This window comes from Citrus clementina, unplaced genomic scaffold (assembly GCF_000493195.1).
Source record: "Citrus clementina cultivar Clemenules unplaced genomic scaffold, Citrus_clementina_v1.0 scaffold_4, whole genome shotgun sequence".
In the NCBI taxonomy this organism is placed as follows: domain Eukaryota; kingdom Viridiplantae; phylum Streptophyta; class Magnoliopsida; order Sapindales; family Rutaceae; genus Citrus; species Citrus x clementina.
In genome coordinates, this window is record NW_006262274.1 from 17,189,477 (window position 1) to 17,261,565 (window position 72,089).

At 32.6% G+C, this 72,089-nt stretch overlaps 6 protein-coding genes across 9 annotated transcripts in view; 3 read left to right on the forward strand and 3 right to left on the reverse strand.

The window, feature by feature from the left end:
- Positions 1-5,537, reverse strand: part of LOC18043286 — a 9,196-nt gene extending 3,659 nt beyond the window's left edge. Inside the window, exons 1-10 of one of the 3 annotated variants that reach the window (XM_024185401.1) lie at positions 5,186-5,537; positions 4,728-4,808; positions 4,396-4,533; positions 2,565-2,675; positions 2,416-2,466; positions 2,177-2,277; positions 1,527-1,620; positions 645-776; positions 287-547; positions 95-173 (exon numbers count right to left, since the gene is read on the reverse strand). In XM_024185401.1, the coding sequence (XP_024041169.1) occupies positions 95-173; positions 287-547; positions 645-776; positions 1,527-1,620; positions 2,177-2,277; positions 2,416-2,466; positions 2,565-2,675; positions 4,396-4,533; positions 4,728-4,808; positions 5,186-5,350 (1,213 nt within the window). In that variant the 5' untranslated portion in view covers positions 5,351-5,537. Of the gene's footprint in view, positions 1-94; positions 174-286; positions 548-644; positions 777-1,526; positions 1,621-2,176; positions 2,278-2,415; positions 2,474-2,564; positions 2,676-4,395; positions 4,534-4,727; positions 4,809-5,185 lie in introns of those variants that run through there. The other 2 variants (XM_024185402.1, XM_024185403.1) reach the window with 2 other exon arrangements.
- A 16,452-nt stretch (positions 5,538-21,989) lies between these two features.
- On the forward strand, positions 21,990-25,677 carry LOC18043287 (protein NUCLEAR FUSION DEFECTIVE 4). Its single transcript, XM_006437284.2, has 3 exons — positions 21,990-22,298; positions 23,858-24,750; positions 25,143-25,677. The coding sequence occupies exons 1-3, from the start codon at positions 21,990-21,992 to the stop codon at positions 25,615-25,617; spliced, it is 1,677 nt and encodes a 558-aa protein (XP_006437347.1). The 3' UTR covers positions 25,618-25,677.
- A 585-nt stretch (positions 25,678-26,262) lies between these two features.
- Positions 26,263-28,384, reverse strand: LOC18043289 (B3 domain-containing protein Os04g0386900). Its single transcript, XM_006437286.2, has 3 exons — positions 28,344-28,384; positions 27,089-27,274; positions 26,263-26,770 (listed from the first exon to the last, which is right to left on the reverse strand). The coding sequence occupies exons 1-3, from the start codon at positions 28,344-28,346 to the stop codon at positions 26,456-26,458; spliced, it is 504 nt and encodes a 167-aa protein (XP_006437349.2). The 5' UTR covers positions 28,347-28,384; the 3' UTR covers positions 26,263-26,455.
- Positions 28,385-30,089: 1,705 nt separating this feature from the next.
- Positions 30,090-31,721, reverse strand: LOC18045231 (xylulose 5-phosphate/phosphate translocator, chloroplastic). Its single transcript, XM_006437287.2, has one exon. It carries the CDS (start codon positions 31,507-31,509, stop codon positions 30,250-30,252), a length of 1,260 nt encoding a protein of 419 aa, XP_006437350.1. The 5' UTR covers positions 31,510-31,721; the 3' UTR covers positions 30,090-30,249.
- Positions 31,722-41,196: 9,475 nt separating this feature from the next.
- LOC18045232 (AUGMIN subunit 7) lies at positions 41,197-47,563 on the forward strand. 2 transcript variants are annotated; one of them, XM_024186642.1, is made up of 9 exons: positions 41,197-41,449; positions 41,534-41,619; positions 41,699-41,760; positions 42,773-42,888; positions 43,073-43,198; positions 44,285-44,375; positions 45,092-45,199; positions 46,267-46,365; positions 47,141-47,563. In XM_024186642.1, the coding sequence occupies exons 1-9, from the start codon at positions 41,316-41,318 to the stop codon at positions 47,336-47,338; spliced, it is 1,020 nt and encodes a 339-aa protein (XP_024042410.1). In that variant the 5' UTR covers positions 41,197-41,315; the 3' UTR covers positions 47,339-47,563. The 2 variants fall into 2 exon arrangements, with proteins under 2 accessions (XP_024042410.1, XP_006437351.1); XM_006437288.2 differs by having other exon boundaries at positions 42,797-42,888.
- Positions 47,564-69,536: 21,973 nt separating this feature from the next.
- Positions 69,537-72,089, forward strand: part of LOC18045233 (mechanosensitive ion channel protein 10) — a 5,129-nt gene continuing 2,576 nt past the window's right edge. The window contains exons 1-4 of the mRNA XM_006437289.2: positions 69,537-70,863; positions 71,004-71,124; positions 71,311-71,604; positions 71,698-71,903. Coding sequence (XP_006437352.1) covers positions 69,548-70,863; positions 71,004-71,124; positions 71,311-71,604; positions 71,698-71,903 — 1,937 coding nt within the window. The 5' untranslated portion in view covers positions 69,537-69,547. The remainder of the gene's footprint in view (positions 70,864-71,003; positions 71,125-71,310; positions 71,605-71,697; positions 71,904-72,089) is intronic.

Sequence of the window (72,089 nt, forward strand, 5' to 3'; positions counted from 1 at the left end):
ATTTATCTCTTGATCAGCATCGAGGAGCTATGTTAGTAAAAGATATGTGATTCATCACCATTCTGAAAAGGACGGCTAGCACTAGACACTCAACCTGGAAGCAATGCTTGTACTAGTGGTAGTGCAGACCAGAAGTCAACAGAACTCCCTGCTAATTTGCTGCAAAGAAGGGGCTGTAAGAAACACAAAGTTCCTATGTAAATGGATCAAGAAATGCACAGGAATAGACATCACAAAAAGCACAATGTTTAAGGAATATTATATTTCCAATACTGATGAAATCAACCTGTGATGCACAAGCGTAAAGAACATGTAAAATCCCTTCTTCCACAGCCCCTACATCCAAGATGCTAAGAATGCTAGAGTCCCAGATATCATCAGGTAGTTGAAATTCTTCTCCAAACAAGTTTGAATAATCGACTAAAGGAACTGGGTTGGAAACTTCATATTTTGCTGTCTCATCAAGGTCAGATGGAGCAACACTGGAAGGCATTGATGCTTCTTGCACTAGCACAGGATCTATAAGCTTCTGCAAAACTCTAGAAGCCTGAAGTAATGGGACATTACATAACCACGTTCAGAATTTAAAGGCTAAAAGCTGAAAATTATCCTGCAAAGCACAGTAGAGAAGATAGATGCATTACCTTTCTGCAAATAGTTCCTAGGTCAGCATCTTTATATGCCTTTCTAAGCAGCACAAAAATTGCATCAGGACGAAATGCCATTGAACTGGACGTGGATGATATAAAAGGCAACATCCCGCGTGATCTCCTTGGCTGCCATGACAAAGCAAAATTAAAGCAAACAGGTTGAGTTGCTAACATCTCCAAACTTATACAGTTTATGTATGTAAATCCAAAAGCCACTCAGATATTGAATTCTTTGAAACTGTAGAATCAGTAGTGAAATAAGACAAAATAATATTGAAATCAATCAGATGTTCCATCCAGCCCCAACAATCAATGTGTCATAAGATTATCACTCACTTTGTCACCAAGTCACCTTTTCCCTTAAGTTGAAATTGCAACTTTAAATTTCTTAAATTACCATATGGCTAATAAAGAAGACTACTAGAAAAGATCAACAATTTTTGGGAAACAAATAAATGAAAAAAATGATATTTATATTATTGAGCATAGACATGAAAAGCAATCTGTTATAGCAAGTTTTAGAAAGTTAAAGATGATTCATTTAAAAAAGAAAGAGAATAATAACATTCTTTTAAGAAACTATTAAAGTTTATTAACAAAAGCAAAGTTTAAGAATTACTAACGTTAACAACTTTTACACAAGTATGGAGGCACCAAAATCGAAAACCAACGACAAAAATTCAAGTAATCCGGAATGAAAAGAAACACAGGAATTCTATTCATTTTCAAAGAAAAAACAAAAATTTAACCATCCAAGTCACCAGGCATCTGCACATGCAGAACATGGTGGAGGAGGTAGTCATGAAGGAAATGCAAAAGAAGAGATCCATTCCAAATCGAAAGCAAAAATAGTCTGGATGACAAGTACGACAATACCTCAAAGTTAGAGGAAACAGTTAAGGCTGATGATGCCTGACTGCTCTTAGAAACTTCAGAATCAGATACATTGCTGGAAGATCTAGCTGTTTCTCTGTAGTATCAATACAATGTTAAGCATCAAGATTACATTAATATGGTGTATATATGCAGAAAAAAAATTAACAAAATTACCTCTAGATAAACAAGACAGACAAATCTACTCAAGGACAAAAAAACAACAATATCACTGATGACAGGAAATTAAAGTATGCAAGTATGAAGCTGTCACTATTGTCCTTGAGGGATGGGATAGTAACTAGTTAAATCTAGAGATTGACATGCCATGCAACTGCAAAGAGATGATGGCCTACTGTGCAATAGTAACTTCTTGGGGAAAAAATGGAAATAAAGAAAATAGCTGATCCAATGGCTTGGTAAAAAGTGGAGAATGTCATAGTGAAGTTCAATAAAAGACAGAAAGGTATGGAAAGCTTTTGAAAAAAAAAAAAAATAGTCCTTCATCCAGAACATTTCTTGATGCGATTTCAAAACATTAAGCAAGTATGGCAATCTTTACAACTGGCAGTCAAAAAATAAAAAAATCCACGGACACTAATACTGGGAAAGAGCCTGCACGAAAAAAATATATAGAAATGGAGTAAACTAACCTTTCCTTCACAACATGAAGTATCGGGTAAAATGGACCAGAAAGCATAGCTAGAAAACGCAAATTAGATTCAGCAGCATCTAAGAAGCTGGAAAGATCCACCTACACCGTGACAAAACATGAAGCTCACAATGATGATACTAAAGCAGAGAGAGAAAAGAAGGGGAAAAAAGGGAAACTAAAAGGAAAATTACCAAAAAAGAAAGAAAAGGTTTCACCAAAATGAGAAAACAAGTATACCTCAAGTTGAGGAAGAAACACATGCAACCGATTTGTCATGTCTTGAAGCAACTACAAACTAAAAAGCATCAGACAGCAAAGAAATATAAAAAATCAAAGTAGCAAAAACAGCAATGGATTAAAATGTCAGTATTAGTGATAAGCTCAACCTGAAGATGCATATCCTGGGCATCTTGTTTGTGCGACATAATGTGTGGTAATAAGTGATTAACAACTGGCTGGAACTCTGGTTCAAGACCAGTCACAGTTACCCCGATCAACTGTAAAGAAGATTGTGTTTAGTTTACAATTAAAACAAAGAAGAAGAAAAAAAGGGTACAAACAGAAGCATCCTAAAGTTTGAAAGCACATGCAAAGGGTTTGTACATTATAAATCATACACACAAAGGTGACAAATTTCAATTCTGAAAAATAAAGGTGCAGTCATCTTATTTGATAAGGAAAATAAAATAAGAGCGGTGTTCTAGCCTCTACAAAAGTAAAACAAACGTAGGAAAAATCCTTTTGCCCAGACCCACCAACAATTGAATTTGTCAAACCAAGCACTTAAACTGCTTAATGTTTACAATTCAACTTGGATGAACAAGTACAATCCAAAATATTCACATTCCATGTAACTGCAAGGAAGAAAGTAGTATGACCTCTGAAATCAATTTCACAAGAAAAAACTTGCTAACCTAATGGAAGGCGACGGTCACAAATGAATTGTTTCTCTACAGGTGATGACAAGAACTTTACTTAAAATGCCAACAACAATATGGAGGAGGACTCCTGCCAGAATGAATACCTAGATTGTCAAACTTGGGGTGTTTTAGATACAAAATCAAGGAATCAACACAAAGTAATCAATTTGACCTTCCTACATCTTCAATGACAGCAGAACAGCAAAATAGCTAGAATAGAAGTTGAGAAACTATTAGTTCGCCTAGAGGATAAAACATTGTTGTCCAATAAAATGGGAAGTACATAGAATGCAGCCAATGGAAATAATAAGCAACTAAGCAAGTGGTGAGTTTAAGTTACAAATCTTCGTCATACATAAACAACAAGAAATTTATCAGTTTATATTGGCAGATGGAGATCTAAAGTCCAGACACAGAAGCCTGCTGCAGAGGTGTCAGCTCATAAAATTCTTAGATTGAACATTCATTAAAGTAGTGCTTTAATAATATAATTATGCATGGGTCCTCAACACGAATCTTGATTACGCCGAACTACATTGCAATCAATACATTACCATACCTTTGAAGAACTTGGGGTGCTATCCATCTTCCCAAAAGAGACAATGAAAGCAATCATCATTGCTGCAATTATAAAAGCACCTAGGTTCCTAAATGACTAAAGGCCTATGAGTTTGCTAGAAATAAGTATACTATCACTGCCAACATCCACTTCCTGGATGCTGACCATCATCAGAAGAGAAACAGGACCTCGGTCATCGAAGTGTAATAGGAGATTATAAATTCTGTATAAAATTAGATCATTACGACTTGCAAAGTGCATCAAACATAAACGGAAAAGTGACAAATAAACCGGAAGAAGGGAAGAAGGATATGCATACACAAGTATACAGGATCTGCATGTATCTAGTTTCTTTAATGGAAGCTGTAATTTAGGCAGACACAATTTGTCTTACAATAATGGTACTCAAGCATATAAGAATTGTAAAGGATTTCCATGTAGATGTTACTTGCTTTCTGACCTTATAAAGCATTTGATTTGGTATAACTTAGTCATGAAAAACATAACTTAGAAAGAGTTGGAACGCCAATCCTGCACCACGGATTTTTCTACAAATGTCTACAAATAATCAACAAAACTTTACAATAGAAACTTTATCCTAGTGTACAATTCACTACATCAGTTGAAGTTTGCCACATCAGTAGACCACATATATTTGTTAGACCTATGCACAATAAAGCTATAGCGCAGAACACCCAAGTCTGGATCAGAAAAGACATAAAAGTCATCATATATTACCTGAATGAAAAAAACAGCTATAGGATTTCCACGTAAACAAGATATCCGCACGTAACGACATGGAGTGTAGTTCATAGGGTATATCATATCGCGACGAGGTGCTTCACAGCGTGGGCGAACCTTTACAAATGCCTCTGGCTGGTAAAAAAAGGGCCAGTAAAACATAAGATATACTTTGCGAACAAAAAATACATACATTTTAAGTAATATCAAGTCCGTAAATTTACTGCTAATCATGGTTACGCACATCTAATATTAGAAGCTATTGTCTCAACTAACAATAAAAGGTTCAAGGATTGTAAAAAGAGAAAAGTCTTTAGTTCAATCAGAACCTTGTAACGTAAGCCAACAGAAATTTCCCATTCAAGAACAGACTTGTTATAGATGCGTATATGTGATAATAAACATGGTTCCTGCAAACAAGAAAAAAGCAATGAGGTACAAAATCACAATCTAATATAATGAACCTGAAACACCAATGCCATTTATTTGGTCCCACTTTTGTAGCTGTTGTATTACTGCTTAATTTAGAGAGCATTGCCGCTTACGGAAAATTTACAGATTTTTAGGTTTCTCCAATTTCCAAGCACATCGAAAGTCTAAGACAACCTGTAAGTTGCTTAACACATAGTTCCTCAAAATTTCCCCAACTTGTTAAAAATTATTAGATGAAAAAGAATCAAAATTCTAAAATTGGTAATTTTTTTTTCTTAGGCCGTCATCACAGGCACAAATCACTATAGCAATTATGCACATATATATAAGTGTATAGAGAGAGAGAGAGAGTTACGTCGAGTTCCAGTAAGATCCACTCTTTGGTGTTGGTAGCGGTCGACCAGTGTGTGCGGAGGTCGGTGTCGAGAACGAAAGCGGCCTTTTGCGACGGCGATTCTCTCGACATTCCTTTAACTTTGTAAGGCAAAGGTTTCACTCGAGGCTCCAATTCTATCTCCATCTCTCTCTTATCTTATCTTCTACTTCTTCTTATTTAATTCAATTTCTAGGGTTGATTTCGAATGAGGAATTGCAAGGGCTCTGATTGAATCTCTGAAGTTCCTTGAGCTCTTAAGCTCCAAGAACTGAGAAATCTGTCTCTGAAATTGAAGAAGAACAATATAGAAACGAAATGGAGTTGGTCTGGATATTGGGCTCCATTTTGGGCTCATTTTAGGCCCAATTCTGAGATTCGGTTAATAAGTAGCATTTTTGTTTGGTTGCTAAGGGTAATTTTCAGCTCCCTCCCTTGAAGTTTGGGGTCGTTTCATTTTGATAAAAAATATTCGTGTATTTCCAATGTCCTCCGTTGCCATTTGGATGCTATTTTATATAGTGAGTATTCGAAGGCAATCCAGTAATTTTATGTTAAATACATTTAAAATTTAAACAAACTTAACCATTTTCCATCCACAGTGCGAGATATGTATGTCTAATATTCAATGTCTAATGAAGAAAGCAATCTATTATTCATTAGTTATTCAATGGCTTTTCTTCTCACTAAACAAAGCCAAAGACAACAAAGAAAATTGAAGACCTCATCTTAAATCCCTAGCAATGCGATGAACAAGTTTCACATCGACCGTGAGAAGACAACGATGAGCTAGACGAAATCTACTTTTAGGAATGAATGATGCAAGATTGTGAGCTAAGAGAATTCTTCTCTAGCAACAGACGAACCACCTCTTTAGAAAGGAGCTCCAGGTGAGGTAATCACCAACATCTCATTGCATGTTGTTATATATGTTGTTTTTTTAAAATTTGAAATAAAAATCGTAACTGGGTTTTTTATGAGCTTTGTGAGGATCACTGTTGATACTATTGGGGGGGTTTGTCTTTCTTCTTCGACTTTACTATTTTTCTAGAAGCCAACAATGATGCTAAATAATTTGTTACAATTATATTTAATTAGTCGGGCTGAATTTCCAGTACATTGCAAATATTTTTTCTTTTTAATTTTAATGAGGTTGAATTTAAAGAAAGATTATGGTGTTGAAATATTTGTGTTCTTCGGGATAACAAAAGAGTTAGAATACTTTTTAATGTGTTTGGTATTTAGGAAAATATAATGCGGGTTAAAAATCTTAGCAAAATGCAAAAAAAGAGAAAATTTTGTTGAGAGAAATAAGAGAGGTTTCTAGTTTATTATGTAGTTGGAAAATCGCAATTGCCAAATACAAAAATACTATTGATTTGACATTACAGAAGAAGCATGTATGAGCTATAATGGTAAAGATGAATCAAATGAAGATGTTAACTGCTGTGACAAATTAACGTTTTAATTTGACTGAAAGGCCAGCTTAATGCCAACTCATTTACAACATAACATTCATTTAGTTGTTCATGCTTTATGTGTTGTTTAGGGGTGGACAAACCCAATTCAACTCAATTGACCAAACCCAACCCAATTTAACTCAATTAAATTTTGACGGATTTGAGTGGATTATTATGGGTCAATTAGGTCAATTTTTTTGAATCCAATCAACAATTGGGTTGGGTTGGGTTAATTATGATGAACTCATGTAACCCAACCCAACCCACATAAATAATAATAATAAAAATATGATAAGTTTCAATTGTAAAATCCTAAAAATCGAAACGGCTAATCTATTTTTTATCTTCTTTTTATTCTTTTATAAAAGAGATTATTTTGTTCTTGTATCTATTACTCTAAACTCTAACTCCAAAACTGAAATTACTCTCTTAAATCTCAATTCTCAATCAACTAAGGTACTTTTCTGATGTATTCATTCTATTTTCTTTTAGTTTTCTTTATCAAATGCTAGAAAATGAATAAAATTTTCATAATATAAAATTTTTATATTTTATTTCAATAAGTTTTATTACAACATTCGTATCTTTTTCTTTATTTAATTTTTAATTTGAATTTGACTTCAAATCTTCAATCCAATCAACCCAACCTAACACAACCCGATAATTTAAGGGTTGAGTTGGATTGGGTTGAACATATTTATTTAATTGGATTGAGTTGAGTTTATCTCAACCCATTCAATAATGGGTTGGGTTGGGTTTTCACAAACTCTATCTAACCCAACACATGCCCACCCCTAGTGTTGTTGTGTATTTGTTAGCTAAATACAAAATTAGCTAGAGCTTAAGACTTCATGTTGTACCTTTATCCTTTATTTATTATCTAGTTATTTCAAGATTGAATCAAATGCATATACACTAAGTATTGTTGAATGTAATTTTGAGCAATCTATATGTAGTTCTAATTAGTAATAGTTTTAATTTGTTCAAATTATAAGTAGACTGTTTATTGCATATAATAATTATATGTAATTTGTGTATTTTTTAGCCTCAGATACATGGATATAGAGGTTGTGGTTGATGAAGAAGTGATTAAATAAGGTTAGTCATTCTAGAGCAATATGATTTGAAGAAACTATAACAGGATATAAAAGATATTTGCTTTGACAGACCTATTAAACATGTTGAAAATATAAAAGGGAATCCATGGATATACAAGTATTTTCAGTGTTGAGATATTTATATGAATTATGAAATGATTTGAAAAGAGTAAGTTGAAAATAAAAGGGGTGTGCTTTAATGGTTTTTGAATGTGAATTAATGTTGTTGTAACTTGTGTTGATTTGAAAATGAAGAGTGTTTTTAAATATGAAGATGAATAGGTAAAGTATGCTTGAATGGTTGATTTTATTCTCTTTCTTATTTATTAATTTATTTTTATGATTTAGCACTGTCAAAATGTTTTGCTGTAAGGGTAATCTTGTAATTTCTTATAATTATACAATTTATCCCCAACAAGATAAAGCAATTAACCATCAGTTATTTGAAAACTAGAAATCAAGTATTATTTTAACTAATCAAAGGGTATATTGGTCTTTTATTCGATCAACAAATGGTTCACTAAGATTTGTACTAACGATAAAGGAGGGCAATGGAAACACACAAATGATTACTAAAACGACCCAGACCTCAGAGGAGGAAACTTGAAAATAATTTGTTCATATTAAAAAAATATGAATTGAAAGGTTGGTTGAGCTAAATTTGTATATAAATAATTAAGCATAAAATACACTATTAAACTTTTAAGAAAAAGTATTAAAATATTTTTTTAACCAAATATTTTAGATGTCTTAAGTAATTTGGTTCAGATAATTTTTAAGAACCTTCCCTGAGGTTTGAGATTGTTGCAAGTTGATGGCCAAGATCGTTTTATTTGTAAAAAGCCCCTTACATTTTTGCTCTGTTTAGTCACCATTTGAGTAATTAGGGGCATTATTGACATTTTGCAATGCCAAAGCTTTTGCAAGTTTTGTTGGCTTGGGCATAGTGGCTTGCAATTTCAGCTACTATGTTTTTACACAAATAAAAACCCAAACTTGCAAAAAGAACTTTGATTTCAAAATTATTTGAAATGTAGTTTTAATTTTATAATAATGCTCATCTTCTCTCTCGTTCAAGCTCATTTTAGAGCATAGTTAATTGAATCTGTTTAGTGTCTTTTGTTCTCAAACTTTATTTCTGCCAAGTTACTTTACTTGTTATTTCTATAAATGACCGTCTTTATTATCCATAATGTATTGTAGTGAGTTTCATTGGCGACTCACAAGCACAAACCTTTATGTTGAAGTGAATCAAAGGTTAGCTTTTCACAAACTCACTCTTATCTTTTTTTTTTTTTTTAATTTCTAGGTAGCTCGAAAAATGGTGTGATCTGGATACATGGCTTAGGTAAATTAGAACTGAAATAAGAAAAAAATTTGGCTTGTTATTGAGCGAAAAAAAAATTTTGATTTATTCATTTCAATTCTAATGGTTTAGGCTCTATAATGGCAATAAAACAAAGCATTATTTGGTTGATCCATGCATATCATTTGCTGCATGTAGCCATAGACTTATAACGTTTAAGTTTTTGATTGTATGGAGTTTTATGTGTGAAAGTTGCTAGAAAATTGTCAAAATGCATTTTGAATAGGCAATGATGGGGGTTGGTTGTAAAAATTGATATTTCTTCAATTATTTAGCATGTGACAGCCCACTAGTTCTTATGTTTTAGCTCAATAAAAAAACATCTATTTGTTGCATGTTGCGTTAAGCTATAGTATTTAAGCCTTTGATTGTATGGAGCTTTATGCATGGAAGTTTGATGGAAAATAGTCATGATGCATTTTGAATGGGTAATGATGGAAATTCATAGTAAAAGTTGATATTTCTTCAATTTTTTTCTTTTTGCTTGTGACAGCCCAATAGTTCTTGTGTACATCCATTTAAAATTTGTTTTTGTATAATAATAGAATGTCAAACTTATTATGTTATATTGAAAGGTGCTAAAATGTTGCTTTATTTTTTGACTATCATACGTCGCAGAATAAATTCGTATGTATTTTAATTGTTTTTACTTTGTGAAAATGATAAAGATCATGTAAGCACTGAAATATACAAGTTTTCAGTTTCATTTGTTATGCTTTTGAAAGATATCAAAAGCTATAAACCTACACTGTATTTGGAATGAATTAAAATTTTGTTAAAAACTACTCTGTACTTGAAAAAATAGGAGTTGGAATTAATATATGCTTACAATTATAATAAGTGGATTAACCAAATGATACTCTAGCATAACTTTTAATGCCTATTAATCATGCTTTATTTAATATTATTTATCTTTATTACTCAACTGTTGTCATTATTTCTAATGCATATATTGATGATCAGTGTTTTCCTTGATGTTGAAGCTGCAATTGTTGGCTCAGCAATTGAGATTGATTATGTCCTACCTAATAATTACACCCTGAACTAGTTGTGGGCTGATATCATTGACCTATGTTGGGATACACCCATCGGATTTGCACCTACAAAGGAGTACAAGATGATACTACTTGGATCATCTAATAAGTATTTAAATCTATTTACTGACAATAATATACATGATGTATTCCAGAAGATGAGGGAAAATGGATATCATTGGGCAAGATTTACTATGAATACCTCTATTAGTCCAAAACCACCTTATACATTATTTGAAAATCAAATCAACAACAATGATACATTTATAAGTTTCACTACTCTTATAAATCATCTTCATATGAACTTGAATCTTAAATTTGACATGGATTGGTCTGGTTACACTGAAGGAAGTAATATCACTATAAAGCTGCCAGGGTGACATTATATATCCTTAATGGTAATTATCTAATGAAAGAAGAAGTCTTGGCCAATTTATCTGCTCCTAATTCATGTATGAATCTTGAGGATGTAGTGGCAATGCTGGAGGATGAATATTTCATATTCAAGAAGTGATGGTACAGAAAATATAGCTAAATATCTTGGTAATATAATACCAGAACCTAGTGATAATGAGAGTTATGGCTCAGATAATGGTGCAAGTGACCATGATCTTGATGACTACCAATCTAATGATGAAGCTAGAGAAAAATTTGATGATGAAAATGATGAGGATGCTTGGGCTAGATACAAAACAAGATCTAGTGGATTTAAATTAACTGTTGATGGGGAAAACATGGCTCTTAGGTTTGGATAGCTATTTACAGATGTATATGAGTTTAGGAAAGTGATAAGGATTTTTGAAATTAGAAATGGCTTTAGGCTAAAGAGAATTGAGAATAAGAAGACAAGGGTGGTCGTTAGTGTTAGCATATATGCATCCATAATGTTGATTTTGATGATAACAAATAAAATTAAGAATGATTAAGCTTTTAAAAGCTCAAATTATTTTAAATAAATCATTATTTTCATAATATAAAAGGTTTTATACTTAATGGAAAAAATGATTGTATGAAATTGGTTATTTTCAATTAATGGTCTAAATTGAAAAAGTTTTGAAACTCTGGAAATGGACTTATTTGTAAAGTTTTATGACGATTTGGGCCATAGTATAATTATAGAAAGTTTTAGAATAAAAATAGAATTTTAGAAAATAGTTTCACTGTACCATTTACTGTAGCAAATGGCTAATCATTTACTAAAAATGGCTAATCGATAATTTTCAAAAAGCATGTTTTGCAAAGTATTGTTAAAATGATGATTCTGGAAAATAACAGTGAACCGTTAACTAAAAACGGTGAACCGATAATTTTCAAATTGCTAACTTTGAACCGTTTAGTAAGAACGGTTAAGCCAAATTTATTTTGCAGGATTCTGGAAATTAACGGTGATCTGATAATGCCTAACGGTTAACCAATTATTTGAAATTCAGCCCAACGGTCGCATAGACCAATCAAAACGGTTAATCGATAACAGTTAACGGCAATCCGATTTTGGGCAGAAAGTCAATAACGGTTTTTTTTCACCTCCAACTATAAATAAACTCAATTAAATTCAAACAAGAGTAGTTCACAACGCTATCATTGAGCTTGTAATATGAGAATACAACATTCATTAAGTTTTAAATTCTTTTTTATTTCATTTATTCACATATTGAGCATTGATTTGTAATTATATTTTTTTTGTTAGAGAAAAACATATTTGTAATTTTTGTTTTGAGTGATTGTAAGTATTGAGATACACTTGAGTTAAGAAATTAGAGATTATCTCTTGGTGTAAAGGTTGATTGACACATGTGAAGTCAATTGTAAGTGTTCTTAAAGCCTTGGAGGCTTGGATAGTGAAATCTTCAAGTTTGGTTTGCTTGGAGGCGTAGACGTAAACGAGGATTGCCAAACCACGTAAAAATTATTGTGTTTGCTCTCTTTACTTTATCTCTTTATTTTTCATTGTACATTTATTTACTTATTTCGAATTTGGTTCCTTAGTTTACATTGCATCAAGTTTTATTATTGTATTGTTGTGTGGTTTGTTTTGCTTAATTTTTTAAAATCTCAATTCATCCCCTCTTGGGCTGCCTAGTTATTATTTCATTTGGTATCAGAAGCCAAGATGTACTTAGAGAATTCATGTAAGCCTTAATTGAGACATCAAATTATTTCAGGTGAAGACTCACTATCTTAAGCATACATGTGCAAGAAAAGATGTTAACAACCATGAAGCAAGTGCAATTTGGATTGCAGCACAATATTTGCATGTATTCAAAACAACTTATGATATTAGTGTCAAAGTGATTGTTGTTGATATGTTCTAAAAATATAGTATTGAATTTAGTGGGTATAGGTTATACAAAGTTAGAAACAAGGCAATGAAGTTGTCAGACTGGACCACAAAAAGAGTTACAGCAAACTCTCTCGATATATGCATCTTTTGTTAGAAAAGTTTTGGGTCTACACTCTCTTTGGAGAGGGATTGGCTTGGTGGTGCTATTAATCTTATTTTTAGGAAAATTTTCATCTTTGTCAATGGTAGTAGATTGGTTTTTTTTTTTTTTTTCAATTTTATAGGGATGGACGGTTGTCACCTCAAAGATTTTTACAAATGAGTATTATTAATTGCTGTCAGCATTGATACTAATTGTGGGATATACTATCTTGCAAGGTGCATTGTGGAAAATGAAAAGGTAAGATATATTTCGTGGAAAAATTATACAAGCATATTGGGTGTAATTAAAGAGAGCGGGTGTGTTTTATGAGTGCTAGATAGAAAAAGGGGTCCTTGATGCACTTGACCAAGTGTTCCCACTAGCATTCAAGAGGTATTACTACATGTATATTTATGTCAATTTCAAGAAGTTGTTTCCTAGTTTATTGTTGAAAAAGATATTCTTAAGGTTTGTAGAAGCGTAAACTTTATTGAGTTCAATGATCAAATAGAAACATTAAAGACAATCATTGAGGCTGGCCAATATTGAGCTAATCATACATTCCCACTCTTAACTACATGCACATATGTGGCCAACAATATGACTAAATCTTTTAACAACTAGATTAATAACTACAAAGTAATACTTGTTATGAGAATGTTAGAAGACATAAAAATGAAAGTTATAAGATTGATTTATACAAGGTATGAAGCTACTAAAAGATATAATAAGGAGTTGCCAATATTAATGAGGAGAAAAATTATTAAGGCAAGGATGAAAGTAAGAGGACTGTCTGTTATTGGGCTTGAGAACACATTTAAAGTATTAGAAAATACATCTAAAGTACTTATTGTTGACATTGACAACAAGAAGTGTGATTATAGGGAGCAGCAGTAGCTCTGAATTGCCCTGTAAACATGCCATATGTTATATTGATATCAAAAAGTTAAAAATTAAAGAGTATGTGCATAACTACTTGAAAATGATTGCATTTTTAAGCAACTACCAACATCAATTCAAGTTTATACCCGATAAGGTCAAATGACCATTAGTGTTTGGTGACAATCTACAACCATCACTTGTGATCAAATTTGTTCGGAGGCCACAAACAAAAGAAAAAGAGAAGTTAACGAACTTATTATATTTAAGAGAAGTTTTAATATGAAGTGCTCCAGATGTGCCATTGGGGGCATAATAGAAGGACCTCCTAGAATGAAAAATAATCAGGCAGAAAGGTTAGTCAAATTAGACTATTTATTAATGCTTTTTTTTCGTGTTGTAGCATACAAAACTTAACATTTCATATTTAATGTAAAGATGGAGAAGGAAGCTTAAGGTTCGAATAGACTGCCACTAAAGTAGTTATGTCACAATCCCCTGTCTTTGACAATGGTGAACTTAGTATTCTTTAAGCTTTTGTTTCATCCTTAACTTGATTACTTAACTACTTTTATAACTAATGTCAACCTTTTGTATTTGTTCTTTTAATCATTTAGGACAACTCAATCAAGAATGAAACTATAATAGATAGAGCACATGATTAGGCAAAATCGAGTTCGGATTGGGTTCAGATCAACTCAATTGGATTTCTAACTGATCAGGTTAGATAAAAAATTCATCTAAACTTAAACCAAAATTGCAACCAGATCCATGTTCGGATTGGATTAGATTAGGTCACAAAATCAAGTTAAGCTCAGTCAGATCGAGTTTGGATTAGATATGGTTTGGATTAGGTTCCGGACAATTCGGTCAACTCCGATTGGGTAAAATTAGGCCAAATCAGGGCCAATTTGGGTCAATTCAGGTAATGACAATTTTGAGCTATTTGTTTCTTATTTTGAGGTTTTTTGGATTATAGTCTAATTTTACCAATTTTCAACAAAAAGAAAATTACTATGAAGTTAAATAAATAAAAATTAAAATTAACATAAAGTCCAAACTTAATAGTCTTCATTGAAAGCACAATTGTCCAAAATTAGTCTTTAATGCACAAAGCCATAAAGTTTAAACATAATTAAATAGTTTCCAAAATACAAAGTGTATGTTTGGTTGGGCTTCTCCACTAGCCAAAAGAGCATTTTTAAACTCAAAATCTCTTTTTTTTAAAAAAATATTGAGTTGTTTGTTGCATTTGAAGTAGAACTTTTGGGATTTAAAAAACAAAAAACCATTTTACTTATACTTGGAGAAGCTCAAAATTTGGGCTTCTCCAAATGGAGCTTTTTGAGCATTTTTATAACATATAAAATATCGAGAATACTCTAACAATGTTTTACTAATACCAAAAAGCCTTAGTGTACATACAAAATCCTACACAACAAAGATTTCTCCACTTGCCGTCATTTTTTGCTAAGCAGCAACAAGTATGGTTTTTCTCACGCTTTCTTTATAACTATTTTTGTCTCTCATGCTTTCTTTCATCAAATGAATTGTTTATTCTCTTTACTTTACAACCATTTTTCAACTACTTTTTCACTTAATTAATTTATTTTACTATTGTTTAATATATTCACATGGTCATGTGGTCCACACAAATTAGTATATGTATTATGTGAATTATTCATTTTATTTCCTTTATTTATTTGCTGGATGTTCATTTTATTATATTTGTACTTATTTAATATGTTCATAATCTAGATGTTCATCTTATTTATTGTGATTACTTCAATAAATAAGATGAACATAATTTTATAAACTTTCCTTTTCAGTAAGCAAGTGACAATTGTGATTGCTTCAATGTCACTTTATAATTTTATAAAAAAACATATTTGTTAGGATAAAGAATTCCAATCATTTGATGATGATGAAGAATTGCTGCCTACAATTGAAAGTGAGAGCTTAATGGAAGAGACCGTTGAAGAGCATAGTACAAGTCCATTTAATGTACATAAGGTAGATCAAGAACATGATCAAATTGCCACTCTTCTCATGGATCGTTAATATTTTCATTGTTTGCAAGAATTTTTTTTAAGTTCATTTTAAACTTTTTAGTTGATAGTTTTGGTGCATATTGATAAAGTTTATTTTTGCATATTTGAATTATGAGGTTTATTTAAATTTCAATTGAAGTTTACTTTAAATTTTTGTGTAAAGTGAGGATATAATATATTAGACAAGAAATATCGTGGTTTATCTAAATTTATAATTTAAATGTAAGTTTTCTTAATTATCATTTTTAGTAATTTGACTCCACAAAAGTATTTTTAGTATTGTGGAACTAAACAGTCTAGTGACTCAAAAGAGCTTTTTGAATTAACAACCAAACATTCAAAAGCTTTTTATCAAAAACTACTTATAAAAGCTCTACTCAAGAAGCCGTAGCAAATGGACCTAAAATAACATAAAGTCCAAAACATAACAAAGTTTAAACATAAACTAAATAAGCTTTCTTCTTTGCTCTATCCAAGCACTTGGACAAGTTCTAACTTCAACTTCTTGTACTTCAACCTAGATGGTTGGAACATCGATCCCCTAGAGAATAATTGAAGAAATAATATATAATATTTACTTTCTTTAAGCCGTACATAAAACACAAACTTGAATAAATATGCCCACTTCATATCTAAAACAAACCATAACTACTATTTGAATTCTAATTCAATGGCTAGTAGTAAAACTTACATATTTGAGTAAAAACAAAATCACTTATAGTTGAAAAGCAAAAGAGCTTTTACAATCTTTCTAATTTCTATTATATTATTAACATATAACATGTTTAGCAAATTCTTCAAAAGAAAAACATATATATTTGATTAAATATATAAAAAAAAGGCAAGCATGACTTATTTTATGGCATTCATCACGAAATTAATAATAATCCTAGGCAATACCATTCCATTAACTTCAACTTTCATAATTAAAATAATTACAGTATTAGAATTAGAATTAGACTTAAAACTCAAAACTATAACAACTGCAGTTATAGTTTAAATTACAACCTAAAAGTATAACATGAAAAATAATATCTATTAAGAATAACCTTTCAAATATCAATAATGCTAATGTTAACACTCGTTATTGAAACCGTTGAAGCTTGTGATCTTACAAACTCTTTACAACGCCCAAAAAAAAAATTTGAAGTTAATGAGTAACTTAAGTACATGTCAATATTACTTATGAAGTTATAATACATTTTAAATATATTATGTACTTAATTTACGAGAAAAATGATACGTTCTTGCAGCTTCATATGAAACATCTGCTTCTTAATCTCTTTTGAAAGTTCTAGACAAAATTGGCAAAAAAATTAGATTACAACCAATTTTTGGTACATATCAATGCCTTAATAATAAAATGAATCAAAGAACTCTTACACTCATTAATAACACGACACACATTGCTAAAAGTATACTCAAACACCACCATGGATATTAGAATAGCGAGGACATCCCTTGCAATATTCTCTAATATTGGATACTTCGATCTATTCACTTTTCACTAAAATAAAACATTGAGTTTAAGATTGCTAAGAACTTCAACTGCATTAAATAAGTATTTTTCCACCTCAGATGCTACTTTTTTACCTTCATTCTGAACACAAACGTTCTTAGTATATCCAAAGCAAGGGCAATCAATTTGGAGAGTGTCATCATCTTTACCATTAGCAACCTCTACTAAACTAACCTCAATTGTAATAGATGGAGAAGAATGTGTACCACTATAACTGCTACTAAGAACACTCTCACTACAAATCGATGGCATGGAGCACATTGTATGATATGTATTATAAAGCTCATTCAACAAGTTTTTCACTACTTTGGTCATTTCTTCAATTTTTGAACTATCATTGTAAAAAATAATCTCAAAAATATATTTCGTAAAGTCTATTTTAGCTCGTGGATTAAGAATGAAGGCAACAATTAATACTTTGTTTATCTTTCTTGTGGATTCCCAATAATTATCAAACTTGTTTCTCATACGCGAAGCCATAAAAATCCCCCAAGGATACTCTCAATCAAGCAATTGTATCATAATAAAGATTAAAAGTCACACTCAAAGAAGCAGAAAACAACAATGTGACATCATTTAAAATACATTTAAAAACTTCACAATTTGTTCAGCACTTTCCTAATCCTCAAGTCCAGACGAGCCCACCTTTATTTTATTATTTTTTCTTAAGAAAGTATACCTCATAAATATACCATTTTATCAAATGCAGCTTGAAATTTCAAGGCAATCATCAACAACAACTGGGTGGAATTCCACCTAGAAGACAATTCAAAATGACAGTTTCCTTCAAACATTTCACTTGCTCAATACATTGTTTAAATTTCTGCAACCTTGTGGTGGAAGATCTCATATATTTCACAGCATTTCGAATAAGAGCAACACTAGCACACAACTCAACTTAACTCTGAAATAACAATCAAATTCAAAATATGTGCACAATAATGCACGTGCATATACTTTTCATGTTTCAAGCAAGCAATTGTGTATTCACATACTAACAACAACATCTTTTAGAGAGGCATTATCAATAGTTATTGTAAATAAATTCTTTATTCCCTAGTCTTGGAAACATGCCTCAATCTTTTTATCAATCATTTTCCCTTATGATCTTCAATTGCACTAAAACTAATAATTTCTTATTCAACACCAGTCGCTGTCAATAAAATGAGTTGTGATCACCATGCAACTCATGTTTTCAACAAAAGTTCATATATCAGTTGTAAGAGACATTCGCTACTTATTCTTACAAATCAAACTCTTAAATATTGTCTTTTATTCTAAAAACAAATCATAACTTCCTACTAATAGTTCTTCGAGATGGCATAACAAATTGTGAAACAACTACAATGTAGAAATGTCTAAATCTTTTGTTATCCATAAAACTAAGCAGCAACTCAACCATAATAATAATTTTAGTAATTGTCCTTCTACAAGCATCTTGACTCCTAGCAAAAACCATACTACTTGCATTTTCTTCATCGCTCCCATCTATGAATTTTCACGATTTCATTATTAACATTTATATAATATATTATTACTATATACCATCAAACTTTCAAAAGACAAAATTTGGGTTGCCGAGTTAAAGTGGAACTTGGAGGAACTTGGTAATGGTAGAGGTGTGAAGCAGCAGATCTGATCGTGGACCAACAAATGCAGTCGATGGTGACTGTGGGCTATGTCAGTGGTTGTGTCTGTATCTGTAAGTTGCGCTGCATCTGCGTTGGTGGCTAGTGATGTGTTGCTGGCTGTCGCTCTGCTTTTACGATGTGTGTGTGTGTGTGTGAAACCGTAAAGATGTGACTGTGAGGGTGAGGCTGTGATTCAGTGAAAAAGATGAGAGACAATAAAAATGAAAAAGACATGATGTGTGTGTGACTGTGTGTTTCAATTTCATTAATTCATTTTATATTTTATTTAGTTTTATGTTTTTTAGACGATCTGATTAGGTTGGCTAAAATGTCATCTGATCGTATTGGGTAAATAATCTGATCTGGTTCTAATGTTTTGGATTCAGATCGAGTTGAGATAAGATTATTTGTCCACCCCAAATCTAGCATATGTCAGATTAATTAATGGCGTAATGATAAAGATACACAGAGCTATTTAATCCTACTAACTAATTATTTTAAGAGATTAGATAATACAACACTTTTTGGAAGGGCCTGACTTTTGAGATGGTGTATCATCTTTTGCTCAGACTGACTCTATATTTGAGGCCTGTGTCTTTTGTAAAATTTTAATCCATTATCTTTATGTAGACAAATAGTGTCTTAAGCTTACATGGTTAACTATTGCAAACTTAATAGAAGTTTGCAAATACTAAATGTAGTTCTTGCCTCATGTCTGAAGACTACTTAGAGTGGCCAAAACTGATACTACTACTATTATATTAATGCTGGGATGATATTGATAGTTTCATTTGAAAGAATGAATATGACTGGATTTAGCTTTTGCATGTATATTATCTTTAATGATAATGATATTGATAAATACTAGTTATAATGTTGTTGCCATTAATTTGCAATCAATATATATTATATAATAAGCTTGACTTATTTTTAAATATGTTTAACAAAAATGGATTTGCTTGTGTTAATTAGTTACATATGTATTTAGTTCATGTGCACTGGCTTTTCTCTTAGATATGTGCTATATTTTATATAATAAGCATTTATACTTGCATTTTGCTGTAAATTAAGCATTGTTTTCATTTAAGTTTTAGATATGCAAAAATTTTGTATAGGTTAAACAGTTAAGCACTAGTTACACAAAAGCCTTGCATGTGTTCTATATTTAAGCTCTAGCTATAGTCATGACCTACATTGCACCTTCTCTACATACACACAACTTATTCACTTAAGGCAACAGAAGAACATAGCAGCACATAAAAATAGAAAAATGAAATTGCCATACATTATTACTTCATTACATTATATTTTAGTCTACCAGTTTCAAACTTGTTCACCATTCTCTTAACCTCAGCAACCTCCTCTTTTAAAATGTCTTCAAGCATTACATGCATTTGTTGTTAACTATCTACATTGCCTCTATGGCCTCTATCCACTTAAAGACCTTCAGGTAATGCGATATTATTAAGATCAGTTAGTGATGGATACCACTACCTGAAATAGGCACACTTATTGAAAATGCAACAGTAGAATAACTTGTTAGGATTATCTTCAAAGTTTGATATGCTCACAGCAGCACGAACTTTTCATCCACTCATTTTGTTTGTGAACTTTATCAGATTTTCATTTGCCTCAAATCTCTACCTTGTAAGACTTTTGTTGTTCCTGCTAGTACTTGCTCCATTTGAGCTTCTAGAATTCATTAAGATGAGAAATGCAAACTATTCGTCAGTCCTAAATGTGAGCTTTAATTACTATACAAGCTTTTAAATAGGTACTAAGCTTGTTGTATGATTGTTCGATTGCAATGGTCATAATGGAAAATAACTATATATATATATATTAAGTTTGTAATTTTATCTTTTTTTAAGATTTTAAGGAAATATTAGTAATTTAGAGATGGTAAATTAGTCATTTTATGTACTTATGACATTGTAAATTTTTAGAATTGGTGAGGGCAAAAATGTTAAAAAATGGAGCTGTAACTTTCACACCAAGAATCTCACTTTTTTTTTTTATAGTTTTATCAGTCTATAAATTGTCACCAAACACTTTTATTTCAAAGTAAACTAATAGTTAATGAAAAATTTATTTGATGGTAGGCACTTTTTACAAATAAAATGATTTTGACTATTTACTTGCAACAACCTCAAACTTTAGGGGAGGTTTTTAAAAATTATCCTATTTGGTTATGTCAAAATTTATCTTTTAAAATACTTGAAAAAAAAGGAAATCTTTTATTTTTAACATCAAGAAGTCCACTCTGCTAGATTACCACAGTCTACATAATATTAGGGCAAGATAATCTCAAATTTTAATAAAATATGCAACTGAATTTTCTTCTCAAAAGATATACGTACGTTAAAATCTCTTGTCGCAAATATTACATTAGGTTGAGTAATGATGCTCTCACCGAGTCAAACCCCAATGAGAAAAAGTCTTAAAATACTTGTTTACATTATTCGAAGCTATATTGAGATTTTCATTTGATGAGACTATCATTTTCCTGAAAAATTTATATGATAAAATTAAAATTGAGTCTCTTAACCTTATCAATTACTTATGATAAAATTGAAATTAAGTCTCTTAACCTTATCAATTGCTCATCTAATCCTCTTGGGAACCAAGAAAACTAATCTCTTACTAAAAATATATGAACTAGAAGAACTACTTGCCTAACGTTCAAATAAACAACAAATATTACATTAGGTTGAGTAATGATGCTCTCACCGAGTCAAACCCTAACGAGAAAAAGTCTTAAAATACTTGTTTACATCAGTCGAAGCTATATTGAGATTTTCATTCGACGAGACTATTATTTTCCTGTAAATTTTATATGACAAAATTAAAATTGAGTCTCTTAACTTTATCAATTACTTATGATAAAATTGAAATTAAGTCTCTTAACCTTATCAATTGCTCCTCTAATCCTCTTGGGAACTAAGAAAACTAATCCCTTACTAAAAATATATGAACTAGAAGAACTACTTACCCAACGTTCAAATAAACAGCACAGTGCCATCTCAGCTTCCATTCCCCAATCAATTGTGCAGTTATATTTTATCATAACCAAAGAAAACATTTAAAGTAAACCCCACAAATATAAAAGCTTCCACTCTCTCGAAATAAACAAAAACTTACACCAAACACAACAGAAATCTAGGCAACAAGCTAAGCATATTGCTTCTAATTCCCTGGATTATCTCTCACACTCTATCTCATTTTCTTTTGTCATTCTTTCTTTGATATTTTCTTCTTCGTTTTTTCTATTCTGGGGAGAATTAAATATCATAATATATATAGGCTCTGGCATTTGGCATTTGGCAATGGTAGGGCAGTCAAGAAAATGGATGATAATAATAGCAACAACATGGATACAAGCATTTACAGGGACGAATTTCGACTTCTCTACGTATTCGTCGACACTAAAATCTGTTCTTGGGATATCGCAGGTTCAGCTAAATTATTTGTCAGTTGCTTCAGATATGGGCAAAGCTCTTGGATGGTGTTGTGGAGTTTGCCTAATGCATTTTCCTTCGTGGATTGTCATGTTTATTGCTACTTTCATGGGACTGTTTGGTTATGGCCTTCAGTGGCTTGTCATTCAAAAACTCATCGTTTTGCCTTATTTTATGGTTAGTCTTCCCTTCAATCTCTCTTTCTTTTTCTCTATTTCTTTAGTTTTTTCGCGTATTATTGTGAAATGGGTTTGTTTGTTTCCATTTTTTCTTTTTTTCTTTTTTCTTTTGTTTAATGAAAGAATAATTATGAAAGCGTTTACTGTACTTTTGGCATGCATGAAACAAGCAAAATTATGAGCACGTTATGTTTCTTTTCTAAAAAATTATGAACATGTTGTGATGCTTTTCTATGCAGTACATTTTATTTTATTTTTGTTTTCCATTTTCTCTTTGAGGTTGGTGGTGGTGATTCTCTTCAAACACAAAACGAAAACAAAAAGTTTGTTTTTGCTTCCATTTGTTATCTTGTTATATTATTTTTTTAAGAATTTGGTTATCTACTTTCTAGGGGAGAAAAATGATGGGGGTGCTTGGGAAATTAGCTAGTGAACTTGTTTCTTACTCAAAAACAAACAACACCTCCTTTCATGTATAAACATAATCGTGCTTTGTTTTTTGTTTTATTTTTAGACATCTAAATCTTGATTAATTGATCTAAGCAAAGTGTAATTGTCAATTAGTTATTGGTAAGTAAAACAAATACATCTCAGTCTGTTAGTAGGGGACCTACTGGTAGGTAAAGTTGGAACAATTGTAGAATCAAATTTTTCGATTTGGTTGTCATCATTGAAAATTAAAAATGGGTTAGGCTCCTAATTTAACAACTACTAATTCAAAATTATATTTGATTCTTTAATGATTTTGGCATGAACTAGCTGATTTTGATTGGAATGTGACATGATAGCAACTATCAATTTTCTTTGACCTGATTTTCTGATCCCTGTTGGCACCAATCACAATTATCTTTTCAATAATAAGATCATACAAACTAACTGCAGTTTGGCGTACAGATGAGGATTGAAAGCCAAAGCCCCCATTTAAAAATTTTATTTGAAACTTTACAAGTTCCAAGCTAACTCCGAATCAACCATTCTTAAAGCAAAACCACTTCCTTCTCTTCACCTATAACTTGATATCAATTGGTTTCCTTGGCAACTGGTAAAAACAACATTCAAAAGGAGATAATTGCTCTTCTAGCAAAAGATGACTGTGAAAAGAACTGTAGATTCAGAGGTTCTAGGTTTTATTTGCACTCAGATAAGAACATGCATTACACATAGCTAGAGATTATCTCAAATCCTATCGAAATGAGATTAGTTTTTTCCTTTTTTACCCCCCCCCCCCCCCCCCTTTCTTTCTCTTCTTATGTATAGCCTATAATACCCATTAACTAAGGCATCTGTCATTTGTGGCCATAACATATTGTATACCTCCATCAACTATGATAGTAAAAATATGCCCAGTCTGGTATATCCATTGTACATCTTTCATTTTATTCTATTCTTATGACTCGAGAAATAACTAAAACTAACAAATCTACAATACGTAGACTAATATCAAAGTAAGAGGAAAAGGGGGTAAAACCTTGGTTTTGTTAGTACTTCTGCTTGCTTAGCTCACTTTTTTCAACTCAATGTACCTTGATGATGGTGCTAACTTGAATTCCTTGGCAGGTATTTCTACTCTGCCTAATGGCAGGTTGTAGCATCTGCTGGTTCAACACAGTATGCTATGTTTTATGCATCCGGAATTTTCCAACTAATCGGGCTTTTGCATTGTCCCTCACCATCAGTTATAATGGTGTAAGTGCTGCTCTCTACACTTTCATTGCCAAAGCAATAGACCCAGAAGACGATACAGTCTATCTATTCTTGAATGCCGTTGTGCCTCTTATCACGTCCTGTTTGGCACTCATCCCAATACTTCATCAACCTCCTCAGCAGCAACTCTCTGCTGATGATATTCGTCATGACTCCTTCATTTTTCTTGTTCTCAATATTTTAGCTGTTTTAACTGGTCTATATCTTATCCTCCTACACTCAGTATCTTCTACACTATTAACAGCACGAATTCTCGTCATGGGTGCTGTAATTCTCTTATTCCTACCCCTATGTTTGCCTGGAGTTGTCTACGCTAAGAACTGGGCTTATCGAGCCATGCAAATGAGCATTTTTTATGATTTCTTAAGCTTCAATTTGGTTGACACTGATGATGTTGATACAGATAATGAATTAAAAGAGCAAAGTAAAGCCTTAAATGGCAGTCCACATCGTGTAATTGACAAAGAAAGGTATTTCAAATGTTTTGGGAAGGCGCTGGAGAAAGATAGGCTAACAATGCTAGGTGAAGAACACTCGGCAGGATTGCTACTGAAAAAACTGGATTTCTGGCTTTATTATGCAGCATATTTTTGTGCAGGAACAATGGGACTGGTTTACACTAATAACTTAGGACAGATAGCACAATCACTAGGATACCGCTCCAAGCTTAAGTCTCTTGTCACACTTTATTCCACATGCTCGTTCTTTGGTCGTTTGCTCTCAGCAGCTCCAGATTACCTGCGTAAGTATGTATCTATCTACAGAAAATTGTATACATAATTTTGGTGCATAATTACAGGCATTTTACGTTAACAGAGGCTTTACTCTCATAGTTGTTCATCAATCATGAAGGTCCGTAATCCTCACTAGAATTCAATGAGTAAAGACATCTGAAGCAGCTCTTAAACAATTTTTTTATTTTTTCATATTTGAACAATGAACTCTAATCTGATGCTACTTGAATTTACCAGAGTAAAAAGGCATATTCCACAAAAGTCGTAGGCAATTCCAGAGGAAAATAGTCCTTATTCCTTATTCTTTTAGATTTCTACAAAGAGTTGAATGTTCAACTAGCTTTAAAACAAATATTTTAAACTCAAAGACAACAAAATGAGGCTTGAAAATCTTACCAATGCAGCAAGGTGTACTTTCCAAGGACAGGGTGGCTAGCAATCGCAGTTTTGCCAACACCAATGGCTTTCTGTTTACTTACTGCATCAGGTAGCGAGATCGCACTGAATGCTTCAACAGTTCTGATAGCATTAAGCTCTGGGTTTATCTTTTCAACTGCTGTGTCAGTAACATCAGAGCTCTTTGGACCAGAGAGTGCCAGCATCAACCACAACATCCTCATCACCAACATTCCCATTGGATCTCTCCTCTATGGCCTTCTTGCCGCTCTAGTCTATGATGAGCATGCAGGAAAATTAAGACATGGAAATTTGTTAAGTGAAGCAACCGTATGCATCGGTAGGCAGTGCCATATGCAGACATTTATGTGGTGGTTATTCATTTCCTCATCAGGCCTAATTTCATGTTTTATACTTTTCCTGAGGACCAGGCTTGCCTACAACCGTTTTGAAAAGAACCGATGTCAAATAGAATGCTCTTAGGTCATATACAAAACAAACAAGCAATTCCAGTTTTTCATTGGAATTTGATGTATTCTCAGTTCATAGAATGAGCCAGAAGTAATAGAGAAGCTCGTTCCTCTCTGACCATAGAAATTTAAAGATTTTGACGATAACTAGGAAAAGAGAGGCTGGAAATAGACTCAGACAACAGAATCAAGCAAGGAATTTGTAAGTCACCCCCTATTGTAGAAGAAATGTTAACATATTTTCCTTGGATTACCTTTAAGTTTTCTCATGAATACCTAGTCCCAATTTGAATCTTAGCAAAATAACATGGCATTAATATTTTGGACACTGCAAGGAAGTTGTTAGTTATATAACAATTCGGATGAATTAACTTCAAAAATTGGTTTTACGAAAACTCCAGAGATTCAACATGATTTTAACCTAATATTAAGGGACTTCTATACAATTCATATAAACAGCACAGATCTCAAAAATTAATCTCGGATTCAATTATAAATAATAGAAAACAACATAAACAGAAACAAAAACAAATGAAGAAATACTCCCATCGCATAAACTTTATGATCGATACCAAATCACATTTCACATAGGACAAGTTAAATTTTATGAGATTGATCTGCTTAACTTATGCAAGTCTTTCCTGGTTTGAGTAATTGATAGATAAATCTGTTTTCAACACATCAGATGCACAATCATATTAGATAAGATATCACAGATCCACAAGCAAGTCTGAAATAAAGTTATTACATTTCATATTGTTAACAAGCTCACTGAAGTTCAGCATGCTCAACTCATAATAGTTTTAAGTGATTAATTATGCAATAAGTAAATAGTCACTACGTAGGAGATCTCATCCAACAATAATAGTCGTGTCTTCATTCTCACTATTTGTGTTGTCCTCAAATTTAGATGGAATATCACCTCTGAGAATTTGAACTCTGAACTTGAGACAATCATTGCGGCACTCCATGAGTTCAAATACACATGCATCCCCAACCTTCAGCTTATTGTCAATAGCAAATGTTTTCCACTCCGAACCAAACCTTTTATTTCGTTTTTGAAAATCTTCTCCGAGATAAACCATCTCCCATTCCTTGCCCTTGTAGACGAGAAAAGCAGGGATCGTCTTTGAAGGAAGTATTCTGCGCATTTCAGCTGGAAGTATCTAATAAACAGCAAGAGAAACATTTTGTTGAATAAGCGTAAGCATTATAACAAACAGCTGATCTCATTTTCTGAAAAATGGAACATAATTGGGCATTGAGAAGGTGTACTAACTTTGAACCACACAGAAAGAAGAAATTTGACAGAAATCAAAATAATATGTGCTAATCAAAAACAAAAATGAATGCCACAAACATATTACTCACTCTAAAGTTCTCTGAATAGAATACCGCTGCCCAATAGTTTTATTAGGTATAATGATGTGCTATTAAACAAATTTTTTTGGAGTCCTGAATTACCAAAAAAGAGTTAAATTTACCATTAGATTCATGGGTTTCAATTGTGATTTTGAAATAATCACATTGAAGTATGGTTTCCCAGACAATGGCCAAAACTCATCCCCTTGCACTTCAATTACTGTAGGCTTTGATGCAGTGTGAAATTGTGGATCCTTCAACTGGGCATCTTCAATTCCTTTGCCTGAACAACTTCCCACAGCCCCAATCTGCAAGATCTCAGTACTGAATCATTATGTAAACCAGAACCAATTTGTTGCGCAAGAATAGTTTCATGTACAACTGGCCATAAAATTTCAAATGTTGATAAAAAATTAAACAAACTTACAAATTAACACGCATGAAGATGTCCTGATGACATACTTGTATCACGAGCAATAGAAATCATAATGAAGGCAGCATCAACTAAATATGTAGTCATTACACATTCCTTACCGGCTGGGAAAACAACAACTTAATGTTCTATGTACTGGTAGTCTAAAGCTCAAACGTTATACAGCAATTAACCTTTGATTCTCAACTTAAAAAGAATAATCCACTAAATTAAGAGTTGGCAGAACACTTAATGCTTATTTCATGCACCAAGAGTTTTAGTTTTTGATTCCACAAGTGGCCAACACAATACATAATTATGTATAATACAACTGATCTGTTAGTGACCAGGATACATATTGGTCTGGTTAAGTATGGTTATCGAAAATCCTAAAACAAAATTTAATGGTAAGATTAAAGAACTTATAAAAAATGTATTTTCTTTTAGGGTAAAACAATTAAAGCGCTTATGCCAAAACACTTATGAAATGCTACACTGAAAAATAAATTGAACACTTTGTGATCCAGAAAACACTTCCCCTTTTTTTTTCTTTATTTTCTTTTTTTTGAATAGATGAATGAGGTATCAACTACTTCTCTCAAAGGCACCCCCAAAAATCACTTTTGCCTATTTCAGCCAGCCACTAAAAAGTGAAAACTAGATACAAAAACATTTCTAGCTAATTGAAATTGCTTTTAAAGAAATACGAAAAAAAAAAGAAAAATAATCCCAGTTCTGCTATGAACCCCACCATTCACATTAGAATCTAGATCTCAACCAAGCATGGTGATAACTTCAAAAACTCACATTTTTCATTTTAAAAATTTAAGCTCTTTTGGTTGCAAAATCACGGCATTTTGATCCAAAATCACACTGCTTCCAAATATTTTTATATAAATATTAAGCAAAAATATATCATGCAGCACAATAATAACAATACTAAAAGAAGCAAAAAGAAATGATACCATGGCTTTCTCTGTACGCAACCGTGAGCCTGTCAGTCCCCGTGAGAGACCAAGCAGAGGCTATTGGCGGGTTTTTTATTTAATGGATAAGAGAGCCGTAAATTTGAATGGGTTTATGGGCTTCTTGGGGCCCAAAATTGAAAATCCATTCCCATAACCCACAATTTTTTTCTTATTATGCCTTGATAAAGAAGTATGAATATTAATGAAATATTAAATTCCAAATTCAGTTTTTTTTTTCTTTTTTATGATAAATATATGGATGATAGTTGTGAACTTGCATTACCAATATTTGTCTCTGGCTAATTTGATCCTTTTTTTTTTCGGTTACACGGTTTATATCATAGGATCGCCGTGTAAGCCTCAGAGCATTGAAGCATATGCACTGCAAATTTTGTACAATAAGAATCATGTGACGTATTTGAAAAAAATAATTGGCTTTGAACAATAAACAAATGATAACAAGACACAAAGACCATAACAATATTTACAATATATATGCTTGGGTTAGTCAGCATTCTTGAGATCAACAAACTGCAATATCATCATCAAATTCTCATCAATTTGAACCCAGCAATTTACCGAGGGAAGATGAGCATACGGAAACTGAAAATTATGCCAAGCATATGCTAGATTTTGTGACAGTTTGCTTCAACAGAAGTAGAGAACTTAGCAAGTAGATGCATGAAAGATATATATAATACATGAAACTGAAAGCAGCCGATCTATTCTGCCACACATGCTTTAAATTTGAAGTAATCTCAGAAATTCAGAATTAACTTATCCAAAAGACCGAAGCTAACTTTGATTAGTTTGAGTATCACAATTAAATGAGTAAAAATATCAAACTGAAACACACCAGAAACCTTCTGCTCTTACGTGAAGTTGAGAAAGTGTCAACTTTCTATTGAAGACTCTGTAGACAATACATGACCCAGATCTTAGTTCCAGGATTTCAGATCATGTCTGTTCAAATTATCTTTAGCCTTCTCCAAGGCACATATGACAACTAAAAACTGATAATCCCATATTTGATTTGCAGTATGTCACTTCTACGGTTCTACCAAAAAAAATTAATTCTTTGTGCACAATAATGTCCACCCAGGTCAGACACTCATGCAGACAGTTACGGTACTTGATGATTGCATGACTTTCTATGCTCTTCTACGAACAAACCAATAAGAAGCCATGGTTTAGATTTTAGAACATGTGTGGTATTAGCATAAACATACTCATGAACTGTGTTCTAGCATCTCCACTTCTTCAAGTAACTATGTCCCAACATCTCTAGTAGAGATGATTAGGTAGCCACAAAGAATAGCAATCCAGTATTTAAAACGCAGACAAGGAGTCCCCAAACAACACTATATTTGCAACGGAAAACACAAATTTGGCTTAATCTAAGGCCACTTCAATCTTTTTTACTCTTTCCCACCTGTAAAGCTAAAAATGCAATTCCCAAGACATGTATTAAGCCATCCTAATTCCCAACTGCATCATATAGTCTAGGCAAGTCACTGAGAAGATGGATATAAAAGATATAAATGAGATTACATCAAGTATCAATCAACTCCAGGTTCTAAAACTCAAAATTGTAGAACACACACACACACACACACACTAAATTCATATTTAAAAAAAAAAAAAAAGTAGCAAATCAATAATGATTTATTTCAGTATAGAATTAAGGACATATGGTAAAATCTTCCATTTGAAGTAAACAAAAAGAGCAAGTGACAGTGGCAGTGTAACATGTTAAGGCAGAAACAGAGAACAGTTATCAAGGAAATGAGATTTTATAAATTTGAATTGAGGAACTTGAACAGAGATGTAAAGTCAGCAAATTAAAAAGGAAAAAGAAACAAAAACTAAAACAAGACTAAAAAGTACGGAGCCCAACTGATCTTTAATTCTTCTTTTCACCTTCAACTTTCTTCTTAGCTGTAGCCTGTGAATACAAGAAAGTTCCAAATATCGCAATGGCAGACCCAAGTGCATTCAAAGGCCTAACTGGATTCCTAAACACCAAAATAGAAGCCACAATAACCACTACTCTCTTCATTGTATTTCCAACTGAAAATGTCAATGGACTGATATCATCAAGTGCCTGATAAGATGATTGATTGTATAGGTGATAAAATATTCCAGATAGCAACACCCATAAATAAAATGTGGAGGGTTTGCCAACAGCTGGAATTGCATTGTGATAACCTTGAATCCATTGAGACCCTTCAACGAAAATCGCAACAGGAAACAGATAAAACAACGAGATTATAGTGATCCAACCATACAAATTCAATCCATTAACTTCCTTGAAATCCCCCAAACTTTTCTTTGAATAAATGTTCCTTAAAACAAAACCAATATTACTAATCATAGCACCCCATAAGCCTCCAAAATTGAAGGAAACTTCAGTGACTGCGGCTAGAGAACAACCAAGAACAATGGGAAGAATCGACAGCCAGACCTTCAATGGATATATATCTCCAAGAAACGATGAAAAAACAACAGCGAAAACAGGTTCAGCTGATTTGATAACATGAGTAAAAGACACAGCAACCTTAGAGAATGATACACAAGCTGATATGTGACCTATTGTGTGAAACAACGCTGGCCCAAGAAGTGCAATAATGAAAGGTTTTGAAATCTTTGGACAAGGTTGCAGCTTCAAAGACCATAAAACCAACATCCAAACTGATCCAGCAAATAATTGAAATGAGGCCAAAAGCCAAGGGAATGGGAACACATTCAATGCCTTCTTGTTATAGATATTAAAGACAATATTTTGAAAGTACCAGAAACCAAACACAAGTGCAAGCTTCAGGGTCTTGTTGGGCTTCGAAGCTTCAGTCGTTTCTCCCTCAGGTTCCGGGTTTGATTCAGCAGCTGCTTTTGCAAGAAAAGATCTTGAATTTGAAGAAGAAACCCCAGAATCTTGGATCTGAGAAGTGATACTTGAATAAAATCCAAGAGGGTATCCATGGATTCTGCTAAAATTTGGAGCTTTGCTAAAATGAGAAGTGGGTTTATTGAGAAAAGCAAAAGGGCAGTTCAAGTTTCTTTGGTTTTGAGCTCTTGAGAGTAGATTTGGATTGCTAGCATTAATGGGGCTAGATTTGGAGAAAGCGACAGGAGACGGTGATGGAATAAGATTCAAAGTAAGCATTTGTTACTGCTTTTTGCTAACGAGAAAGAGAGAAATAAAGGGGGGATTCTGCAGGTGAAAAAGCAAGAAGCTTTGATTTTGAATGAAAAATGAAGTTAGAAGCAGAGAGATAATTTCAGTGCTTTTTGGCTTCGGTAGGTGAAGTTTTGGACAATTTTTATTAAGGTACGTTTGGTTTTCGTGAAATTTTGGAAACCTTTGTTTTGATCTGATGCGTTTGTCGGGGAAATTGTAGTTTATATGCCAAACAATCAGTTTTCTAAGCATTGGTTTGGCACTTTGGCTTGATACTGCACTAACAGAGGCACGTGGCATCAATCCACGCTTGTAGCATTGCATCTTCCGGCTGAAGTTCCTTCTCTAAAGTACGTGGAGTATCCATTGTGCTTTTAGTTTCATGTAGAGCAATTTTCGTGTAAGTACTTTGTGTAGCATTTCTGTTGTGTTGAAAAAAAAAAAAAAATGACAAGAGATTCAAGGGCTGAGAATTTAACTTAAAATCTTGCGGTCATTACTAAAATTTATTTATTTATTATATTTTAATTGCATTCGCACTTTAACAAAGTAGAAATATCTTTATTATAAAATAAATATATATATATATATAAATTTTTTAAAATTCTCAAACCTTATTAAAGTGCGGAATAGGGCGTTATTACACCATTATCTTTTTTTTAATATTGATATATTAGACTATTTTTAATATTACATTGATCTTCTGAAATATTATCTAAATTTTTAAATCCCTTTTAATATTTAGGTGTCATCTTCTCCACTCATATTTTTAAAAAAAAGAAGATTGTCTCCACATTAGTGATTACAAGTGGTATTTATAATCAGATTATACAATTGGAACCCCTTGCCCCTTGTGTCATGTACATTGATCTTCTGAAATATTGTCCAAAATTTTCTCAATTATTTAAGGGTTGTCTACTCCACTCACATTTCGTAAGGTAGAATATTGTATCCACATCAGAGATTATACTTGGTATTTACAATCAGATTATACAAATGGGACCTTGAGTCCCTCATGTTAAGGGATGTATGCACTGCCCAAATTTTTCTCTAATGTTTGAGGGTTGTCTACTTCACTCACATTTTGAATTATACAACTGGGATCCTTAACCCCTCGTGTCAAGGGTTGTAAGTATTGCTCAGATATTTCCTCATATGTCGTAAGGAAGAACACTGTATCCACATCACATTTCGTAAAAGAAAAGACTATCTCTATATTAGATATTACATTTGGTATTTACAATTAAATTATACAACTGGGACCCCTATGCCCTCCTATCGAGGGTTGTAAGCACTGCTCAATTTTTTTTTTCTAATATACGAGAGCTATTTACTTCGCTCACATTTCAGATTATACAACTAAGACCCCTAGCCCCTCGTGTTAAGGATTGTAAGTATTGCCTATATTTTTCTATAATATTCGAGGGCTTTTTCTCTAATATTCAAAAGTTGTCTACTCTGCTCACATTTCGTAAAGGATAAAATTGTCTCTACATCAAAGATCACATTTCGGATTATACAACTGGGACCCCTAGCACCTTGTGTCAAGTGCTGTAAAGACTGCCCATAAATTTTTCTCTAATATTTGAGGGCTATCTATTCCACTCACTTTCGTAAGGGAGAATATTGTCTCCACATCGTAGATTACAATTGGTAGAATTAGTATTTACAATCAGAACAATTGAAACCCCTCACCCTTCGTTGCGTACATTGATCTTTTGAAGCGCTGCCTAGATTTTTAAACCCTTTTTAATATTCAAGAACTATCTACTCTGCTTATATTTGGCGAGGGAGAAGATTGTCTTTACCCTCTCTAATATTCAAAAGTTGTCTACTCCACTCACATTTCATAAGGGAGACGATTGTCTCTACCTGAGAGAACTGACTTTCAAAATGTTTTTATGGAAGCTCGATCTCTTACTCTCACACATTGTGATTGTAAAAGATTCTTTCACTAGATGAAAGGCCCATTGGTCTATTACATCATTATTCTATTACATTATTAGCATTCTAGTCCACTATTTTAATATAGCAGTTAAAGTGTGAATGCCTAAGATATAAAAATGTATAGATTTCAATATATTAAAAATTATATTTTTTTCATTTGTTGGTGTATTAAAATTTGTGTTTTTTGGTCTACCAGTACATTGAAATTTATTTTTTTGTCTGTTGGTGGTATTTTTACTTTGTTAAAATAAGTGTGTCCTCATTAGAGAATTATTATAAAATATTCATTTAATGAATTTTAACATTGTGAATCACAAATTGATGATACGTAAATATTTTATTGTAGCTTGTATAATAAAACAATGCATGAATGAATGTAATAAGCTTTTTCCTTTCTAAATAATTATATTCATATTCTTTTTATCAATAAGTTACCTTTTTTTTTTCTAATGGCTTCTTCACATTGGTTAAAAATAAAAAAGGAAAATGATGTTCTCACACATTCGCGCACAAATGTTTACTTTCAAAAGGCTCTTCGTACGTGCACAACAATACACACGCTCTTCTCAGCTCCTCCCACTCGCGTATGCCTCCTTTCACTGCAACAAAAACCCAGCAGCTTCCTCATTCTCTAGACACTATTCTCTCTCGCTCTTGGCTCTGTACTTCCTCATTCTTGCTGGATCTGTTTTGCCACACTCTCCCGGCTCCGATCACCCTCATTCTCGGTGGCTCCATTTCCCTCATTGTCTCACTTCCGATTTGCCTCAATCTCTCGATCTCAGTTTCATCACTCTCTCTACCCCAATACAACCAAATTAACGGAGCTTGTTAAGGTTAGTGTTCAATTTATTGCTTTAATTTGTAATTAATTGAAAATTAATTATTTTGCCCCATTTCTGCCACTTGGATTTTGAATGGTTATTGTTGAGGGTATAGTGATTTTGGGTTGTATTGATATTAGCTTTGGATTTTGAATGAATTGATTTATTTTTCCTATTTCGGTCATCTAGGAAAATCAAAACACATTACATGTATTATATAAATGCATCAAGATTTGTAAAGAAAAAGAATTTAAATAAATTATCGTTGTTACTTTCAGATCTGGTCGTATATACGTAGTTGACACACAAAAAAATCCAAGGGCTCCCTCTTTGCATAAAGTTGTTGAGCCTGCAGATATTGTACAGAAGACAAGATTATCTTATCCTCACACGGCTCATTGCCTTGTTTCTGGTGATATCCTGGTGTCATGCCTTGGAGATAAGGATGGAAATGCTGAGGGAAATGGATTTCTTCTCCTTGACTCAGAATTCAATGTGAAAGGAAGGTAAAACAATAGATTTGTGTAAACTTGAGCTACTATCTTGCCTTTTTTCATGCTATTCACTATTCTAAATAATGTAAACTTGAGCTTAAAAAACAGATTCATGCAAGTGATGTTGCAAATTATTTGAACAATGTGTGGCGGTGATATTCTTTGTCATTAGTTCAGCAAATAAAAAATATTCAAATGTGATTGACAAACATTATTAGATAGATATTAAGTTTGCAGGAGATAGTCAGCAAAAACCTTGAGAGCAACATTGTTGTGGCTGTTTTTTTCTTTTGGAATTGATTAGTAGCTGGTGTGTTCTATATTGTTTCCATGTCTAGCTGCTTAATGCTCACTAGCTATTACGACTTTTTTTTTTCTCCTTGTCAGTTGCTTAAATTGGTTGGATATTTCTATCACAATGTCCTCTAGCATGAGTGAAGTTCCAAATCCACATATAAAAACTTGTGAAAAGTGTTGCAATGATAAGATCTTACGAACTTCGCGCACAAGAGAGAATCTGAATCGTAAGTTTTGGAAGTGCAAAGGACGTGGGGCATTTGAATGGGACGACGATCGGAAGAACAATGAATATACTGTGTGTCGAGGGGTGGAAGATCGAAATATGAGCGAGATTAAAATTGATCTCTTACTAAGAGAAGTGCGCAAGCTGGGGTATCAAATGGAATGCTTGTCTCTTAAATTTGAATTGCTTGAAAGAGAACTTTAACGAAGTTCGCAACCAAGTATTATTGTAAAATATGTCCCACAAATAATTATATGTATTTTAATATGCATTGTATTTAAATTGTATATTCAACTAATGTATTAACTTCTCTTATTTGCAATGAAAATTATGTTTATGGTTGAAATATTATTTTATGTTATTTGCAACTTTGCATTAAATCGTGTATAGCTTTCGGTTCACAAAGAAAAGTTTGAACTAATTTCAATGGACAGGGAACCTCACGTTGTAGTGATACCATTCCCAACACAAGGTATTGCTGAACATAGAATCAAGGTCACATTTGTTAGCACGGAGCATATGCACGCCAAAATCACGGCTTGAATGCCACAGAAAGCTGAACATTTCCCCCTTCCCAACCAAACCATTTTCAGCTGCAAAACCATGTTGCAAATGCACTACATAATCACTCACAAATCTCTAAGCCACAACAGACCAAGCAACTGAGTTTTCTCAGATTGCATTCAACTTGACAAAAATCGCATAGACTAACAATACTCTTGCAATGGCTGCAAACAACCCACTTTTGTAATAAATTGAACAACACAATCAACATTAATCGGCAATTGCAATATATGCTCTGTAAAATTTAAATAGAACAAATCAAGAACTAAATAGAACCTAATGGTTCAAAGGCTCACAAAATTCGGCAAATATGACAAAAATTAAGGTTCCACGTTAGGCTAGGTGAAGTATCATAAATGGGGCAAAATACTATTGCTGAGATCGAGAGATTGAGGGAGATCGATGCCGAGAGAGTGAGGGAGAATGAAGCCACCAAGAATGAGAGAAAACCGAGCTAAGAGAGTGAGGACAACCGAGAACGAAGCTGTTGCTGTGTAGAGAACGAAGCTGCTGGGTTTTTGTTGCAATGAAAGGAGCCTTTTAGAATGAAAACCGAGCTGTTGCACGGTTGCAGTGAAAGGAGTCTTTTAGAATGAAAACTGAAAACCGAGCTGTTGCACGGTTGCAGTGAAAGGAGCCTTTTAGAATGAAAACCGAGCTGTTGCACAGTTGCAGTGAAAACCGAGCTGTTGCAGTGAAGGGAGAACGAAACGTAACATGCGTGTGTCTTGTTTAGTGCACGTGCGAGGAGCCTTTTAAAGGTTGCACAAAACGCACCGTTTTGTGCAAACCTTTGTGTGCATATTTGTGAGAATATTGCTATTGAATAAAAAATAATGCTGAAATATTGGAAGAAATTAAATATAATAAATTTCATTGTCTATGATCATTGTTTTATGTTCTATGGATATACTTGTCCTTGAACTCGGATTTATTATTTCAATACATGAATTGATAAGAGTAATGTTTAATTATTGATTGTACTCGCTTTTCGTTGTGATTAGTAAATTGTAAAAGGATATGAAGTATTCCTAGTTACAATTAGAGCTATATTAAAGATCAGGATGGCTTTAAGAACATCAAGAATGCTAAGCACGATCATCAAAAGATGAATTGAGGAAAAAGGAGACAGGAATTTTATTGAAATCCATTAGGTGAAATATGTCATTAATAGTTCAATTGTTGCTATTAAAATCGTTGAAAATAATAAAAAAATCTTTAGATGACACACTGGGAGAAAAATTCATTAAGGAAGTTTCCGCCATGCCACGGTTATAAAATCACTCAAATGTTCTCAAAATCTACGAAGTAGTAGCAATTAAAACAAAAATACATTATCTATGAAGTTATGAAAACTAGACAAAAATAGGTTTTGTGATGGAATATACTTTCAGGTAGCTTTTCATTAAATTGCAATGAGGCAAGCAACTATCTAATAATACACAAATTTGGATGCGTTTGGCATTCCAGAATTACACAGCATTACCATCCCGTATAGCATTAAATTAATACAACCCTATGTTTGGCTAAAAACTGACTTCGTATTATACCGCATAACATTACTGTTGTTATACAGTTAAAGCCGCATTAACTAAACCCGTGGGGGGTATCGGGTTTACGCGTGATTGCTTTTAAAGAAAGGGCAAAAAAAAGAGTAATAGTTTTTCTTCTTCAAAACACGATTAAGCCACAGAACACATCTTCTCTTTGCTTCCATTCTCTTCTCAAAACCCAATCTATCGCCGACACCGGCTCAGCCATAACATTTATCACCGACACTAGCACGGCAACAGCCACTTTGAGTACTCGATGCTGTCAATGCCGTCAAGTTCTCCCGCGCGGCACCCATACTCCACCATCTCTATGCCGCGGGTCCGCAGCCACTGTACGATATCACAACAAATTCATATTAGCATTTTTGCCTTTATCCATAACTTGAGTGTTTTAAATTATAAAAGCCATTTTTTAAAAAAGTAAAAAGAAAAATCAGACCCCTGTGACAGTGTTACTTATTCTTTTTTGCTTATTTTCTTTATTCTTTTCTTCTTCTAAAGAAAAGGATTTAAAGGGAGGAAAAAGGATTTATCGACAAAATAAATAAATAAATAAATGAAGGATGCAAAGAACCGAAAAAAAAAAAATTGTGGAATGATAACAAGGGGAGAAAAAAGAAACATAGGAAGAAAAGAACAGAGAAGAAATTAAAGAGGGTTGAAGGTTGAAGATTGAAGATTTTGTCCTGTAAAAGAAGGAGATAAAGAGATAAGGATGACATGTCAATGCATAGACACAACTTGTGTTTATTATTTTATAATTTTATTTTACCAATTTTTTTATAGAATTTATTTTACCGTTTATTTTATTAAACAAGCAAAATATATATTAGTTGTTTTGTCATTCATTCCTATTAAATGTATGTTTTATTATTTATGTATATTGTGATAATTTTTTAAAAGTTATTTGATTAAATTATTTGATTCGATCGTTATTTCAAAGTTTATTTAATTTGGGAGATGCTGAAAAAGAAAATATTATGTCATCGAAAATTTTATAATTTATTAGTTTACATATGTTATATGAAGAATTATAATTCTTTTTTACATTTATAATACAAGAAAATTAATGTAAAAGTTTTAAAATTTTAAAATTCTATATTTAATATATTTCTAAGTATTAATAAATATTATTTTATAAATATATAATATAAATTAATCACAAAAAATTAATACAGTACAGTAGAGCACCAAATATTGTACAACATTATTATAATATATTGCTAATACACTACAACATAATACAATACACATGTATTAAAATAATGCAATACAATATAATACAATACAGTGTACCAAACGCACCCAAATGGTATGTTTGGTGCATGGGATTGTGTGGTATTATATTACTATTCACATTAGTTTATTGCAAATAACATGTTTGGCAAAATTTGAGATCTCATTATGGTGCATTATAATGCACCATATTATAAAAATAAATTATTTTATTATTAAATACTAATATAATGAATAAAATATAAAAATAAATTATATGATAATATTATTTTATTTATTAATGATTCATATAAAAAATATATTAATATTATAATATTATTTACATTAATATTAATTTTAAAATTAATATTATTTAAATTTATACAAATTTAAATATTTATAATTATTTATATTAAATTTATTAATATATTAAAATATAAAAATAAAAATATATTATAAATTAAAATATAATTTAATATTATTGAATAATAATTTATTAATTTATATTAACAAATATAATATTAATTATAATCTAAATTTATTATTTACATATAAGATTAAATTTTATAAATTTTATTTTATTATAATTATAATACAAATTTTAGAAATTTAATCATTAATTTTTGACATTTACTAAAAAAATTGTTAAATTTCTACAATTTAAGATTTCTATATTTATTATTTTTTAAGTATTAATAAATATTATTTTCTAATTATTTATATTAAATTTATTAATATATTAAAATATAAAAATAAAAATATATTATAAATTAAAATATAATTTAATATTATTGAATAATAATTTATTAATTTATATTAACAAATATAATATTAATTATAATCTAAATTTATTATTTACATATAAGATTAAATTTTATAAATTTTATTTTATTATAATTATAATACAAATTTTAGAAATTTAATCATTAATTTTTGACATTTACTAAAAAAATTGTTAAATTTCTACAATTTAAGATTTCTATATTTATTATTTTTTAAGTATTAATAAATATTATTTTCTAATTATTTAATTTAATTAATCACAAAAAATTAATACAATATAATGCAACACCAAATATAGTCTAATTAAAAATTAATATAGTACAGTGCAGCACCAAAAATTGTACAACATTGTTATAATACAGTGCTAATGCAATACAACATAATACAATACACCAACATAAAAATAATGCAATACAACATAATACAATACAGTGTGACAAACACACCCAAAGAGTCTTTGTTCTCCATTATTGTTTGCAAAAATGGTGTCACTCATTGACTAATTGACTCATCGTGACATGAAGTCACAAAATTTTCTAGTAGATAAAGAGTGCGTTTGGAATTGAGGTTTGACATATCTAGTTTCCAAGCTACAGTATTAAAGTGTTTGGTAAACATCAACTGTTGTAACTTGAAAGTTATGTTAATGTGATTTTTCACTTGTATAATAGAAAATTTTTTATATCTTTAATAATTTTGTCAAAATTATTATTTAAAATTTATATTTACTATATATTATTAACTTTTATTTCATAATTATAGCTTTTTTTCCATAACAGTTGTAACTTAAAAGTTACAGCACCTTAATCCCAAACACACTCAAAGACATGAATGGACAAAGCTGTTCGATGGAAAAATTTCTTTACGTAACCAAACTATAATTATTGCTCCTAGCAATGCTCGATCATTTGTACAGATATTAGATATTAAATGAGTGTTTCAAATAAACAAGTGTTAGAGCAAATTTTATCCAAAGATTTTATCGTAAATGATCTGACATTTATTTATTGATTGGTAAAATGATATAATTAATTTACTTAAAATTTATGAAAAATCAGTAACCACTTAATGAATGATATATTACATGTTATATTATTTAGGATAAAATTTTAAGATTTTCATGAGTAGTGTTATAGATTCCAAATAAAAATAACGGTTGCCTTAAAAACTAAAAGTTTAATTAATGAGAGTTTTTTAAAAGTAAAATAAAAATTAGAAGAAGTGCTTGAAAAAGGATTTATAGTGTAGTTTTCAAACAAAAATGGGGATACTTTTATAAGTTGTGATAATTGAAGGGTAATCAATGAAACAAATAACTTTTACAATTTGGTATCTCTTTTGATATGGTTTATCTAATAATCATAAGTATTTATTTAATTTTATAAGTTTTTTTCAAATATTTTATTATTATTTAACTTTTTTTAGTAGAGCTTTTAAAAATAAATAAATTATTTTGTCTCTACTAATCAAAACTCAAATTTTAAGAGTAGAGATTAAAAAATTTATTTAAAAATTACAGTCTTTAAAATATCCTTTAATTATTAGATAATTTTGTTTCATTCATTTTATAACATAATTTAAAAAAAATTGTTTATTAAAATAATTTTATAATTTTTAATAAAAACTCACATTAATAATTAATCAATTAAACTACTTATAAAATGTCTATTAATAAAAACTATAATTGAATAAGTGGTATTTAAAAAATTACACAGAGAGGATATCTCATATGGAGTTAGTTCAGTCTACAGTGAAACAAGAATAAATCTTTCTCCAATCGGATTACATTAATCTCGACTGCCAAACACAAATTCACTGGGCTCTGAAATTTTTCAAACAATTTTCCACTTTCAAAAAATTCAAAGATTCAGAGATCATCAAGTCGAAAATGGCAGCCAAACAGATGGAAGAGATACAGAAAAAGTTAGCGATGCTAAATTACCCTAGGGCCAATGCGCCAGCTCAGTCTCTGCTCTTCGCCGGCATGGAGCGTTACTCTCTCCTCGAATGGCTCTTCTTCAAGTAAAAATTGACTTACTTCTTCTACTTGTTTGACCTCCGCTAATTACTCACACTTCTATTTATGATATGAATTTGATATTTTAGGTTATTGGGAGATAAATCTCCCTTCTCTCAACAGAATTTACAAGGTGACGCTATGGATCGTGATGAAGAGACTGCTCGTATACAATGTAAGTTTAATTTCGTATTTAATTTATTTTTTAATTAAATTTATGATAGAATTTCGAAATTATGGCATTTGTTTGGCAGATTTAGCAGAGATTGCGAAATTCCTTGGCATTACAACTACTATAGACACGGAAGCTATTCAAGTAAGTGGCTGAAGTTTATTTTTTGTTTTTGTATTGTATGTATAAATGTGGTTGAATTACAGTTGCTTAGGGATAATAAAAAATGCTTGTACATGTTTAGTTTGTGAATTGTTGTCTTTATTTTTTTTAAATTGATTTGTTTTCTACAATATGGGCTCTAAACATTAATCAAAGTAAGGAATTTGTGGTCTCTTGCGGATGACAGTGGAATATAAGCAGCAAACTAGAAAAGTACAGTTATTTTTTAGCTCTCCACATTGTCGAAAGTTTCAACAATTTTCCTTTTTTTGTTTGGAGAGTTAAGGTAGAGCTTCCATTTCTTGAAGATTAGAGCTTCCATTTCTTGAAGATGGTGTACATAAACAATTAGCTGGATTTTATTGAGTGAGACAAAGAGTGATAATCTGAAAGATGATTTGTGCTGTTTGTTTTTGACTTCTTCCAGTTCTCCTAGGTGGTGTAACATGAACAATGAAAACTATGCTTATGTAGAAGCTGGAATTTGTTGATTGAGAAAAGGGTGGTAAGTGAAAGATGATTTGCATTTCTGTTTGTGTCTTCCTCTACAAAAAGAAAAATATGGAAACGGGTTGATTTTTTTTTTGAATCGTAATTATTGGTTATTTATTGACCCTTTGTGATTCTCCACTTGAATCTCACTGTCATCTACCTAGTGAATTTGAAGGGAGGAGGATACTAAGAATCATGCCTTCAACCCGGTGCTTTGTATATTATGTATTGATCTTGAATATCTAGATAGTGAATCTCTGTCATATTCCAAGCTCTGATTTGATTGGTGCTGTATCATGAAAGTTTTTGTGAATAGTTATGTCTGCGGGAATGTTACAACAGTTGTTTTCTTATTGATCCTATCTGTTCTGTGTGAAACTTTTTGTAGTCTAGGATTCACTGCACAAGTAGCCCAAGAAATGCCGATTAAAAGTTTGAATACATGCATCGATTATGTGCAATTGTACTTCTATATTGTTCAAGGGGAAAACTTAAATTTTAGTTTATGTCTGCTTTTACATTTCAGGGGCATGGAAGCTATGAAGATCGAACTGAGATGCTTCGTCTTATCGTTGATCTTGTGGAGGCGAGCATCTATGCTGATAATCCTGAATGGAGGTTGGGGACCATTTTGATTTTTAATTGCTTCATAATTGATACTTATTTTAGCTGTAGTCATGTTTTCGTACCATATTCACCGATCCCAATTGTGAGTAAAATGTTGCTGCTAGTTTTTTCTCTGTTTATTTTCTCTTTTTACTTTTAATAGCATACCTGATATTTGGTTTTCATTCTTCTCCAGCATTGATGAGCAGGTTGCGAAAGATATACAACTAATAGATTCTATTGCAGAGAAACAAGCTTTAATTTTTTCAGAAGAGTGCAAATTGTTTCCTGCTGATGTTCAGATTCAGTCCATTTATCCATTGTAAGAACTTTTTAACCTCCTTGTTCATATCTCTGGCTGGCGATATCATTTTTTTAGCGTTTTCTCGTGTCAAGGTTTTTTGAATGAACTTATGAAGCCTATATCAGATATGATTGATAGATTTCTGCCTTTAATTTTCCAATTGTACTTGTGATTGCAAAACTGATCATTATAAGTTTGTGTATTCTCATACAAATTATTGATCTTGGAAAGATACAACTTCCTTTTCATAAATATCATGCCTTTGCAAACTAATTTGATTACTTCAATCTAGTTATTATTTCATATCAATCTTGAGTTTTTTTTGTCTACTTTTATTTTTATTTATTTATTTTTGTCTACTTCTATTAGATTCAGGTGTTTTTGAATTATCAGTGAACTGACCGATCATCTTAATTCTGATATAATTTGTGTGCACTTAAAAATTAATTCATTAAATCTGTACATCCATGTTAATGTTGCCGGTATGGAATTTTTTGCCATCTAGAAGTTGTAGTCTGTGGGAGAAATGGAAAGCTTAGAAGAAAAGTAGAGACTTTAACTTGAGTCTGGAGTATGATATTTTTTGGCAACATTTATTTTTTATTTAACTGGTAAATGCATTGTAAAATAGTGGTGATTTGAAGACCGAGGTTCGTTGCTTTATGAAAAACCTACTGAAGGTTAGGATTGTTCCCAGATTTTCTCTTGGGATCCTACCTTTGCCGGATTGGCATGATATCTTTTACAGGATAGCTCAATATGCAGGAACATCATATTTGCAGTGAAATGAAATTCTTATCATATTTTACTGTTTCACCGACTACTAAAGTTGCTGTTATTGCTGTAGCATTTAATATTGACAAAGCTGCTTATAATATTAGCTATTTGCAACATTTGGGCTACAGAAATCCTTCTTCCTCATTTTGGGCTCCTCGTCAATTAAGATTCAAACCTTCATTAAATGAGTAATTAGTTTTAAAAAGGGAAAATATCGGTAATTCCTTCAATAAAGACAGCAAGATATGGTATTATTTGCCAATTCTTAGTTTCCTCTATCACTAGATGTAGTAACATTCTGTTCCATGATTCAAAGTTCATTTGTAGACCAGATGTTTCTGAGCTGGAGACAAAGCTGTCTGAACAATCAAAGATACTCCTAAATCTTCAGCAAAAGGTCACTGATTTGGCATCTAAGGTTAATCTGTCTTCCTTAGACCTATTTTCTGCAATTTTTACCAGTTCATTTTCATTTTTCCTGTTACTACACTGTAGTGTGATAAGCTTCTCATATTTTATGTCTCTGACACAATCTTTTTCTGTGGTTGCTTTAAAGCATGATAAGAAGAGAAATACTTTATTGACATGATGAAATTTCCATCATTGGATTTTCTTGCTGAAATTCAGCCTTGCTATTAGGCGATGCTTAAGTTTGCCTTTTCTTCTCCTTCTTCTTCTTCCACTTTGTTGGCTGTATAGACACTTAGTTCTGAGGGGTTAGGCTTTTACTAGATTGTGTTCCTAGTTCTGTAAAGTGATGGTTAAGATGTTCTAATATTTCCTGGTACAATTTTGAGTAATTATTCAAATATCCCATGCTTTTTACATTTAGCTTATGTTCTCGGTTTATGTACTGATTTTTTTTTTCTGTTTTTTCTCATTATAACTGATTTCCATGCAGTGTCTGGATGCTGTAGAGGATATATTCTTATTATAGAATGACAACATAATTAGCTCCTTTACGGAAAGTTTTCCTATAGATTTGTTTTTTAACTTTCACCATTTAATCACACTAGTTCATTTCTAAATTCTTCTTTCTTGTGCCAGTGAGTCTTTCCAGAATTTCGATATTGTTACTGACTCTATGAATTTTCCAATTTGCCTTATTTTTCCCCCTTTTTTCTGTTTTGTCAGCATGCTTACAACCCAGATGAGGACTATGCAGAGGTGGAATCTCAACTGCGGGCGCATCTGGAATCTTTTCTAGAAACTGCAAGAACATTCAATACAATTTACACGAAGGTTGTGCCCTGCTCTCAGCTTTACATGATCTCCATTGAGATACTCTGTTACCTCGCATCTCGTTTCAAACTTGAACATGACAATTTGAAGGAATTCTCACCAATACCTTTAAACTATGCTTTTATTGCCGTGAAAATGGATTTGTTCTCTTCCAGTGCCTATTATCTTTAATACCTTTTGCTGAAGAAGCTTAATTTTCAGTTGAGACTTGAGAAGCTGTTAGATTTGTTAATCCTTCGTCAATTTACATTAGAAAATCAAATATCCTTATGCATCTGATCAAATAGAATGAGAAGATATTGGAATGATTTGTGCTATCGTTTGGGTTTGACGAAATCTATGTTCTGTTAACAAGTATTCTATAGAGAAAAACAGTGTCTAGTTATTGGAGACTTATTTTCAGCAGCTGTTCAATTAGAAACCAAAGTAGAATAGAGGTATTCTATTGCTACCAAAATCAAACCCGTTGCCGTCATATGGGACTAGCACCAACTACATATAATTATTCAGGTGGGAACTGAGATAATCTTCAACAATGACTGACTAACGGGGTGGTAAATTGAGTGTTCTGATGTTGGCCTGGATTTTTCCCCGGTTCTTTGTTATACATGCGTATACTCTTCTAATTCATTTTATCATTTGCGGAAAAAAATTGAAGAAGAAAAAAATCATTGATTTTCAGATTTAATACAAACTGAAGAATTCGTGCTCCAAAATTGCATTTTTAAAGATTAACCAGACAAAAATTTCTTAATCTAATATTGAAAATGAGTTATTTGCTGAATGCATTTTTAGTTTGTAAAATGCAGTTGGCCTTTGTATTATTTCATTGTTGATAATCTCCACAATTTCAATGATGTATTTGACTTTGACATATAGGTGCATATTTTAGAATTTTTATCATAACAGTTTTCCCAATCTCATTTAAAACTTTCTGCAGCTTCGATGGGAGTGTTCATAGTTACACTGATATTGAATAACTATTTTCTTGTATTCTGTTAGTTTTTGCACCCTTTATTGAGTACTTGTTTCTTGGTGCATTTTATCAATCTTTTTTCTTTTAACAGGAAATTCGCCCCTGGACACACATGATGGAGGTGCCGCAGCTTCATGGATTTGGGCCAGCTGCCAATCGCTTGTTAGAGGCGTATAAAATGCTTTTGAAGGTATCCTAGTGATTACACTTTTTGTTTTTCTCGAACTGTCTCATTTAGCTGGATTCAGGAGGTTCTTTACTAAAAGTACAGCCATTTGATCCATTAAAAATACTAGCTATGCAGATGATAGCAATTTATTATACCTCTGCTCGAGCAAGCTTTATCATTTATGATATGACTGATGGCATTTCTCCCTTCTTCACTGTAATTGGCTATCTGTCTTTGAGATTTGGTAGTAGTTCATATTATCATATATGATGTTTAGATACAGCAATAACCGAGACTACAGATGTGCAGTACCTATCCTCTTTAGGACGGAAAACTTAGTTTCACAGGAAGTTGTGCCTGGGAATAGTTATTACTTTCTCCAGAGAACTACATGGTTTTTCATAGATATTTTAACTTCTTGGGGTTGCACTTTGGTTTTGATTTTTGTCTCTCACAACAATGCTATTTCCCAACCAACCCCTCTGTACCCCCAAGTAAAAAGGAGAAAGAGAAGAGGAAATATAAAAACACTGGAAGAAATTGAGAGTTATCCAAGAACATCAGAAAGAAATCGTGCCTTTCTGCATCATCTAATTTGTGCAAAATAGATGAGCTTATGGTAATCTCCAGAATATTATACCTCATGATAATATGTTGGATATTGCATCTTGAAGATTTGTTGTTCCTCTTGTGTTTACTACTCTTCTAGTTTTTCAAGAAAAGAAAATTTTTGTCGCAGCAAATCCACTGTCTGGTATTCTGTAAAAATTGTAACAGAAAATTCATTTTGATGCAGTTTTTAGGTAACTTGAGAAATCTTAGGGACTCACATGCAGCTCTTGCTATCGGATCATCCGAAACAGTAGCCGGTGAGCCGTCTTCTGTCACGAGAATCATCTCTGAGTGCGAATCTGCATTAACATTTTTAAACCGCAATCTTTCTATTCTCTCGGCTTCCATTGCTCGTGAACGTGGTGAAAAAGTGACTTCATGATGAAGTTTCTAAAAGATAGCGGAAAACCGTCACTTATTCCTTCTATTTTTTTTTTCTTGATATATGTTTAAAGAGATCTTTGTCAATTCCTGAAAACGTTGACTGCTCCGAGGAATTGTTCGATTGGGGGTGCATGTTAAGTTACTGTATGAAATTTTTTGTGTAAAGTATGTTGGTTTTTAGAGTTGATTTTCTCATATTTGAATCTCAGTGTTTTTATTTTCAGTGGCGCTGTATTTGGCATTCGTTATCATATAATATATTCATATGCAATCTTTTTTTTTTTTTTTATAAAAAAAATGCATTAATACGGTCTTGAACCTTTTTCTTTTTAGGGCAAACCTCGACAAAGCAACACCATTTATTTAAAATAAAAAATAACAGGTAAAAGCATCAAATCAATAGGGGTCATAGTGAGTTTTACATCGTAGAAGTGACACACAACTGAAACAAAGACAAAGAACAGCTAAATCAAGTCGAACAACAAACTTACAGCAAAGCTGATCACAAAATTTTTAATTAGCAAATACATAGCTTCTTTTGTAATATGCTTCGACTTCGGAAGTTCTGCATGTGGTCTCGAACTTACAGCTTACAGTGCTTGTGATGCTGCGTTAGTACTTAAGAGTTTGTGGTAAAATTTGAACCGACAAAGAAAGGGGTGACATGTGTACATTGAAGAGTTTTGGTTAAAATGATAAGCCTAAACTGGAAAATGAAAGGTCGGGGGCATAATGGAAAAAATAAGGTGAGAGAGTATGATCCACCCTATGTCTAAAAAAAATTAGAGGATGATTCATACTTGGTGCTCAAGCACCGTACAGTGACATGACCTCCACAAATTTAGGAATGCCAGTGGGAAGATCTCTCTATTGAGTCAGCTTGACTCCACTAAAAGAACCTCACAAATAGGGGAGCTGCTACCTTACGTTAAACGTACGGTACGGCCCTCTCTAAAACAATGGGTCTCATTAGGACCTACTTCTTAGCTGTGTGAGAGGGTTGTACCTTACGTTAAACGTAAGGTAGGCAAACCCCACAAATAGCCATTGGAAAGGTTGTACGAGGGGCGACCACACCCCCTGCCCCCCTCCCCCCCTCCCCCCCAACAAGCCCATGTGCACCTAAGAGGATTTTCATATGATCCAAGTAAAATCTCCCACTATGGGAATACAACATATCAAACGTGATCAGGAGGAACCTGAGATATTTAGATTTCACCACAAAATTACTAAAACTCCTTCCACGACTTGCTACGTGTCCGAAAGGAGGCCTCTATTCACTCTTTCAACTCTTTTTTATGAATATTTTTTTAGGTTTAACAAAAACCCAGTCTCTTCTCTACTATACATTGACTTGAATGTCGGAGTGTCATCGACAAACGCCAACAATGCCTCCAATGACCATCTTCCTCTTTTATAAGATCAAGTTCTTCTCCCCTGAGTCCTTCCTAAAAATCACTAATCAATTTTTCAGTACTCATTTTATTCCTAGTGTTAAAAAAGCAACACAAAAAATTGAGTGCTGTTGAATCTTATATAAATTCTTTTCGCATTTATCCTTTCATTTTTAAATCATTTCCTATCACGAGCTGATTAGGTTAATTAATATGGTTTAGAAAGAAAAAAATTAAGAGAGGTGCCTAATTTAAAAACGGTAGGCTACAGGAGCATACTTGGCACAGGAGATGATGCATGCATGATCCGCTTACAAGGTTTATACATTAGATGTAACATATCTTGTCTTTATCATACTTCACTAATTCTTTTAGGGGTAATCTTGGATTATCCTAGTGAATTAACTATTGTTAAATAACTTTCCTTATTTTTAAAAACTTCAATTACCATCTATTTTTGTTAAGAAAATAAAAAAAAATGTATGAATGTGGTCTTTGATAAGTCAACAATTCCAAACACACCAAATCAACCAGAAACTCGTTGGGCACTATGTTCAGTGTTGACAAGAGGTCTTCACAAGGAACGCTTAAGACAAGTTTTGAAAATTACGGGTGCTGAATATTATTCTATTTAAGAGTTGGAAATTGAGCACAAGACTTAATAATGAGAATCCCAAACACCGCCAACGGCCATGATCGAAGATCACTGCCCAAGATGTTCGTCGATTCTACATCAAAGTGATTGAGTCCTTCCATATGCAAGCATTTCTATAATTAGGGGACACAATTTACTTGCCTTGCACGATACACAATGAACATTTATAAATACCCCAGATATTATTCAATACAAATCATCCAGTGAATATATTTGAAAATCACGAGATGCAATAGTCTTGAACTTTTTTGTAAGGTTGAAGATAAACCTTCACCGAAGCGAGACGCGGTAAAAGCACCAAATCAAGGAGGGTTATAATGAGCCTTATTCCTTATAAGAGACATGCAACTGAAACAAAGAAATAAGAATAAAATAGAGTCGAATGACAAACTTACAGCAAAGCTGCTAAAAAAATTTGAAACTAGGAAACCCTTTAGCTTCGTTTGATAATATGTTTATAACTTCCAAAGTTCCGACTGTGGTCTTGAACTTACTGCTTACGATGCTTGTGATGAAGCTCATGCTGCCAATATAGTACTTAGCATACCATTTTAAATCAATGACCGATGTTTTAATTACTAATTAACTTATTAACTCATTAATAATGTGTTAAATAATTAAAATTGTTATAAACTGATGTTAAATGTGTCACATGAAATTAATATGAACAATATTGTATTTCAAAGTTTGTACTTGCGAGGGGATATATAATAGATTAATGGACCAAGAATCTCTTGTGACTTCTTCTAGACAAATTTCACTTAAATAATTAGTAGTTAATAAAAAAAAAAAGAGTAGTTAAATTCTAATCATACATTAATATTAAAAAGTTTATTTTTACATTCGTATAATTTCATACATATTTCACAATTGTGAAGAAATTGTAAGGCCCTTTCTCTAGCTATAAGCACGAGATATATAATTACTAATTACCATCATCAGAATGATTAGAGCTCGTGGATGTGACTTGAATTGTGCTGTTTGCGGTGGAGCGGTGAGTACTTTTTATTATAACTTTATTTTTTTATACTATTCTTATTTATTTATTTTGCACGTCTTTGATTAATTCCTTCAGGTTTTATGAATATAAACACATGTTGGCTCTACAACCAAAAGTACATTAATCAAAATATGTTTTCTAACTATTAATATAAACTGTTATTCATATTTTTATGGAATAAATTTTATTGATTAGTAAAATAGTTTGTTATAATTTTATCGAAATCAATTAAATGGAATCTTTTCTTGCAGAATGACGTTTGCTTCGTAGAGTGTTGGAATCAACCAGCTTGTCCCTCACATTATGACAATGGCACTCCTTATTGTACTACTTGTTGGAGGTTTAAGGTTTGCTTCTTTTTTATTTTTCTCCTCTTGCTCAAAACTTTTGTGTTGAAATAGACGGAGTAGAGGTTGCTTAATGTTTGATTTATCTATAAATTAACTAAATATTATATATATTTATATATAACTCTTTTAATTAGTACATACTCTCAGTTTTTGTCTTTAGAAATTAATCCTTAAATCAGAACTATATGTTTCTTGTTTCTAGAGTAAGGATTTTTTTTTTTTTTAGTTTGACACTAAACAAAATTAATGATCATTCAATGAAACATTATTTTTTTTTCTAATTCTATTAATTAAGAAGAAGATAAGTCACCAAACCCTAATTGTTTCTTTGATTGCTGCAGATTCATATTTTCTTCCTTAGCACGGTTTTGCACTTCCCTTCACTAATAGCTTCTGTATATGTATCCTAGTATAGAAGAAGCTAATCCTTCGAAAAAAGAGAAAGAAAAAGTATAGAAGACGCTAAGCAATGAACTGAAATTATTATTTCCCATTCTTGCCTTTAATATTTCATTATAGATATCAAAATTTGCAGGTGCTGACATTTTAAAACATTTAAATTTCTTTAGTTACACTGTTGTAAAGGCGTTTATTTTACCACGTGTAAAAGTCTAGAGAAGAACTATATACATATATATATATATATATATAATTTTTTTTTTCTAGCGGAAACATCCTCACCTTAACAAAGTGAGAATGCATACACTAACAGATGAAAAAACACAGATTTCAATATACTAATATGTTTCTATTTTAGTGACATCCTCACTTTAACAGAATGAAAATATCCTTATTAGAAAGGACTCGTATATATGTGTGTGTGTAAATATTTTTGCATTGTAAAAAGAAAGTTCTTGGCCTCTTGTTATATATATGCAGGAACAAGGTGCAAGATTTATTAATCAACAAGTTTGTGAAGACTGTTTTTCAACTGCAGTCATGGACAAGAAGCGCTTAAAACAAGTTATTCATGATGTACGTAAATTTTTTAAACAATTGAAGCTTAAGGTCGACAAACACATACCTATTTCTTTGGTGGATGAAGAAGAGATGACGAATAACGCTTTCAATATTAAAGTAAGACTTGTTCTGAGACATTAAACTAATTTTAGTTAATTATGAGGGCATTATTTGTACTACTAGACCATAATTAATTGCTTATATGAGCAGAGTAATACCCCAGTAGAGCCAGCAGAAGAAAATATTGTTTGTGGTTTGACTATATTATCATGCCTTTGGAACAAAGATCAGAGTAAGAATCCGGATCATAACTTTCACTTCATGGGTTATGTTCTTTTTTTCAATAATGGCATCAAAGATTGATTCATCATTCTTCAATGATAATAGGTAATTAAAAAGTGCTTACAAAATGGAGAGAGCATTGAGGTGATGAAAAAGACCAAACGACTATTTAAGCGTAGAGTTTCAGCAATCATACTTTTGTTTGGATATCCAAGGCATCCATTCTTCTGATACAAATGGAAATTAATCCATTGATGTCATTTTTGTAATTATTGTTTCCTTTTCCCTTTCTCTTGGGCAATGAAAGTATTACATCATAACTATAATTTATATGAAAATGTATTACTGTTGAATGTTATGAAGCGTGTTCCTTTTTTATTTAGCTTTGATAGCGTTTCTTTCCGCATTTACCCTTTAATTTTTAACCTGAGGGAATAAATGATTACTTTATTTAAACGAGAGACGTCGTCCTGATCATTTTCACCATCATCAAGTTTGGTAGGTTAATTAATACGATTTAAAAATTAAAAAAATAATTAAGAGGAGCCTCTTATTTAAAAACAGGTTGACTACAGGAGCACTCTTGGCACATGAGATGATGCATGCATGGTTTCGATTTCAAGGTGAATATTTATATAATGAGCACTGATATTTGAGTTATATCACGACACCACTAGGACATTGCTTATGTTATAGTACCACCACAGCACATAAGATAGCATTAGTCATACTATAGTGCTGTCATTTTATTTTAGTTGTGTTTTGTTGGCAGTCAAATATAATTTTTTTTTTTTATATATAATAGATGTAAAATGAGTTGGACTATTGGCATCCTCCAAGATCTTCTTTAAATTTTTTTAAAAAAAATTATATTCTACTTAAAACCAAAAATATATATATATATTTTTTAAAAAAAATAACCACCCTTTTTATTATAAATCTTTTAATTTAAAAAAAATTTCTTACTCTTAAATTTTTCCTTTTCACTCTTGATATCTCTATTTTGTTAGGAAATTGATGGGTGAAGTAGGGTCACTGTTAAAATGAAATTGGAAGAAAATAAAAAACAAACACAAAAGAGGACATCAGGAAATTACGTGGTTCGGCTTTTAGCCTACGTCCACAGGCGAAGACAGAGGGAAAATATTTTACAGTAAAATGAGGATGAACAAGTATTGTAATATTTTGGCCCACTACCCAGAACCCCAATACACCCAATCTCTCAAATCACTAAAACAAGAGTTTAAAACTCTTAGGGCTCGTTCGATATTGTTCTTGAAATTGTATTTTTCTAAAACAAAAATGAAAATGAAAATGATGTTTTGCAGTTGCTGTATTTCGAATTTAAGTATGCTTCTAGTATCATTTTCTATATCCTGTATTTTGAAACTGAAAACAATAATATGCATTTGGTAGATGCAATTAAAAATGATAAAAACATAGAATATGCGTTCGGTAATACTATTTTCAAAAATAATTTTTACTAATTGTTTAAGCCATATTTATTGTTAGAAAATAACTGTTTAACTAATACATATACAAACATACCATAAATAATTTAAACAAAATAAAATCAAAAATTACATGAAGATAAAGCTTTAGTATTAGCATTAATAAAAAAAAAAGTCTTACATTGTCATTATTTTTACACTATAATTAAGATATATATTACAACACATATAATTTAAACAAAATAATTATAAAAAATTACATGATAGACATCATCCATTGCGTGTGTAATCATGCCACATAGAAGTTGCAATTCTATCTCTTGTTAATAAGCTCGAGCTTCTTATGCAATAATTTTGAATGCTGCTCATTTCTAGGCCTCAGGAAAAAACTTTGAACTCTTCTCCAATCAACCCTCTGACAGTAAATTCTGATCCTCCATAACACTACTAGAAAAATGGTCTTTACTGACATTAAAATGGTGTCAGTAATTACTTTTAGTGACACTTATTAATAGTGTCAGTAATCTGGGAGTCAGAAAATTCGTGACACTTGTAAGTGGTGTCAGTGATTACTATTATTATAGTATTACTAAAATCATAACACCATAGTATTAGTAATTATTGATATCACATTAGTGTCTATAATTACTATTACTATAGTATCACTATTTAATTTATTTAAAAAAATAAAAATTTGAATTAGCTCATTGTGTATTGATTTATTGGTGAAATTAAAAGACACCACAAAGTAACCAAAAAAAACTTAATTTATATTATAAAATCTTTCATTTCATATTTAAATATTATTAGTACACATTACAAATTCCAACACTCCAACAAACAAGAGATGAGAAATCCCACTCTCATAACTGAATAATCTAAATTAAATACACAAAAATTTATGCCACATCCAATCAGATGCCTACTAGTTGTGGCTAAATTTAACATTTCTAGAAGCTAAAATGAAAAGGATGATTGCCTCCACTCTTTGAACATAAGTAGTGCAATTACATTAACACAGCAGTAGCTTCTCCATTCTCCATTCAATAGTGGATGGGTTAGAATACAAGTGAAGTTGAGGAAAAAGAAACTTCAAACACATTGATCAAATCTGCAAATGAATACATTGAAAAGGGAAAAAAAATTGCCTGTTAATTTCCAACCATGAGAGAGAAACAATGGTTAACAGAAATAAACTTTTATCAAATTCACACCACAAAACTCATAACATAAAAAAAAAACTTGATTTAACAAAAATAAAAAAATGACGTAATTACCATTAAATTGAACTTTATAACTTATAATATGACTATAATTAATCCAATGGCAGTTATGGTTGAGATGATATTTATCCTAATTTATTTCCCACAATTGCAATTACGGTTGCATACAAATTATTGTGAAATCTATTTACTTAAACTTTATAACTTATAATCTGACTATGGAATGGTTATTTTTATGAATATTGGCTTATAATCCTTACGTTGCACATGGAAGAAAGAGTAGAAACATGCAGCAATCAGAATACAGAGTCCATGCTTTAAAACAAAGGAAGAAAGAGTAGAAACATGCAGCAATCAGAATACAGAGTCCATGCTTTGTAAGCTCATCAAAAGTTGAGAAATACATACAGAAGGTTTAGAGCATACGGATACCCGGTGGTGATGTGTCATGCTAAAAAATTTAAACCCGCATACCACCCTGCACAAATATTTGAACATTCAAACAAAGTCATTGAAACTGGTTCTTAAGACAGGAATATGAATTTCAATAATTAACTAAACCAAAATATTAAAAAGCCCAGTTGGCAACAATTTTTTCAAGCAAATATTAAAGGAAAAGAACAAAATAAATAAAATTCTAAGAATATTTGCAACCAAATTCTAAACAACCTCAATCTTAGAAACACAACAACTATGAAGAGATACTCAATCTTGAACCATAAAGAAACACATTTATAAGGCAATATCCTGTTGCAAATTAAGAGATTGGAAATGTTGGATGTAGAAGTACAAAACAACCTCCAAAATCAAAATTCAAGTAGCTATGCCTAAATCCTTAACAGAACCACCAACATAATGATAAAGCTATCAGGAAGTGAGGGCATGTAACATTTTAACTGTACCACATGCATCTCTACAAATATTCCATTGACAGATCTTGCAACCAGAAAACAAACTTGCGCTTCCCATGGAAAGAGCCCATGAAAACCCATCTATGTTAGTTCTAAAGATCATTGATTGATTTTTCCAAAGTCAAAGAGAATAAATAGAGCTTCTAAAAAAATAATATTAGAAAGAAAAAAACATAAATATACTTTTTATTTCTTAACTCCCAGTTAACCAACTTACCATCAAGGGGAAAAAAAAAAGATACTAGCATAATTACAAGATAAATGCAAGGAAACACACTGAAGTCCCTAAGCGACTAAATAACATTAATACACTTTTTGATACCCTGGAAAAGTAACAATAACCAAAAAAGGGGATCAGCCGACTCTTAAACTAAAATAAAGAAAACCAATTATCATCATCACCTTGAATTAATTCTTCTAATTTTCTGGTTCATCACTAAATTCTCTAATAAAATAAAACCTCTAAGATCACCAATCCAATTCAAACAAACTCAATTCATAACACAATTACAAAATGAAGATGAACCAACTGATGAAAAAAATATTACAGCAAGGTCATCCCAAATTTCAAAATCACCAATAATTATTTTTTTAAAAAAAAACTCTTGCCTGTCTAATTCGAAGTAGAACCTCTTCTCCCTTTTCCGCTTCTTCTTTGCTTTTATAAAGCCCAGCTCCAACCAAAAACTTCAACCTTAAAGGAAATCAAAATTAGGGTTTTCCATATAGAAAGAAAAAAGTATTTATAAATAAAGATAAAACAAAACCTTTAAATATAGAAGGCAAAATTTTAAGATGTTCAATTCCAGTAAGAATCTCCATCAACAGCAGGCAATACCCAATCCACAGTTCTCTAATATCAGGCATCGCATCTTTCTCTATTATAACTGATTTCAAAGCCTCGAAGTTCCAGAGAGTCAACTTTCGGAGTTTTGGAAACCAACCTGCTTCAAAGTGAAAAAGCTCGCAGTTGTACAGCCCCACGAGTCTAAGATCCAAAAAATCTGAGTCCAAGCGAACCGATCTAACCATAATCCCTTTTATTTGGTGAATTTACGGCAGTCGAAGATCGAATTAGCAGAAGAAAACAAAAGTTCAGCTAACAAGAAATCCTGAGAAGTCGAAACGAGAGGGGCGGTGCGCACTTGAGCAGGGTGAGCAAAATGTGGAGATCTAAAGAGGATCTTCTGAGCTTGTGGCATAGTGGCATGGTGGATGTTTCGCAACCTGATGCAGCTCGTTAGGGTTTCGTATGGTATGGGTCTTAGAATTTGAGCAATGTTGTTAGGATTTCCCATGGCATGGACCCTTGAATTTTAGGGCTCGAGGGGGAGAATTTTTAGAGGTGCGAAGAAGAAGAAGGATCTTGCCAGAGAGATGAGGCGGCTGGCCATAGAATTAGAAGTTAGGAAATTTTATGTTTATGTTGATTTTAGGGTTTTTTGCTTTTGCTTTATATCATTGTTATTTTAATATGATAATTTGAACATTTTCAACATAAACTAAAATACGAATTTGGCCTGGTGGTTTGGTGTTTGAACATAAAGCACTTCAGTTTTGAGGTCTTAGGTTCGAGTAGCAACTAAAACAAAAATAGACTTTTTTTTTTGTTGTTTCTGATACCATAGTGTCGATAATCTCTGATGCTTATTCTACAAACACCATAGAATTAGTAACTTGTGACACTTGTTTGTTAAACACGGAAAATGACCCAAATATATGCAACTACTGATACTTTTTAGAAAAGTGTCAGAAGACGAGTGTCAGTAAAAGCCATTTTTTTAGTAGTGTAACATAATGCAATATTGGAGGTTCCTCTGATATATCTCAGAATCCTCTTCACAGTTTTCCAAAGTTCACCACCAGGATTCGCCATGTATTGACTGACCGCTCCCATTGTTTGTGCAAGTCTGATCTTGTACAAATCATAGTGAACATCAAACTTCCCACTGTTGATGCATACGATACTCGAGACATCTCATTCCACTCTTCTTCATTGCTAGGACACATATTTGAGGATAACTTGAAATTAACAGGAAGTGGAGTAGAAATTAGCTTACAATCTTACAAGTTGAAGCGCCACAAAATTTTCTTTAAGTAATTCTTCTGTGAAAGCCAAATCTTCCTGATATTTATGTCTTAGTGAATTTGCATATATAGAATCTTGTTTGCTAGTCCTAACTCCTTCATTTCAAACTCCCTAGCCAATTATGCCTTCAATTCTTGGACTCAAACTTTGTTGGGGCCTGCTACTAACATGTCATCCACGTAGAACAACAAAATGATGAAATCATTATCTTCAAATCTCTTGTAATATGTACAATGGTCTGAACTGAGTCTGTTGTATTCAAGGCTCATAATGAAGGAATCAAATCTCTTATACCAAAACCTCGGCACCTGTTTGAGACCGTATAGAGATTTGTTCAACTTGCAAACCAAGTTTTCCTTTTCTGCTTCTGCAAAACCTTCTGGTTGGAGCATATAAATTTCCTCTTCAAGTTCTCCATGAAGAAATACAGTTTTCACATCTAATTGCTCTAAATGTAGGTCAAATGTAGCACACATTGCCAATACTACTCTGACTGTTGTGAGTCGAACTACTGGAGAAAATATTTCGTTGAAGTCAATACATTCTTTCTGAGCATATCATTTCACCACCAATCTTGCATGATATTGCTCCACTTAGCCATTGCTATCACATTTGATCTTGTAGACCCATGTGTTACCAATGGCTTTTCTTCTACGTGGTTGTGATACAAGTTTCCATGTTTTGTTCTTGTGTAGAGCTTCAATTTCTTCTTGCATTGCTGTCATCCACAAAGCAACATATGGGATGTTTAAAGCTTCATAGAAAGTTGATGGCTCTTCATCCTCTGTTAGAAGACAATATACAACATTGATCTTTATGACATACTTCAAGTGTCACGACGACGGTCGTCTCTCACGAGTTGATCGATGAACTTCTGGAGCCTTAGACTCGACTGGTTCTTATTCCTCGTGCTCTAGTGGTGCTACAGAAGAATCTGAATCTTCTTTTTCCAGATTATTTTTCACATATACCGGTACAGTCTCTGATTTTTCTTTTACAGTGATATCATCCTCATCTCTTTTTTTTAAATTGATCTTCTATAAAGATAACATCTCTGCTGATGACGATCTTATGGGTAGTGGAGTCTCACAAATGATACCCTTTTACTCCATCAGTATATCCCATGAAGATACATTTATTAGATTTTAGATCTAATTTTGTTCTTTCTTGGGCATTGTACATCACGTACACAAGACATGCAAATGCATATAGGTAAGAGTAATCAGTTGGCTTTTTAGTCCATATCTCCATCGCTATCTTCGGCCCTATTGCTGTGGATGACCACCAATTTACTATATAACAGGCAGTTTTGGCTACTTTTACCCAAAATAAATTGGGTAAACCAGCAGTCCTCAATATAGCTCTTATCTTTTCTGTAAGAGTCTTGTTCATCCGCTCTGCTACTCTATTTTTTTAGGAGTGTATGCTACCGTGAACTACCTCTGAATACCTTCTTGCTTATAGAAAGCAAGAAACTAGCCGTTTGTATATTCTCCACCATTATCCGTCCTCAAGCACTTGATCTTTTTTCCCAAATTCAAGTTCAACCCGCGCTTTATATTGTTTAAACATTGGAAATACATCTGACTTTTTCTTGATTGGATACACCCAACATCTCCTGGAATAATCATCAATGAAAGTCACTATGTACTTTACACCTCCCATGGATATGTCTAGTAATTCCCAAACATCAGAGTGAACTAAGCTTAGAATGCATTTACTTCTAGCAATAGATCTATTGAACTTTAATTTATATTGCTTACTTATAACACAATGCTCGCAAAATGGTAAGTTTACTGATTTGAGCCTTGAAAGCAATTTTCGCTCAGAGAGAATTTTCAAACCTTGTTCCGACATGTGGCCAAGTTTGAGATGCCACATCATCGTTGACTTTTCTTCATTTGATGCGACACACGCATCAGTCTCCTATAGTGTTTCTCATTTAAGTATAAATAGATTAGCACCGATCTTTTCTGCCTTCATTAATACAAGCACGCCTTTAACAATCTTCATAATTCCATTCTCCACATGAGTTTTGTACCCACGACTATCCATTTGTCCCAAAAAACAATAGATTTTTCTTCAGGCCTTTAACATGTCGTACCTCCTTAATTGTGCGAATTGTACCATCAAACATTTTGATTTTGATAGTACCAATACCAACAATCTCCAAGGCATGATCATCTCCCATATATACAGATCCTCCTAAGATAGGTTCATATGTGTGGAACCATTTTCTCCGAGAGATCATGTGTTAGGTAGCTCCTGAGTCTATAAGCCAGACATCAGATAGCCGTTTTCTGCCTTCTGAAATAATTGTTACCTCACTGTAGAGTATTTCGCCATCATCCGAGATATTTGATCAACACCATTGAGCATTTGATGACTCAGGATCTTTACTCTCTCTTCTCTTCTAGTTGTTCCAACACTCTTTTCTTGACATGCACTTTCTTGCCACAGTTATAGCATTTAATATTTTTTCTTACCTCTGGATTTTGACCTACCATGATTGTGACTCCCACTGGGATCACGTTCCGTTATCTCCCTCTCGTCACTGATAGTGCTTCTGCTTGCTGCAAACTTGCTTATTTATCTTTTTTATTTTTCTGCATGCTCTCCTCATTTAATAAGGAGGCTGCAACATCGTCGAAAACCAGACTGTCCACTAGATTGTTGTTCATCAGGTTGATAATGAGTTGATTATGCGAATCTGGTAGACTTTGAAGTAGAAGCTCTACACGTTCATTTTCCTCTATATTATGACCCAGCATTTTGAGTTGTGAAAATTGAGTTTTCAAGGTGTTGATGTGGTCAGTCATCGATATAAATTCCGTCATTCAAAGAGTATAAAGTTTTATTTTTAAGAAAATCTTATTGTGCAACGACTTGGTCTCGTACAATTTTGTGAGAGTATCATATATTTCCTTTGCTGTCTTTTTCTCTGCCATATTAGATAATACTCCATCCGCAAGTGCCAAGTGTAGATCAGAAATGGCGTTGCCATCTATCTCGTTCCACTTATTATTAATTATCTCCATGGACTTTTCTCCATCTACCAAGCAATTATTTTTCCTCAATATAACTTTCATCTTCATTTTCCACAACGAAAAATTATTTTCGTTAAACTTCTTAATTTCATACTTTGTCGCCATTTTGTTGATAAATACTGTGTACAAACTAGTGTATCACTTCGAATAGTTGTGAGTATATATGAATATGCACACCAGGATAGTTTCCAGGAAAGACTGGAGGGGTCACAACGGTCCCACTTAAAACCCAGATTCCTTAGGCTCTTATCGCCTTTGTGACAGAACTTTCATAGACATGTACAAAACCACACAGTTACTCCACTCACACCATTATTCCTTATTTTGCACCACAAAATTCTTGGATCGCTCCCACCGTTTCTCGTGAACAGTACTGTATACATGAACAATGCTTTATGCGTAAATAATACCGCATACGTGAGTAGTATCGTATACGTAAACAGTATCCGACTCTAAAAATACAACCAATAGCTCTGATACCACTGTTAGGAAATTGATAGGTGAAACAGGGCCACAACTAAATTGAAATTGGAAGAAAATAAAAAACAAACATAAAAGAGGACACCAGAAAATTACTTGGTTCGGCTTTTAGCCTAAGTTCACAGGCGAAGATAGAAAATATTTCACTAGTAAAATGAGGATTACAAGTATTATAATATTTTACCTCACTACCTAAAACCCCAATACACCCAGTCTCTTAAATCACTAAAACAAGAGTTTAAAACTCTTAACACTCTCAACTCTCAATTCTTTTTTTCAAATGAATTAGAGAACTCTAAAATTGGGATGGATGAAATGAAATGAGGAGCTCCTTTTTATAGCCAAATATTGGCTATTATTTATAATTTTTTTTCTTTCAATTATGGACGGCACCATTTTTTTTCAATATGGTTGGTGCCGCCCTTAGCAAATGTCAAAAAGGGATGTGAAATTCTTGCTCTTCTAGAAAGAGCAGCCTACCTCATTTGACATATTTTTCTCTTAAAACTTTCCCTCCATAAAACTAAAGTAGTTTTTATATGTGTATTCTTCTCTTCAACCTCTCTCCATGAAACAAAAAAACACTAACTTTCCAAAAATAAAAATAATCAATATAAAAAAAGGAAGAAAAACAAAAAAAATTAATATTTTAAGTTTGTGCGAATCAGTTGTATAAATTGAAGAGAGAGAGAGAGAAATCATCCCAGTGCAAATAATATACATTGAAGAGAGTGAGGAAAAAATAATTCAATTTGTATTCGTCTGCAAATGTAATTACATGATATTAATGAAGGGGTGCCAATAGTATAACTCATGTAAAATATGTTGTGTCTTATCAGATTTCGCTAATTTTTTATACTTTTTCAAGTTATTGCACTCTAATGCATTGGATCACCGACAAGTTTAAGCTGTAGAGTCGAAGAACGAAAAGTCGAAGAAGGCATGTGTGAAGTGATAGCCCATATGTGGTTACAAGAGACTGATTTTAATGGAGGCCTCTCTCAGTTTGAAAAGAAATTGAAAGAGTTTGAAATGCACAGCAGAGAAGTACGTGAAGATCAAATGTATGGAGATGGATTCAGACTTGTGAAATCAACTGTTTAATATTTTGGTCTAGAAAGAACTCTCAAAGAACTTTGTAAAACTGGAAAACTCCCTTCCATGCCAACAAGTTTAGCAAATTTAAGGCTTTGATACTCATACACCAAAGTGACGTTATGAGTTGAAGGTTTCCCGAGCCTATAAACTTAGTCTAACAAATTTTCTCTTGTGATTTATGTAGGAATATCTCCATCCCATTTTTTCAAATTTAAGACATTTGAAGCTTTTTCCACTTTTAGATATCCGAAAGAAGTTTAGTGCTCTTCTATATATCCTATTCTTCTTTATGCACATTGAGCTCTTTTATTATATTCTTGTGTGGCATGGATCTCTTATTATATTTTTATGAGTTTTGAAATGTGTCTTATAGTATTTCTCAAATAATTTTTAATGTAATCTCCATTTGGTGTTCCTACACACACACACACACACACACACACACTTGTTAGAAGATATTGTAGTTGTAAAAATATATATGAAAAATGGGTATGAACATAATCTAGCTTATTGGCTTAAATAAGTGGGTACTTTGCCGATGAAGATAATCTAGCTCTGCCAAAGGCCGAGTGGCTCTACTTGTGTTTGTTTTTAATATAATTTCAATGGAAGAAAAAATTTATTAGTATATTGGATTATACTGAAAGGGAGTTAAAAGTACTATTCATTACAGTTTGGCTGCAAGCTACATGGGCTACAAAGTTACGACCCATATAATAGCTCTACAGCTGGTTCTTTCAAGCCAAATATTTAAGAGAGTGATGCAATTAGCACGGTAGCTCCTAGGGATGGCAAAAGCCAGGGTCGAGTTCGGGTTTAGTCTTTCCGGTTCCGGACCCGGATGACAATTTTAATTACCAGACCCGTATATAAACCCAGATTTTTTAGCTCCGAGTCTGGTCCAGGTTGAACCTAGAAAAATTCAAGTTTCTAGATTGCGGGTTTTAAACTCGTATATATGCCCGAAATAAAAAAAAAAATTTTCAAGCATGCCAATTTCGGCTCTTTGGTAGTTGTAGAAACAAATAGAACTCATGGGATCTTGTGAAGATAGTGGAGGATGAAGAAGATGGGAAAATTAAATAAACAAAGAAAGCCACATGATTCCATAGAAATCACATGATTCCACAGAAAGCCACGTGATTCCTTGAGCCCACATCTCAGAATAAATCTAAATTTAACACATAAGGTAGAAATTGAAACTTGCAGAGAAGTGCGGCCACCGTCGCGATGCTGATGATTGATGGATGATGATGAGCCGGACAGTGATGTTCTGTTGATGATGATTGATGGATGATGATGAATCGGGGCGATGTTGATTTTGAATTCATTTGCTGAATTTTGGGGAATGAACATGAGGAAGCGGCGACTGTAGGAAATGTAAGGTTTGTTTTATTTCTCATTTTTTTCTTTTATACTTATAAATAACAATTTAAAAAATTAATTAAATAATATTTAAAACAAAAAAATCTGAGTCCGGGTTCAAGAAATCCGAGTTCAGGTGAACCCGAAACTGGACCCGGATAAATTCGGGTTTAAGAAAATTAAAACTGGATCCGGATAAAATATACATCCGGTGTGGGTTTAACCCGGTCCGGCTCATCCGAGTTCGTGCAGGTTTGGGTTATCTTGCCATTCCTAATAGCACTAGCACCCCTCTATTATCCTTCTCAAACCAGTTTTCCATTTATATCCTGTTTAGTTCTTAAAATAGCCTTTATTGTTGTTTATCTTTAATAAATCTCATGAGCGACTCTCTCTCCCACTTAAATCCTTTTCAACTTTTTCTTGATTTAACATTTATCTCCTGCTTTTCTTTGTTTTTTTTTGTTTTGGTACAGGAGAAGCACTTAGCAAGGGCTAAGGAAGAACAAAACGAGTGCTTTGCTTTTCTTTGTCAATAAACCCTAATGGGCGATTCTCTTTCCCTAGCATGCCCATAAAGTTAATAATCTATCAAAACTTCAAAATAAATTATTTCTTTTCTACAAAAATGAGTTGTAGATAAGTGAATAAACTTACTTTAGATCAAATTTTTACTCTTTTAATTAACTATTTTTTTACTGTAAAATTTATAGATGTAAAAAATTTGATGGAGAAAGACACTAGGAGCAAGATCGTAAGCTGTTTTAATTAGGTGAGTTTTTATTTTTAATACAACTTAAAATATAACGGAAAAAAAAGTTTAGGAACTTAAAATGTCTATGGATTTTCTCATTCCAATCACTAGCTTCATTACACCTGATGCTTTGCTTTGGTGCTTGCGGTCAGATTTGTGTTATGCCTAATATTTAGGAATTGAGTGTTGTTTTAACCCCTTAATTTATCTCATCAACCACCACGTTTTAATTAGTATTATTTATTTTGAAATTGTTGTTATTGAAAAATAAAAAAATAATTAAAAATAAATATTTTTGTTTTCTTTCAATTTCTCAATAGATTAACTTTTCATCACTCTCTCTCTATATAATACCCTCGGTGAATCCTACATCGGCAATGTATGAGAGAGATGCTGGATTTATAAAGGGTGGTCTATGTTGCGAAAATATGCTCTTTAAAAGCATATGTATTTATTTAATTGTAATAAATAATTTCTCAATAGATTAACTTTTCATCACTCTCTCTCTATATAATACCCTAGGTGAATCCTACATCGGCAATGTATGAGAGAGATGCTGGATTTATAAAGGGTGGTCTATGTTGCGAAAATATACTCTTTGAAAGCATATGTATTTATTTAACTGTAATAAATAATTTTTCTGATTAATAAAATAAATGAGGTATTTTATTCAAATATCTTAATTGCATTAATATTTGTATTAAAGTCTATTTAATCATATTATATGTATTTATGTGATCACAATGTGGATTCACAAAAGACATAAATACAAGTTATCTTATGATTAAATAAATTTGGTTTGCAGTTGATAAATAAAGTTGGGCACTTTATTCAGGTATAGACTGTAATAAATTCATTGAATGATTTATCTTAATCATGTATGAATTTATTGATGTAGTGCGACTACATTGAATAGGATCACATATGAGATTTAATTAACTTTGTAATAACTGTCAGACTTATTAAATCTCATGGGCATTGATTTTACTGTAATCTTAATCTTGAGTTAATTATGATTTCATGATTGTAATTGGTATTCCATTTGAGTTACCAATGGGCACGACACATACTTGTGGTCAAGATTACCCGGTATCTTGATGAGAGCAGTTATGAGTATTGGAGTTATGGATTAACAATAAAGAATTTGTACAACACATCTCTTGATGGGTTTTCGGCACTTGATCATAGAATTCTCTGGCCAGAGTGTGTCAACATATTTAGTATGTTGAAAATGATCATTAGAGAAAACCAGTAAGTATCAAGGAACAAGATCTAATTAAATTGATTAGACAGTTGAGATATCGATTTAATTAATGATGTGGTACAAAGGATTGTGCAGTAAAGAAATCAATGTGGCTTGGGACAAATTGTTATTCGAGCATACAATTATGGAAGTCAATTCTAATTTTTTGAGTGGAGTAGATTTGGAATTAAATAATTAAGTTAGTTTAATTACAGGCCTAATTGTTATAGCCACTATTGTATGTTCCCAAATGATTCCCGGGTTAGCTCATTTAATTGACTGCACCGCTATTGGATTAATAAGCAAGATAACTAGCTATTTGGGTCAAAAACCTAATTATATCATTTAGTGGGAGGCTCCATTTAATTAGCTTATGTGTAAGGGGCCTTATGTTATTTTACATGGTGGGTCCCCTATAGAAAAATCAAGTAACATAAGTTTTTATTTTCATTATTTGGAGCCTAGGGTTTTCACTAAAGGGAGATATAAAAGGCTTATTTTCTCTATAAAAAAAAAGCAACTTTATACAGATCAGAGAAAAAGATTTTTCTCTCTATTGTTGAGAGAAAAAATTTTTCGTGCTAGTTGCTTTGGTAGTGATAAAGGCGCCCACACGTCAAGTGCAGATCGAACCTGAGTCATAACCTGGAAGATCATTGGTGACAGTTCGTGATCTAACAAGTGTGGTGGTGACAGATCGTGATCTAACAGGAGTGGTGGTGGCGGATCGTGATCTAGGAGCCTAAATCACTTCAACGGAAAAAGCCAAATCGAATTTTCAAGGTATAATTTCTAGAATACAAATTCTTATATATTATATGAGAGCGATCTTAAAAGGTTTTATAAAAATTTAAAAACCTGATTTTTCCCCAACAGTCTACACCTTAATTGGCAAGACGAGGTGTATGGACACCCTATAAACAAAAATATACTGGCCTTGTTAAGGCCTAAAGCGGATAATATATTGTCAGGACTGGGTTGTCATTACAAATGGTATCAAAACGGCTCCATGGATCCTCTTGAACGATGGTGGGAAAATCTCAGCGAGGACACTAAATCCTTAAGTAGGGTGTATGTAACACCTTAGGCAAATCCTACATCGGTAAAGTAAGGGAGAGATGATGAGTTTATAATGGGTGATCCACACCTTAATTAGCAAGACGCGTTTTAGGGTGTATGGACCCCCTGGAAATAAAATCATGTAAGCCTTGTTAAGGTCCAAAGCAGACAATATGTTGTCAAGTCTGGGTGGGGTCATGACTCTTTCTCTCTCTGTGATACGACCCGCCTTGACTTATATGTCAAATCCGAGGTGAATCATGCAAACTAACAACTAAAACTCATGGCACAAATTTAATTCATGAAAATATATATAAAAATGGTCTGTGATATAAGCACATAACAACTTCTGTGTCTCATCCGAAAATATACATTCAAAACTTGCACAATTCATGTTTCATTATACATACTCACACTAAAATTATATATATATAAAAACATAAGCAATAGAAACGTGCTCAAAATGCAAGACATTAAGCAATGCGTCTCTTGGCCCAACCTTAATTGTATAGAACCGATCTGCATGAAATCTTGCGGAATCTTAAGAGAAAAGGGGTAAATAGGAAAATAGTGAGTTTGGGGCTTAGTGAGTGGATGTAATTATATAATAATAATAATAATAATAATAATAATAATAAAGTAGTGAACTAGTGCTTATATATAATCACGTGACATAACTCCACACTGAATATCACACACTAGCAAACATGGAATTTATACATACATACATGACAAAACTGCACCAAATAGTACCTATGGGAAAATAACTCTCAATACTCGTCAGGATCATCATTACGTGAGTAGAGCGTGGCAAAGCCTCTCAATACTCGGTGTAATTAAACTATCTCGCATGAGTGGACTAACCTAACCCTCAATCTATGGGGAAGGGTACATATATGGTGACTAGCAATCACATCTTATAACTCAATCAAACATATAATATGCGTACATGTAATCATAACATGATATCAAATCATATTATCAAATATAAATGCTTCACGGAATACATAATAGTAATAATAATATCCACTCATAGATTCTGTTTCACTATGGGAATCATTGGGGCTCTTGTGGGTTCTTGGATTCTTGAGTTCCTCCTAAAATACAGAATCCAAAAATTAATTGTTCGAACTGATATAAAAATTTATACGTATAATGTAAGTTAAATCATATCCACTTAAATTCGATAAATCTATTAACCACTGACTCACTTAATGTAAATCTAACTATCCAGTTATATTTCCCATAATATTTCCCTCAATTCCACTTTTCACTCTTGTTTTCCTTTTTCTCCTTTCTTTTTCTCTTTTTCCTTACTCTCGACTTTCCTCTTTTATTTTATTTATTTATTTTTGGTGTCTTCTCTTTTCTCTTCTCTTTTTCTATTCCATTTTTCTTCTTTCTCCTTTCTTTTTCTCTTTTTCCTTACTCTCGACTTTCCTCTTTTATTTTATTTATTTATTTTTGGTGTCTTCTCTTTTCTCTTCTCTTTTTCTATTCCATTTTTCTTCTTTGCCTCACTTCAAAAATGGTTGCACAAAATAAGAGCTGCTTTCAATTCCTTCAAATATATATATGGCCACTGACTCATGTAGTTGAAATAATGAAGCAAACAGTTGGCTGTTGCTTTGAATCAAGTGGTGCATGACACACTCTCTCTCTTATAAATTGGTTCAAAATTTGAATCAAATATTAATTTTGAATCAAATTCTAAATTAAAATTAAATAAAATCTTAGATTATCATATAAAGCACAATCAATAACATTAATAATAATAAAAACCACCACTTATTCATACACATTTAATAAAATCCAGTATTGAAAATGTGGAGAGAATGAATTAATGGTGAAGAAATTAAGCAGTGTGGTGGTTGATGAACTTATTGTTTATGTTATGTTAGAGGGGGTGGGTGGGGAAGAGAGAATAATTTTAAAAGCTAAGAAAATAAATAAAAAAATATAGGTGGATAAGATAATTTAAAGAAGTCAGATAAGATTACTCCTCGACAACTTGGTCGGGTAAAGTCTATCAGCCCATTCTTTGTATTAAAAAAACTTATCGGCTTTGCAAAAAGAATAATAATAAATAATTTATTATCGGCATTTTGTAAGTTGTGACCCCCGAATATGAGCGTGTATGACTGTGCTTTTGAAAAGTGACAACTTATATTGATTGTATGATGGCTTCCTTAATTATTATAAAATTCCTAAACTACCAAAAATTGTCATTCTGACTTTACGGGCACATGGATCGGGTTGCAGGTCGAGCTGTTCTTTTTATAATCTCTCAAATCTCAACGTAAACGATTAGTTTCCTTCATTCCTTGGTACTAATAAAATTGAAGAAATATCTAAATTCTACTCAAATTTATGAGAGAATTGTCTAAGCCTCTTCAATTATGTAATTCAAAGGAAAAATGAGTCTAGCACAGGGTTTGAGACACCAGTCCCTTTAAGTAAGGGCATAGGTTGGTTGCCCGGCTAAGCTCGTGGCCTAGACCTACAAATTTTAAATACGAAAGACTGGAGAGCAAATGCAGAGCTCTAAATCAAATAATTATTTAATAATGAAATAATATGTAACCACGCGACAAAGTCAACGTCAATGCTGCCTGGAAGAACTGATCAATGTTAATAAACTGTTTGCAAAGGAAAACAGAGAAGTGTTGTTTGACAAAAATCTCAAATCAAATCTGGTTACTCTTCATCGTCATTGAAAGTTTGAAACCACACAAAAGTAAACATTAATCTCTCTAACCTACGTATGTTTGTTTCACAGATTAGAAAACTGTGAGCCACAACCACCGAGAGTCAAAGCTTCTCAGAACATTTTATTTTAAACAGTAATGGAAGGTGGAAAAGGCCTGGTCCTGGTGGAGAAGAAAAGAGCCAATTCAAAGGACGCCGTGATTCAGATTCCAGACCCCGAAGAGTATCACGTAACCAAGGAAATAAGTGGCTCCCAATCTTCTTCAAAGAATTTGGAGCTTGGTTCCTTAAATATTGAAGTAGCAGAGATTGATATTAATGATCAGGATCTCAGTAGCTGCAGAAACCAGCTTCCAGTATTTGCAGGCTCTGCTTCTCCAGATAATAAGCCTGCAGACACCCCATCAGGCCAGTCTTTAACTCGGAGAAAATCCGTCTTCAGATTTGCGGAGTCACATGATGAACAAGATGATGCTGAAATATTGGTTGAAGGGAATACAGAGTTGATGAAATTAACACCACGTACTCCGCTAATGGCGAGTCCAGAACAGGAAGACGAATATGAGGAGGTGTACAAGCAGGTGAAGATAAACAAGAAGCATAAAAAGGGTAATAAGTTAAAGAAATTATTTTTATTGATTGAGTTGATTGCATTTGGGTGCGTAATGGGGTTGTTAATTGGTAGCTTAATTGTTAGCAAGTTGAAAAACCATTTCTTATGGCAGTTAAAGTTGTGGAAATGGTGTGTTTTGGTATTGGTGATCTTTTGTGGTCGATTGGTGACTAAATTGTTGATGATTGCTTTGATTTGCTTGATTGAAAAAAATTTCAAGCTAAAGCTTATGGTTCTGTATTACTTGGATGGGTTGAGGAGGAGTGTTAGGGCCTTTATTTGGTTTGCTTTGGTTCTCTTGGCTTGGTGTTTGTTGTTTGAGCGTGGAGTGGAGAGATCAAAAGAAACAAAAAAGATTGTAAATTATATTACTAGAGGGCTTGTTGCTTGTCTTGTCGGGGCCGTTCTATGGATGGTTAAGACTTTCTCATTCAAGTTACTAGTTGCTTCAAGATTATCAAAGAGATTCTTCGATCAGATTCAAGAAGCCATTTTTGATGAATATGTTATTTCCATTTGTTCGGGTTCACCACTGATAGAGCACAGTGAAAGAGTAGGCAGCATGAGTATGAAGAATGGAACTGAAAATCAAGAGGAGAAAGAGGAGGTGATTTATCATATTAGTGGAAAGCGTAAAAAGATGAAGAAAATTTCTGCATGGACCATGGAAAAGTTAATAAATCACATTAACAGTACAAAGCTGTCCATTGTCTCAAATGAACTTGATGACTGTGAGAATGATGAAATTGATGGTGACTACAACAAGAAAATTGAAAGCGAATGGGAAGCAAAGGCTGCTGCTTATCAGATTTTCCGGAATGTTGCCCAACCTGGCAGCAAGTGAGGATACTTTTATGAATCTTTCTACCATACTATCTAACTTTTAAATTTCCATCCACATTTTGTTCAATTTTCCACTTCCAGAATTATGGTCTCAGACTCACAATGCCTATTGTTTCTGTACGTTGGCAAATGACCAGATATATGGACGAGTGTGATCTCTTGCGATTCTTTATAAAGGAAGAGGTGGACGAAATAATGCAGAGGTTGGGAGAGGCAGAAACTGGGAGGGTCAAGAGATCAGATGTTACCAAGTGGGTGGTAAGTTCTGTTGTAAATTGTGCCCATGACCATTTTCGAAGTAAAAAAATCTGATGGGTCTAGGGATAAAGTAGCCGTAGGTGCTTTTTAAGCTCCCAAAACTCGAACCAAGACCTTATAGGTAGTTGGCGTTCAAGGTACGTGAGTGCCATCAAACCATTCTTATGATGCACTTGGTGTTTGCAGGTAAATGTTTACAAGCAAAGAAAATCTCTGGCACATTACTTAAATAATTCCAAAGAAGCCATGCAAGAGTTGAACAGGCTTTTTAGGGGGATTGTGATTGTTCTGATCATTATTGTGTGGCTGCTTATAGTGGGTTTATTAACCACTAAAGCACTTCTAGTTATTTTGTCCCAAGTTGTACTTGCAGTGTTCTTGTTTGGTAACACTGCCAAGAATGTATTTGAAGCCATCATATTTTTATTTGTGACACACCCATTTGATGTTGGTGATCGATGCGTCATTGATGGAGTGCAGGTAATAATTACTCGGTCGCTTTCCTAAAATACGTGTATTCAATTTTATAATATTGAGTTAATTTGCTTGACATATTTTACATCAATTATACAGATGGTGGTTGAGGAGATGCACATTTTGACAACCACGTTTTTGAGGTATGACAACGAGAAAATATTTTATCCAAATTCAGTTCTAGCAAACAAACCCATCAGCAATTTTTATAGAAGCACAGTGGATATGAGGGATGCGGTGGAGTTTGCCATAGATGTGTTCACACCGTTGGAGAAGATTGGACATCTGAAATCTCAAATAAAGAAGTAAGTCAACTCTTTAAAACAAAAACTACACGTCATGCATTGATAGAATCTTTTCCATTCTTTTTTCGTTTTCTTCTTTATTTTTTGATTGGTTATAAGGGGTTTGAAAGGAGTTCTGGTCCATTGTTATATCACAAATATGGATTTTTAGTAGTCCACCATGATTATTTTTTTTTAAAGAAAATA

Bases quoted from the DNA above. Each gene is read 5' to 3' on its own strand.
- LOC18043289 (XM_006437286.2), bottom strand. The intron at 26,771-27,088 runs GTAAATTTAACT...GCTGTTTATTAG, and splicing joins TGAAACCCATGAATCTAATG to ATACTTCCAGCTGAAATGCG.
- LOC18045231 (XM_006437287.2), bottom strand. From the start codon at position 31,509: ATGCTTACTTTGAATCTTATTCCATCACCGTCTCCTGTCGCTTTCTCC.
- LOC18045232 (XM_024186642.1), top strand. From the start codon at position 41,316: ATGGCAGCCAAACAGATGGAAGAGATACAGAAAAAGTTAGCGATGCTA. The intron at 41,450-41,533 runs GTAAAAATTGAC...TTGATATTTTAG, and splicing joins CTCGAATGGCTCTTCTTCAA to GTTATTGGGAGATAAATCTC. The intron at 44,376-45,091 runs GTTAATCTGTCT...CTGTTTTGTCAG, and splicing joins TCACTGATTTGGCATCTAAG to CATGCTTACAACCCAGATGA.
- LOC18043287 (XM_006437284.2), top strand. From the start codon at position 21,990: ATGGTAGGGCAGTCAAGAAAATGGATGATAATAATAGCAACAACATGG. The intron at 22,299-23,857 runs GTTAGTCTTCCC...ATTCCTTGGCAG, and splicing joins TCGTTTTGCCTTATTTTATG to GTATTTCTACTCTGCCTAAT. The intron at 24,751-25,142 runs GTATGTATCTAT...TTACCAATGCAG, and splicing joins GCTCCAGATTACCTGCGTAA to CAAGGTGTACTTTCCAAGGA.